Source organism: Dermochelys coriacea, chromosome 1 (genome assembly GCF_009764565.3).
Source record: "Dermochelys coriacea isolate rDerCor1 chromosome 1, rDerCor1.pri.v4, whole genome shotgun sequence".
NCBI classification, from domain to species: domain Eukaryota; kingdom Metazoa; phylum Chordata; order Testudines; family Dermochelyidae; genus Dermochelys; species Dermochelys coriacea.
Window position 1 is genome coordinate 1,528,325 of NC_050068.2, and position 72,089 is coordinate 1,600,413.

Consider the following 72,089-nt stretch of genomic DNA (forward strand, 5'->3'; position numbering starts at 1 on the left):
GAGAGAAGAGGTGCCTTCCTTGGTCGGGAAGGGAAAGGAAGAGGTGCCTTCCTGGGTCAGGAAGGGAAGGTGGAGCCCCCATGGAGTCCAGGGTGACATTTCTTTGATCACATACCTCTATGAGTGATGGCAGATCATGAATGGGTCAGAAGCCATGGTGATGAATGTTTTATATTCCTAGATTAAATTAGACAGGCACACACTGCTCAGATTCTTTTCTGCTGGAAGATACGGAGCACCCTCTCCCGGATCTGTTTAGTTTGCACCCCATACACAATAGGGTTTAACATGGGGGGCACCAGCAGGTAGAGATTGGCCACCAGGATGTGGGCATGGTGGGGGACATTGTGGCCAAAGCGGTGGGTGAGGAACGTGAAGAGGCCAGGGATGTAAAATGCAAGGATGACACACACGTGAGATGCACAGGTGCAGAAGGCCTTAAGACGGGTGTCCATGTACGGGAGTCTGAGTATAGCCTGGAGGATCATAGCATAGGACACAGAGATGATAAACAAGTCAATCCCCACCACCATAAAAGCCACAAATAGTCCATAAATGACACTGACTGTAGCGTCCCCACACACCAGCTTCACCACGGCCATGTGATCACAGTATGAGTGGGAGATGAGGCAGCGCTGGCAGAAGGGCAGCCTGCGAACAAGGAGGGAGAAGGGGCTTACCAGAAGGACCCCGCGTGCCAGCACCAGGCTCCCCATTGTCACTATGGCTGGTACGGACAGGATGCTGGAGTACCGGAGGGGGCAGCAGATGGCCACATAGCGATCCAAGGCCATGGCCATGAGTACGCCCGACTCCACTGATGAGAAGGTGTGGACGAAGAACATCTGAATGAGGCAAGCATGGAACCCAATCTCCCTGTAGCCCAGCCAGAAGATGCTCAGCATTTTGGGCAGGGTGGACGTGGACAGGACCAGGTCGGTGACGGCCAGCATGGCCAAGAAGAGATACATGGGCTCATGCAGGCTTGGCTCAGTCTTTATAATGCAGAGAACAATGACATTTCCCAGCACAGCAATGACATACATGATGCAGAAAGGTAAGGCGATCCAGAACTGGGCCTCCTGCAGTCCTGGGATGCCGACCAGGAGGAATATGATAGGGTGGGAGTGGGTGCTGGTGTTCAGACATGACATGATGTGCTGTTCTTCTCCGACTTGGGCTGGGAGAGCTTTTACCCTCTAAACAGGCAGCAAAGAACCCATGAGGGCTGTTTCAATTCTTGGGAAGCATGGGTGCAAGTGAGTTACTGAATATTGGATCAAGTTCCTCTGTTCAAAATACCAGCTTCAGTCCCAGGACAGCAACTTACACAGAATCACTGGAGTTAGAGATTGTGGCAGCGCAGTCTGTCTCTTCAGGAGACTGAGGTTTTATTGGTTTATTTGTTTCTCACCTTTGACATTTGGTTCCCTTTCCTCTTCTGGCTTTCTGTGAGAACAATGAAGTGTTCTGGGAAGTAGTACACTCTGAATCTTTTTCCTTTGTCCGTGGTTAATCAGTGCAGCATTCTGTCTCTCCCTTTTGATCCATCCCAGAAAACTAGGGAAAGGAAAGGACAAATAGGCAAATGCATAAACCTGTGTGGAAAAAACCAGCTAGGATGGGTATTGGGCTACAAATGAATGTATGAGCCGGATTAGCCAAACCCCGTTGGAGACACAGGTGCGGCCTTTTAGCAACAGGCAGCCCCAGCTGGAGAAAATAGGAATAAAACCCTGGAAGCCTCAGGAGAAGGGGACTAGTCAGAGAAGTTCAGATTCAGAGCTGGTTAGTGAGTCTCTCATCAGGGTAGGCTGTAACTTTTATGCCACTGTTTTTTTAAACAATGGTGGCTGTCTTTTCTTTACAAGCTGACTTATTTTTGTACTGCTGCCATGGCTAGAAGCCCCACCTGAGACTGGGACCCCATTGTGCTAGGGCACTGTCCAGTTTCTGACCTGAAGAGCCTGCTGTTTAAATAGCAAAGACAGACACAAGTTGGGAGGAAAAACAGAGGTACAGAGAGAGGACTTTCTCAAGTTCACAGATCAGGTCAGTGAAAGAGCCAGGAATAGAGCTTTGGTTTCCAGTTCCATACTCTAGCCCCTAGATTGTGCTGCATCTCAACGCAACTGCTTGTTCGTTTTGAAAAAAATGGAAAAGGCCTTCAGGTGCTGGCTCTTAGATATTATGACTAGATGCTGCTGTCATCAGTGCTCTCTCTCTCTCTCTTTTGCCGTGGGGGGAGGAGTTCCAATAGGAATTAGCTCAGGGAATTTCTATGGCCTGTCTTATACAGAAGGTCAGACTAGATGTTCACAGTTGTCCTTTCTGGCCTTGTGATCTATGAAGAGGTAGCATTCCCCACCTGTCCATGCACTTTGGACAGTGCACACTTGTTCCCTCTGTTATATTTTCATAAGACTTGTATGTTTAAAGAACAGGAGTACTTGTAGCACCTTAGAGACTAACCAATTTATTAGAGCATATGCTTTGGTGGACTACAGCCCACTTCATCTGAGGCGTAGAATGGAACATATAGTAAGAAGATATATATATACACACACACACAGCGAAGGTGGAAGATGCCATACAAACTGTAAGAGGCTAATTAATTAAAATGAGCTGTTATCAGCACGAGAAAAAAACTTTTGTAGTGATAATCAAGATGGCCCATTTAGACTGTTGACAAGAAGGTGTGAGGATACTTAACATGGGGAAATAGATTCAATATGTGTAATGACCCAGCCACTCCCAGTCTCTATTCAAACCCAAGTTAATGGTATCTAGTTTGCATATTAATTCAAGCTCAGCAGTTTCTCGGTGGAGTCTGTTTTTGAAGCTTTTCTGTTGCAGAATTGCCACCCTTAAGTATTTTACTGAGTGGCCAGCGACGTTGAAGTGTTCTCCTACCGGTTTTTGAATGTTATGATTCCTGATGTCAGATTTGTGTCCCTTTATTCTTTTGCGTAGAGACTGTCCAGTTTGGCCAATGTACTTGGCAGAGGGGCATTGCTGCCATATTATGGCATATATCACATTGGTAGATGTGCAGATGAACGAGCCCCTAATGGTGTGGCTAATGTGATTAGGTCCTATGATGGTGTCACTTGAATAAATATATGGACAGAGTTGGTATCGGGCTTTGTTGCAAGGTTAAGTTCCTATGTTAGTGTTTTTGTTGTGTGCTGTCTGGTTGCTGGTGAGTATTTACTTCAGGCTGGGGGGCTGTCTGTAATCGAGGACTGGTCTGTCTTCCAAGATCTGTGAGAGTGATGGGCCGTCCTTCAGGATAGGTTGTAGATCCTTGATGATGCATTGGAGAGGTTTTAGTTGGGGGCTGAAGGTGATGGCTAGTGGCGTTCCGTTATTTTCTTTGTTGGACCTGTTCTGTAGTAGGTAACTTCTGGGTACTCTTCTGGCTCTGTCAATCTGTTTCTTCACTTCAGCAGGTGGGTATTGTAGTTTTAAGAATACTTGCTAGAGATCTTGTAGGTGTTTGTCTCTGTCTGAGGGATTGGAGCAAATGCAATTGTATCTTAGAGCTTGGCTGTACACAATGGATCATGTGGTGTGTCCTGGATGGAAGCTGGAGGCATGTAGGTAAGCATAGCAGTCAGTAAGTTTCTGATATAGGGTGGTCTTTATGTGAACATTGCTTATTAGCATAATAGTGTCCAGAAAATGGACTGCTTGTGTGGATTGGTCTAGGCTGAGGTTGATGGTGGGATGGAAATTGTTGAAATCCTGGTGGAATTCCTCAAGGGCTTCTTTTTCATGGGTCCAGATGAGGAAGATGTCATCAATGTAGCGCAAGTAGAGTAGGGGTGTTAGGCGACAAGAGCTGAAGAAGCATTGTTCTAAATCAGCTATAAAAATGTTGGCATCCTGTGGGGCCATGCGGGTACATATAGCAGTGCTGCTGACTTGAAGGTATACTTTGTCCCCAAATGTGAAATAGTTGTGGGTGAGGACAAAGTCACAAAGGTCAGCCACCAGGTTTGTCGTGACAGTATCGGGGATACTGTTCCTGACGGCTTGTAGCCCATCTCTGTGTGGAATGTCGGTGTAGAGGCTTCTACATCCATAGTGGTCAGGATGGTGTTTTCAAGAAGATCACCGATGGATTGTTATTTTCTTAGGAAGTTGGTGGTGTCTCAAAGATAGCTGGGAGTGCTGGTAGCATAGGGCCTGAAGAGGGAGTCTACATAGCCAGACAATGTTGCTGTCAGGGTGCCAATGCCTAAGATGATCGGGCGTCCAGGATTTCCAGGTTTATGGATCTTGGGTAGCAAATAGAATACTACTGTTCCATCGTATGCATCCAATAAGTTTTTAATAACTCAGTTGATGGAGCTTCCACCATTTTGTTCCCCAGGAAGTCAATTTCACAGCCTACAGGTCTCACTGTCAGGAAACTCTTCCTGCCATTTAGCTTAAATTTTCCTTGTCTTAATTCCATCACAGTGTTCCTAGTCCTAGTTACTTACATACATCTCCACTCCCTGCATGGAAATGGACCAAAGCCAGAAAAATAAGAATACTTTATTTTCATTGCAAGGGGATGCTGTAAAGGCCAAAACTATAACAGGGTTCAAAAAAAAGAACTAGATAAGTTCCTGGAGGATAGGTCCATCAATGGCTATTAACAAGATGATCAGGAACTTGACTCCACACACTCGGTGTCCCCATATATCTGACTGACAGAAGCTGGGACTGGACAACAAGGAATGGGTCACTTGATGGTTACCTGTTCTGCTCATTCCCTCTGAAGCACCTGTCATTGGCCACTATCCGCAGACAGGATACTAGGCTAGACAGACCCTTGGTCTGACCCAGCCTGGCTATTCTTTCCTTCTTTTGTCCATGTTATTTTTGACTTAATGGGACAACAATAGGTCTGTGATCTATGAAGGTATTTATATAGCCCCTATCACTGTCATGTCTTTGCATCCCCTGGTTGTTAATTAATATCTCAACAAAGCACCCCTGAGAGAGAAAGAAATGTGTTTTTTCCCATTTTACAGATGGAGAACTGAGGTACAGAGAGATGAAGTGATATGCCCATGGTCCATGGCCTTCAGCAAAAGACCAAGAGCTACAAGAATGATTCCAAGGCTGAAAAGCACGCTTTACTGTGAGAGCCATCACACTCTCAGTCTGTATAGATTCAATTGACTCCTCTCGATGGAAAGCAGATCCATTATGTGACGGGGGTCTTTCATCTAGCAGACAAAGACGTACAAGATCCAATGACTGGAAGCTGAACCAAGACAATCGGGAAATAGGGTGCATATATTTAACAATGAGGGTAATTGACCATTTTAACAACTTACTAAGTGATACAGAGTATTCCCTATCACTTCAAACCCTTCCATCAAGGTTGAACTAGAGCATATCTTTTAGAAAGAGACACCCACTCACCGAGTACCGGGCAGGAGGCAGGAATCGCTGGAGGGAATTCTAGGGACTATGTTATACTGAACTAGATGATCAGACTGGTCCCTTCTGGCCTTAAAATGTGTAACCCAGAATTCTGAAAGTGATTCATTTCATGGTGATCAACTTTAGATTCCTTGGTTGGATCTAATTTTCAGAAAATGTTGAGCATCCATCTTCTGAGAGTAGAGCCCTTTGAGGCGCATTAGTAACTATAGTAACAAAGTAATAAATAATAATAATAATAATTAATAATGAACAACAACAACTACCTCGCTCCGAGATGGCACTTTTCACCAGCAGCTGTCCAAGCAGTTTAGGAATGGGTCAAGATCATCATCGACAATGAGAATGCAAAGTTTCAGAGTAGCAGACGTGTTAGTCTGTATTCGCAAAAAGAAAAGGAGGACTTGTGGCACCTTAGAGACTAACAAATTTATTAGAGCATAAGCTTTCGTGAGCTACAGCTCACTTCATCGGATGCATTTGGTGGAAAAAACAGAGGGGAGATTAATATAGACACACAGAGAACATGAAACAATGGGTTTATCATACACACTGTAAGGAGAGTGATCACTTAAGATAAGCCATCACCAGCAGCAGGGGGGGAGGGAGGAAAACCTTTCATGGTGACAAGCAAGGTAGGCTAATTCCAGCAGTTAACAAGAATATCTGAGGAACAGTGGGGGGTGGGGTGGGAGGGAGAAATACCATGGGGAAATAGTTTTACTTTGTGTAATGACTCATCCATTCCCAGTCTCTATTCAAACCTAAGTTAATTGTATCCAGTTTGCAAATTAATTCCAATTCAGCAGTCTCTCGTTGGAGTCTGTTTTTGAAGCTTTTTTTTTGAAGGATAGCCACTCTTAGGTCTGTAATCGAGTGACCAGAGAGATTGAAGTGTTCTCCGACTGGATTCTGAAAGTTATAATTCTTGACGTCTGATTTGTGTCCATTCATTCTTTTACGTAGGGACTGTCCAGTTTGACCAATGTACATGGCAGAGGGGCCTTGCTGGCACATGATGGCATATATCACATTGGTAGATGCGCAGGTGAACGAGCCTCTGATAGTGTGGCTGATGTGATTAGGCCCTATGATGGTGTCCCCTGAATAGATATGTGGACAGAGTTGACAACGGGCTTTGTTGCAAGGATAGGTTCCTGGGTTAGTGGTTCTGTTGTGTGGTGAGTGGTTGCTGGTGAGTATTTGCTTCAGATTGGGGGGCTGTCTGTAAGCAAGGACTGGCCTGTCTCCCAAGATCTGTGAGAGTGATGGGTCGTCCTTCAGGATAGGTTGTAGATCCTTGATGATGCGTTGGAGAGGTTTTAGTTGTGGGCTGAAGGTGATGGCTAGTGGCGTTCTGTTATTTTCTTTGTTGGGCCTGTCCTGTAGTAGGTGACTTCTGGGTACTCTTCTGGCTCTGTCAATCTGTTTCTTCACTTCAGCAGGTGGGTATTGTAGTTGTAAGAATGCATGATAGAGATCTTGTAGGTGTTTGTCTCTGTCTGAGAGGTTGGAGCAAATGCGGTTATATCGTAGAATTTGGCTGTAGACAATGGATCATGTGGTATGATCTGGATGAAAGCTAGAGGCATGTAGGTAGGAATAGCGGTCAGTAGGTTTCCGATATAGGGTGGTGTTTATGTGACCATCGCTTATTAGCACCACTTTCTACAAGCCATTACCCTCTGATCCCACTGAGAGTTACCAAAAGAAACTACAGCATTTGCTCAAGAAACTCCCTGAAAAAGCACAAGAACAAATCCGCACAGACACACCCCTGGAACCCCGACCTGGGGTATTCTATCTGCTACCCAAGATCCATAAACATGGAAATCCTGGACGCCCCATCATCTCAGGCATTGACACCCTGACAGCAGGATTGTCCGGCTATGTAGACTCCCTCCTCAGGCCCTACGTTACCAGCACTCCCAGCTATCTTCGAGATACCACTGACTTCCTGAGGAAACTACAGTCCATTGGTGATCTTCCTAAAAACACCATCCTAGCCACTATGGATGTAGAAGCCTCTACACCAACATTCCACACAAAGATGGGCTACAAGCCGTCAGGAACAGTATCCCCGATACTGTCACGGCTAACCTGGTGGCTGAACTTTGTGACTTTGTCCTCACCCATAACTATTTCACATTTGGGGACAATGTATACCTTCAAATCAGCGGCACTGCGATGGGTACCCGCATGGCCCCACTGTATGCCAACATTTTTATGGCTGACTTAGAACAACGCTTCCTCAGATCTTGTCTCCTAATGCCCCTACTCTACTTGCGCTACATTGATGACATCTTCATCATCTGGACCCATGGAAAAGAAGCCCTTGAGGAATTCCACCATGATTTCAACAATTTCCATCCCACCATCAACCTCAGCCTGGACCAGTCCACACAAGAGATCCACTTCCTGGACACTACGGTGCTAATAAGCGAAGGTCACATAAACACCACCTTATATCGGAAACCTACTGACTGCTATTCCTACCTACATGCCTCTAGCTTTCATCCAGATCATACCACTCGATCCATTGTCTACAGCCAAGCGCTACGATATAACCGCATTTGCTCCAACCCCTCAGACAGAGGCAAACACCTACAAGATCTCTATCATGCATTCCTACAACTACAATACCCACCTGCTGAAGTGAAGAAACAGATTGACAGAGCCAGAAGAGTACCCAGAAGTCACCTACTACAGGACAGGCCCAACAAAGAAAATAACAGAACGCCACTAGCCATCACCTTCAGCCCCCAACTAAAACCTCTCCAACGCATCATCAAGGATCTACAACCTATCCTGAAGGACGACCCATCACTCTCACAGATCTTGGGAGACAGACCAGTCCTTGCTTACAGACAGCCCCCCAATCTGAAGCAAATACTCACCAGCAACCACACACCACACAACAGAACCACTAACCCAGGAACCTATCCTTGCAACAAAGCCCGTTGCCAACTCTGTCCCCATATCTATTCAGGGGATACCATCATAGAGCCTAATCACATCAGCCACACTATCAGAGGCTCATTCACCTGCGCATCTACCAATATGATATATGCCATCATGTGCCAGCAATGCCCCTCTGCCATGTACATTGGCAAACTGGACAGTCTCTACGTAAAAGAATAAATGGACACAAATCAGACGTCAAGAATTATAACATTCAAAAACCAGTTGGAGAACACTTCAATCTCTCTGGTCACTCGATTACAGACCTGAGAGTGGCTATACTTCAACAAAAAAGCTTCAAAAATAGACTCCAACGAGAGACTGCTGAATTGGAATTAATTTGCAAACTGGATACAATTAATTTAGGCTTGAATAGAGACTGGGAATGGATCAGTCATTACACAAAGTAAAACTATTTCCCCATGTTATTTCTCCCCCCCCCCACACTGTTCCTCAGATATTCTTGTTAACTGCTGGAAATAGCCTACCTTGCTTTTCACCATGAAACGTTTTCCTCCCTCCCACCCTGCTGCTGGTGATGGCTCATCTTAAGTGATCACTCTCCTTACAGTGTGTATGATAAACCCATTGTTTCATGTTCTCTGTGTGTCTATATCAATCTCCCCTCTGTTTTTTCCACCAAATGCATCCAATGAAGTGAGCTGTAGCTCACGAAAACTTATGCTCTAATAAATTTGTTAGTCTCTAAGGTGCCACAAGTACTCCTTTTCTCCTTACAGTGTATATGATAAAACCCATTGTTTTATCTTCTCTGTGTGTGTATATAAATCTCCTCACTGTATTTTCCACCAAATGCATCCAATGAAGTGAGCTGTAGCTCACGAAAGCTTATGCTCTAATAAATTTGTTAGTCTCTAAGATGCCACAAGTACTCCTTTTCTTAATGAGAATGCAGTACATGTTTCAACTAAATGTATAGGAGAGGTATCAAATTTACAGACAGTTCAGGGTTAATGGTCCAAACCTTCAGTCCAATATGCAGACAGCCCCAGTAATATGGATAGCCAATTAATTGACTACACCTCTAGTTCATTATGAAAAATATTCAAGAGACCAAATAACCAAACATAGCCCATTTTATTGTTTAAGAAAAAGTAGTAGAATACAAAAGGGAGGCATACATACCCCTCTTTTTGGGAAATAATTCCAATCTTGCAGCATGTCCATCTTATACAGTAGGTGTGCTTCAAAATGCACCCCAAAACCATTTATATTTATAGCACAATTGCTTACATATTAGAAAGCACTTTATATGTCACCAAAGATCCAATCCACCACTTTATTGAGATGTAGATAGGCTTGGAGACACTAGATTTTTATAAGTAAAGGTTGATAAATATCAATTTTACCATACATACACTGACACAGAGACCCATTTGCAAAGGGCATCCCCTGTTCTTTGAAAATATTTCTCATCACCACCCTGACAAACTCACCATAGCAAACACAAGTCTTACAGAATATTTATCCAAACAAATAATATGTAAAGTATCTGCAGAAAGCTCATAATTTGTCAAGATTCATAATAGTCATTGTGAGATGTATGTACAGCTAATATTTAAGGAATAATGTATTTATATTGAAAATGTGCTTCGTGGGCTTGGAGTAGAAATAAGTCACAGGAAATACAATAATGTGTCTCAATGATGGTCCATTCAGTCAAGGGAGAGCTGTCACCTCGCCCTGTTTGACTGGTGATGCAATACAAGGTTCATTTCTTTAGCCTTGTACAAACACTACAACTTTCAATGTTAAATCATCAGAGGCAATCACAAATAATCAAAACCACTTAAAGGTGGAAAAAAAATAATTTAGAGCCAGACTGGGGTTCACCCTGCCTGTGACTAGAAACAAAAGGCTGTTTTCAGTCTATCACAGAGAAGGAAAAGTACTCTGTATCCATCCACGGAGGAAATGTTTTGCAGAGTGGGAGTTTTTCCATGAACATTCTTGTGAAACCAGCCAGTTCTACAACAGTCTGAACTGGGGAGGGGGGGAATCCGCTTTGTTAAATAGGAAAGGTAATCAATGATAAGTGTAGACCCAGGTTTGCACTTTATGATTTTCTTTTGCAATGTAACAGTTTGTTTCCATCATGCTATCCTGTTTCTGGTTTTAAATCTTTATTCTTTCTTAAATAAACCGATTTTTGTTTTTATTACAAAAGCTCACAAGTGCCATGTGTAACACAGGAGTGGTAGTTTAAGGTAAGACTGATAAACAGGGCAACACTGTTTTTCAGGGGCAGGGGATCTGGGATGTCTGGGAATCTGGGAAGTGAGCTGTAGCTCACGAAAGCTTATGCTCTAATAAATTTGTTAGTCTCTAAGGTGCCACAAGTACTCCTTTTCTTTTTGGGAATAGCCAGTATCAGGGGATGTTTATCGCAGAGGATTCTAAAGGAATCAAATTCAAAAGGATTTGGGGACTCAGGTGCTCCTATTATTAACTTGCGATGCAAAGTCAGGGCTGGCCCAGAGGAGAATTCTTGAGTGTCAGGGAGCTTATTATTAGCCCCCACAAGAGAGATTCCCTCTCACTGAGGCAGGAGCTAATAAAGAGATTCACCATCCTGGATGTCCTGAGAATTGTCACTCACAGGCACAAATTGATGAAAAATATTTCCATTAATGATAATCAAAACACAAATTGTTAACATCAAAGGTCAAAATATACAAAGTGAAGAGTCTTAAATCAAACGCTTCCATGGTCTCAAGTAGCCTGCCTGTAAATTTTAAAGTTATATTACCTTACGTTCTTGAATCTCAGTGTCTGCTGTCATTGCTTATTTATTATCTGACCCACCCCCCAATTTCCTGCAACGGTGAAAATTTAAATCAATAAACATTTCAAAAAATGCAAAATAGTTAAGGAAATATAAATTGATGGAAAAAATTAAAATGCTTAAAAACAGAGAGATTATCCTTCAAAACGATAAAAAAATAAAAACTGAATTCTGCCAACCCTAGACATCGAACCTTTCATAGTCTCCTGTTTGTGAATGCAAAGTGTAGTGGGGCCCTCGACATAGGTGGACACAATTGTGGGAAGAATGTTCAGGGCTGTGAGCTGCCACGTGAGCGAACCCCTGCACAGGGTGATCTTTTCACATATATGTTCCTGTCAGCCGGCTGAGCCCCCCGTCTCCCCTGGTGTAATGGCTGAAGAAACTCAGCCATGAAGAAGTCAGTTTCCCCAAGACCCCTGACTCACCACCAATTCCCCTTGCAGTAACCCAATGCTAGTTCAGCTCATCCACTCAGAGGAGGATGAACCCGGATCCAATAGCATGAGACACCCAGCCGCAGGGGCTGGAGAGTGGGAATAGCTTTATATACAGCCGGTGGGGGTCCCCATGGAGGTTCCTCACCAGCTGGAGTCTGTCTCTCTGGGCCACTGCCACAGCTGAGGGAGCGAAAATACACACATGGAGGTGAATGTTATCAGGAAAAAGGTGCCCCCCGACCATCTGTTAATGAGACACAAACACCAACTCCTTTAAAATGCGAGAGAAGAAATAAAAGGACACTGAAGTGAATTTTAGTTTTCTCCCTTTCTGTTGGATGGATCCAATACCCCATTTTCACTAGCATTTTTGGCAATGGGATCATAGCTCTGAAGAGGAGCATCTCTTGGATGGGTTCTGTGGAACCTGTCTATTTATCTTTGCTGTATTCCTCGTAGTGTTGTCAAAGACGCATGGTGTTGTACTCTGCTAACTGCAGCCAAATATAATGCAAAGGTCCTACATAAATAATAGGATTTTTTTTTTAAAATTGGTCTTATTCATTGACAGTGAAAGAGGTGGGTTTTTTTCTTATAAAGAACAGTATCACAGGAACATGTGAATCACCTACTAAGCTCTTGGACTCAGTGATCTTTTGTGGCAATAAGTTATGTGAAAATATGTTTCCTGGATTCATAGATCCCAAGGCCAGAAAAGACTATTGCAATCATCTAGTCTGAACTCCCCTAAACAGGCCAGGGACTTCCCCAAAATATTTTGGGAGCAGATCTTTTAGAAAAACATCCAATCTTGAATCCAAGATGGTCAGTGATGGAGAATCCACCACGATCCTTAGCAAAGTGTTCCAGTGGTTAATTACCCTGACTGTTAAATATGTTCGCTTTATTTCCAACCTGAATTGGTCTAGCTGAAACTTCCAGCCATTACCTTTTTCTGTTAGACTGAAGAGCCCATTATTAAATATTTGTTCCCCATGTAGGAACTTATAGTCTGTAATCAAGTTCCCCCTTAACCTTCTCTTTGTTAAGATACATAGATTGAGCTCATTGAGTCTATCATTAAAAGACAGGTTTTCTAATCCTTTAATCATTATTGTGTCTTTTCTCTGAACCCTCTCCAACTTTCCTGAATTGTGGACTCCAGAACTGGACATGGGATTCCAGCAGTGGTCACAGCAGTGCCAAATAGAGAGGTAAAATAACTTCTCTGTGCCTGCCCAAGATTCCTGTTTATTTATTCAAGGACTGCATTTGTCCTTTTGGCCACAGTGTTATGCTAGGAGCTTGTATTCAAAAGATTATTCCCCAGGACACCGAATTTACATTTGGTTATATGAAAACACATAATGTTTGCTTGCACCTAGTTTACCAAGGAATGAGATTGCTTTGTATCGGTGATCTGTCCTCTTCATTCTTTGCTGTTCCCCCAATTGTTGTGTTATCTGAAAACATCACTAATAATGATTTTATGTTTTCTTCCAGGTTACTGAAGAATTGGAATTAATTTCCATACTGAACACCATTAAATTAGGCTTGAATAAGGACTGGGAGTGGATAGGTCATTACACAAACTAAAAACTATTTCCCCCTGCTAATCTCCACCCTCCAGTGTTACTCACACCTTCTTGTCAACTGTCTGAAATTGGTCATCCTGATGATCACTACAAAAGTTTTTTTTTCTCCTGCTGATAATAGCCCACCTCAAATGATTAGTCTTGATAGAGTTGGTATGGCAACACCTATCTTTTCATGTTCTCTGTTACATATCTTCCTACTGTATTTTCCACTCCATGCATCTGATGAAGTGGGGTTTAGCCCACAAAAGCTTATGCTCTAATAAATTTGTTAGTCTCTAAGATGCCACAAGTACTTCTTGTTCTTTTTGCTGATACAGCCTAACACAGTTACCACTCTGAAACTGTCAACATTCAAGTTGTATAATTAGAAAAGTGCACTCTAATTGTGTAATTAGAAAAGTGCACCATCCACTTTTCACTACAGGCCTGGCCCTCTGTCCCTCCTCTTCCCCCTGAGGTCCCCCCACTGAAGCTGAATACCTGTGGCGAAGAGGGAAGGGAACGTGGTGCGGGGATCAGAGAGAAGCCCCCAGCCCATGTCCCTACCCCCCAGGTTCTCTGGACCAGGCAAGCAGATGATCTAAGGATCCCCACAGCTGCCAGCATGGTCTGGCTGCAGGCTGGAAGCTTTAGCCAGGTAGAGGTAAGAGCCACAGAGGCAGCTGTGGAGAGTCGCAGACGCTCCACCTGCCCTGGGTGTGGGGCCCAAGGGGTGGGAACATGGGCTGGGGGCTGCTCTTGGGTCCCACATCCTGGGCAGATGGAGAGGCCTGGGCTCCCTGGCTCACATCTGGCTTCTATCTTGATAGGGGGGCAGGGCTTCAGGGGGAAGAGGAGGGGCAGGGGTGGGTCCACAGAGGACCCACCCTCTTTTAGGAACAATCCATTGCCCTTACTACCTCTATGGACCAGGAGGGCAGCTGAACCTCCGGAGCCCGCTCCACTCTTTCCTCTCTGCTGAGATTCATTCCAAGGGAATAATTAGCCACTGTTGTGCCACAATAATCATGGCTGAGCCATCCAAACCCATTACCTGCCTGAAGGGTAATCCTCACATCACATTCCCGTCCCTCTTCACCACAGGTATTCACTCCTCCCAAGAGGAGGCAAACACAATGATTTAGAATGGTTCGAATCAGGTCTCTCTTTCAGCTGGCTGCAATGGGCCAGATCTCCAGCTGGTTTATATGGGTAAAATCTAATGGCTCTCAACCCATTTATGCCAGCTCAGGACTGGGCTTGATATTTTCAGGTAGGTATTTCATGGACAGTTCATAATGCATCTAATGAAGTTCCCCAACATGGCTATGGCATAGAACGCACAGAAGGGGACGGAGAGCCAGACATGGGCCTCCACCAGGCCAGGTATGCCCATCAGGATGAAGGTGGAGGGGTTGGTGAAGTCAGTTGTGTTGGAATCTGACATGGAGTAGAGGAGAAGGTGTCCAACTCTAAGCAGAACGGTGTCCCCTGCATGCACCGTACTTTCCCCCGACTTCCTCTATGTGCCCAGGATCTAGGGTGATGGTCGCAATACAAATGCCTAGATGGAGAGACAATGCTAATATGAGACACTACATGCACTAGTGGAGGCTGTTCTCATGGGTGAAGCAGATTGGTCACTCATCATACACTGAAAAATGACATTTCCATAATTCAGATATATGAATTAAGACCCCCTGACACTACGAATGCCAATTCCATATTTGATGGTGCTTCATATGTCAATAATTCCTATTTGTCTTGGTGTGGGATAACTTAATAAGACACCAGGAGGAAGCATGAGGGTGGATGCTGGTTATACCTCATTGTTCCTTAATGAAATGAAACGCAGGCTAGGGAGTTCATGCTGTAGGGAGTTCCCCATTCACCCGGTAGCTCAAAAAATGAAGTGGAAAAAATCAAAGCTTTGCCAAGACATGTGCTAGGGGAAAACGTCCCAACTAGAAAATACCTCAGGGAGAAGACCTGTCATCTCAACGGAAACACCTGTCTTTCGAAGCAGTGTCCAAAACAAAGAGAATGCCTTAGGAATTGGATGGAAAATAACCTACTCTGGCTATGTGCTCAGTTTTGGTTGCCCAGTCTCTATAAAGGGTAGAGCAGAGAGAAAGGGGGTTTCTGAGGGCTTGTCTCCATTACCCACTGGATCGACGGGCAGCGCTTGATCCAGCAGGGGTCGATTTATTGCATCTAGACACGATAAATCGACTGTTGAGTGCTCTCCCATCGACTCCAATACTCGACCAGGGCGAGAGGCGAAGGTGGAGTCGACGGGAGAGCGTCAGCCATCGACTTAGCACAGTAAAGACACTGCAGTAAGTAGATCTAAGTAGATCAACTTCAGCTACGTTATTCACATAGATGAAGTTGCGTGAGTTAAATCAATCCCCCGCCAGTGTAGACCAGGCCTGAGACAGGCTATGAGAATGAGGGAGGGTGCCCTATGCAGAGAGACTGAAAAGACTGTCACTCTTTAAAGAAAAGAGAAAGAAGGGGATATATGATAGAGAAGAGGAAAATAAACAGTGAAACTGATTGTGTGGAAATGGACAAACAGAGAACAGCTCCCAACCAGTAATATGTACAGATAGTGCTTCAAAAGGCTCATTCCTCAAAGCAGAGGCAAATTATCAGCAAAACTGATTGGGAGGAAAACTTCAGACAGAAAAGTGGAAATGAAACTTGGGAGTTCCTTAAGAAGACTTTTTTTCATAGCTACAAAGCAATGATAAATCAAGAATATGAACAACTTTCACTAAAAATCCGATCCAGTGGCAAAGTGAAGGCAGCAACTGCAGGGAGGAGGCAAGCAATGTACAACAAATGGTGGGGGGGGGGGGGGAGAAATACAGATAGAAAGCAATACAAACTGCACTTTATGAAAATGAAAAGGGACGTTAAAGACATCAGGGGAAAATCCATGTTTGGCTCAGCTGTGGATCACAAAAAAGAAAAATAATCTCAGCCAGGGCTTTGTCAAGCTGGGCCTTAAAAACCTCTAAGGAAGGAGATTCCACCACCTCCCTAGGGACCCATTCCCGGGCTTCACCACCCTCCTAGTGAAATAGTGTTTCCTAATATCCAACCTAGACCTCCCCCACTGCGACTTGAGACCATTACTCCTTGTTCTGTCATCTGCTACCACTGAGAACAGCCGAGCTCCATCCTCTTTGGAACCCCCCTAAAGGTAGTTGAAGGCTGCTATCAAATCCCCCCTCACACTTCTCTTCTGCAGACTAAATAACCCCAATTCCCTCAGCCTCTTCTCGTAACCCATGTGCTCCAGCCCCCTAATTATTTGCATTGCCCTCAACTGGACTCTCTCCAGTTTGTCCACATCCCTTCTGTGGTGAGTGGTGAAGCACTGGAATGGGTTCCCTAGGGAGGGGGTGGAATCTCCATCTTTAGAGGTTTTTAAGGCCCGGCTTGACAAAGCCCTGGCTGGGAAGATTTAGTTGGGATTGGTCCTGTTTTGAGCAGGGGGTTGGACTAGATGACCTCCTGAGATCTCTTCAAACCCTAATATTCTATGATTCTATTTAATGGGCGTGCAGAGCGGAAAGGGCCACAGACTTATTCTCGGTCCCAACCTGCCCATTCTCGATTCCCTCATGACTATGTTGCACTCTGTTTGGCGAGCAGCAAGAGATGGGTACCTGTGAATCCTGAGATGGAAGTGTCTTCTCTGGGAATTCCCTTCAGCTAGCTGTGTCCCACACTTCTCTTACCCCAGCATTTGCAGCAGCATCCCACGCCGAGAGCCAACACAGGGGTATGCACCGTTTATAATATAGCTTTCTGCAATCCCAGTGGGGTTAGCTCAGCCTCTACCAAATACTCTGAATGTAAACAGGCTGGGGAGAAGCTTCTCTGCACTCTTTATACAGCTTCGTGAGTAAACACTAATTAAATGACCTTTCCAAGGGGAGATGAGAACTCCTGGGCTCTCCACTGAGCCTGAGAGGAATTGGCGGATCTGTGCACTTGTGTATTTTTAAAAATTATGGATGATTACTAAAAAAGCTAGGGATAATACCTAGGTCTCCATAGGGTCTCATACACTGAAAATACTCAGGACAGATAAGTAGATAGGAGACAGATAGATCAGGAGAAAGATGACTGAGGGGAGACACGAACACTTTCTGCAGACACACGGGGCAATCACTACGGTATCAGAGATGAGTAATTCTCATCAGTAACTATCATCATACTGACAGGTTTCAGAGTAGCAGCCGTATTAGTCTGTATTTGAAAAAAGAAAAGGAGTATTTGTGGCACCTTAAAGACTAACAAATTTATTTGAGCATAAGCTTTAGTGAGCTACAGCTCCCTGAAGAATCCAATGAAGTGAGCTGTAGCTCATGAAAGCTTATGCTCAAATAAATTTGTTAGTCTCTAAGGTGTCACAAGTACTCCTGTTCTTTTATCATCATACTGTGCAGCACCTTTAATTGAAGGATCTTGAAAATGTCTAGCAAAGGAAAGTCACTATGAACATATCCCCATGATACAGAGAGATAAACTGAGGCACTGGTTGATCTGACTTGGCCAAGGTCACACACAAAATACCAGACAGAACCCAGGAGTCCTGACTTCCTTGCCATAACAACTGTCTCTCCATCAGTAACTGAGTGAATGACAAGAAGGGAATAGACTCGTGGTCTAACAGGGGCTGTTCGTTGGGTGGGTATGATTGACAGCCCAGGGATGCAACCTGTATCTGGGGTACTGCTAAACCCTCTGGCATACCAGTCTTGGCCCCCTCTCACACTGTGAGGCTGTGTACAGCTGCACTTGCACTTGCACTTACACACCCATACACAGACAGGGACACACCCAGCTGCAGTTACGTGAATACTTTCACTAGCCACTCACGAACCAACAAGAGAGGAGGTCCAGCCAGTTCCCCCAGCTCCCCAGCCTAGGACCCCAGAGTTAACTGTCTGGCCCTTGTGAGAAGCCTGACCAGTGTAAGTTAATTACCCAGTCTGCCCCTCCCTCATTGTAGAGAGGACAATCCACCAGCCCCGGTTCCTGAGCAGATTTCCCTTTGCCTTTCTCCGCATACCAAATTTCTTCCGTATCCCTAAGCATATTTACAGGTTTCAGAGTAGCAGCTGTATTAGTCTGTATTCGCAAAATGAAAAGGAGTACTTGTGGCACCTTAGAGACTAACAAATTTATTAGAGCATAAGCTTTCGTGAGCTCCGATGAAGTGAGCTGTAGCTCATGAAAGCTTATGCTCTAATAAATTTGTTAGTATCTAAGGTGCCACAAGTACTCCTTTTCTCTAAGCATATTTGTTCCCCTTTTATGAAACTTTTCCAAATTTAATATACTTTTTTTGAAATGGGGCAACCCATATCTTCGTATAGTATTCAAAATGTGGTCGTACCATGGATATTAATGGAGACAATGTAATATTTTCAGTCTTTTTAACTATTCCTTTCAGAATGATTCCTACCATTCTGTTCGCTTTGACTGCTGCTGTACATTGAGTGGATGTTTTCAGAGAACTATCCACAATGACTCCAAAATCTCTTTCTTGAGTATTAACAGCTCATTCAAATCCCATCATTGTATATAAGCTTTCGAGAGCTACAGCTCACTTCATCGGATGCACGAAAGCTTATGTTCAAATAAATTTGTTAATCTCTAAGGTGCCACAAGTACTCCTTTTCTTTTTGCGAATACAGACTAACACGGCTGCTACTCTGAAACCCATCATTGTATATTTATATTTGGGATTATGTTCTCTATGTGCGTTACTTTGCGGAGAAGGTCACACCACCCCTCTTAGTTTCCTGCAGGAGTGTTTGTCACTGAGTAATGCAGTGGCAGTGTGCCCAAGGCCCTCTTTAGGTTTTCACCACACAATTCTCAATTATTGCAAACATTGTAGTGTCACCCACAGGTGTTCTTGCAGAGTTCTGTGTACCTTTTAACCCTTTGTAAATCAGCCGCATCACCTCAAAATTCACCAACTGTGCCCTTTCTGGGTCTCTAGAAAACCTCTCTTTGTATGTGTGCAGCATTGTTAACCATTGTGCTTTTCCAACTGGTGATAACAACACGGTTATTCATCAACGCCATGAGGAGTTGCGCCTCAGTTTCCCTTACACTGTGATCTCTAGGGTAGAACATGTCATCTGTTCAGCTCTAAAGGGCTCCTAGCTAACAGCCTGGACAGTTGTCTCACTGGCTGGCACTACACCCCCGACCTTTTCCTGTCGAGGTGCTTGTTAGGATATAGATATTCAGGCCTGTCTGCAAAGGCCTAGACTCTAAGAATGTAGGTGCATCCTTATCACTTGGCTAGTTCTAGAGGGATAAAAGAGAGAATCGAAATCACTGTCTACTGGTGCAAGGGCCTCGTCTCCCTGCGACAGTCTGAGGCCCGGTGCTCAGGCTAAGATCTCTGGCTAAGCAGCAGGAGCAGCCATAAGCTGGGAAGCGACCGGTCACCTCCTCACATCCCAACCTAGTCACACTGAAAGAAGGTGCTATGGGGCTGTTAGGATACAATCCTGTCCTGATAATGCCTGTCGCCTCCAGAGAAAGGGAAGAGCCTAGAAAAAGTAAAAGGAAACTTAGTTTGACAGCATCCTGTCTGGCAAGAACTCACTTATCAATAGCTGGGATGTGAAATCCTCACTTCTGTATTGTTTTGTCATTATAGTTCCCACATTGCTCTCGTTTATTTGCATGGTCTCTGTCTGGTTCTGGGATTGTTTCTGTCTGCTGCATGATTAATTTAATAGCTGGGATGTGAAATCTTCGTTTCTGTGTTGTTCTATCACTGTAGTCCCCATTTCCCCATTGTTTGTCTGTATAATCTCTGTCTGGTTCTGGGATTGTTCCTGTCTGCTGTACAATTAATTTTGCTGGGTGTAAACTAATTAAGGTGGTGAGATATAATTGGTTACATAATCACGTTACAATATGTTAGGAATAGTTAGCTAAATTTCAGTAAAATGACTGGTTAAGGTATAGCTAAGCAGAACTCAAGATTTACTATATAGTCTGCAGTCAATCAGGAAGTGAGTGGGTGGGGGAAATGGGGGTGGGGAAATTGGAATCATGTTTTGCAAAGGGCAGGAATGGGAACAGGGACACAGGTGTAAGGCTCTGTGGTGTCAGAGCTGGGAAGGGGGACACTAAGGAAGGAAACTGGAATCATGCTTGCTGGAAGTTCACCCCAATAATCATTGAATTGTTTGCACCTTCGGACTTTGGGTATTGTTGCTCTCTGTTCATATGAGAAGGACCAGGGAAGTAAGTGGGTGAAGGAACAAGCCCCCAACCAGTGCTGCCTCCTGATGCAGAGTTAAAGGAAATCTCACCCACCTCCTCAGTGCTTTCTACGATTCCATCACCCTTCTCTGGGCTCCCCTCCTGGACACATCTTCCTAAGCTCCCTAGCACTGGGCTTGGCCCTTTTTAGCGGCAACCTGGACATTTGTCCCCCTGACAGGCAATAGAATCTCCTCCCTCCCTGAGCAGACGCTGCCTTCAGCTGCCGGGCAGGAGCTGGTCTCAGCCACCCCCACCCCTGAAATCATGTAGCTTCCCCCTGCTGCAGAGGAATCAAGGAGACTTGTTCTCCTTCCCTCAGCAGTTCCTGGGACATTCCCCTTTCCCCCTGGGGTTCCAGAAAAATGCTCCTTCTTGTTGCAGGTGGACACTTTAACAGCCTGAGCTTCATGGAAGAAATCATTCCCAATTAGCATTTCAACAGGGTTATTGTCTAGACCCTGATAATGCAGCTTCCAAAACCTCCATTTTTATGTGCACTTTAGCCAAAGGCACAAGGATGTTCTAACCTACGACTAATGAAAGCTCTGACATCTGGCCTTGTAGTATGTCACCTTCGTGCATTGTACTCCGCCTAACCACAGGAATTTCTGCCCGTGCCTTCCCATCCAAGGAGTTCCCTGCATTGATGCTGACAGCCTGGACAGGCTTCAGACTGGTTGTGCAAAGGCTAATTTTAGTGTATGATAAGCATCAGGTGCCCGAGGGGCTTCTGTGCTCAGGGTCTCAGCATTTCCATGGGCCTCCTGCTCTCTACTTTCTCCCAGCACAGGGCATTAGTCCTCAGGTGATCAGTGGGATTGCAATGACAGCACCATCTGGACTCTTCTGTTTCCAAAATAGATTCTGGTCAGGGATTGGCGGAATGAGGTAAAACGGAACCCTGCCAAGTGTAAACCCCTTCATTAGATGCCTGTGTCTGCTCAAAATCACCAACCTCATCCACAGTTTTCATCTTTTTCTTCTGTGGATCCTGTTTTACATCATCTTTACAGAGGTTAAGAAATGCTCCTGAGCAACAAGGTCAAACATTCCTTCAAAGCTTGTAACACTTTTGCGCCCTACCCACTTTCCCATCAAATCTTTCATTTTGTTTACATATTCCACATTACTCATACCAGCACCCCTCTTAAGACTCCTAAATTTCACTCTATACATTTCAGAGGTCATCTGAAATTGCTTCAAACCAGTTTTTGAATTTACAATAATCTAAAGCATCCTCAATTGGCATTTTATTGAATATATCCAGAACTTTACCAGTTAACTTTGCAGTTAAAGTGGCCACCTTCCGGTCATCAAGAATCTTATGAATCACACACAGAATATCAAAGTTACTGAAGAATTCAGCAATATCCCCTGCCTCATTGAATGCAGGACACAGCTGTTACCATTTGTGGATTTTTAGATCGGTGGGAATCAGTGGAGGGGGAAGGTTCTGGTTCTGCTTTTCCAGCAAGTCTAACTGGTGTTTCCGTTCTCCCTCTTTCTCCTCAATTTCTTGTTGTTTTAGTTCCATCGCCCTTCTGTGTCCAGCCTCCTCTCTGGCAGCCTCTGCCGACTTTAGCTCCAAAATTCTCCTAGGCTCTTTTTCTTTCTCTACTGCCTCCAATCTGAATAGCTCCAATTTCACAATTGTTTCACTGTTTTTACTCATCGTGCTGCTTTTCTGTCCCAACTTCCCTTTCCCGAAATAAACCCACAGAAAAGATTAAATTGGTAACCTCTTCGGCTGATCTCCAATCACCACACTTAAAGTCTCACTTAAAATCTTTACACCAGTGTATGTGGAAATCTCACTGAGAACAACAACCTGTGCATTTCACCCTGCTTGCAGCGTCACAGGGCTGGACGTCCATGAGGTGTAACCTGGAAATGGGGTACCACTGAGACCACTGGCATACCAGTCTGGGCCCCATCTCACTCTGTGGGGCTGTGACAAGCTGCAAACCCCTCCGGGTCCTGCGCTCCCTCAAATGTTCACAGGCAGGGACACACCCAGCTGAGTTACATGAATGCTTTCACCAGCCACTCATGAAACAACAACAGAGAGGCTCCAGACAATTCCCCCCAGCTCCCCTGCCTAGGACTTCAGAGCTGTACCATCTTGCTCCGGTCTGAAGTAAACCCAATATAAGTTTATTACCTAATCTGCCCCTCCCTGTATGTGAAGAGAATAGTGCACCAGCCCCTGATCGGACATTTGAAACAAGTCATTGTTTTAGGTAAAAAAATATGAAACCGATTTATTAAGTATGTAAACATATATTTTAAGTGGTTATAAGTAATAAATGTACAGATCAAAATTGGCCACCTAAGAAATAAAACAAGATCACAGTCTGAGCACTATAAAATAGAGAGGATTTAAGTTAAGCAGTATCTCACCCTAATCGTACAGACAGTTCACCTATGTTCCGTACACAGGTTGGGATTTCTCCTTCCCAAGTTGGGACCGCCTCCCCTGTCAAAGTCTTTTCCTCTAGCCATGTTTCCAGGTATTCAGTTGTGGGGCAGTGAGATGAAGTGGTTATGTCACTTCTCACTTTTATAACTTCTGAGATGGGGAGGGAGCTTCATTTTCCAAATAAAGCCCCCAGCACAGTTAGTGGAAAAGCACAGGCACAAGGTGAAGTCTGGTGTCATGAGAGCTGGTCGCAAGCCCTTGTGTGTTTTGATTAGTAATAGCAGGGGCTATTGCCAATATTGTGGCTACAACATCCCCAGAAAAGTCCATCAGGTGGCGATTAGCTTCTTGCATGTCCCATTGTGTTCATTAATGGCCCATGAATGTGAATAGTGCATTGACAATGTGCGGGCTAAACTGGATGTAAACATACTTGGGAGAGATACCACAGGAGCAAATACACTTGAAATACAGGCTCATAGTCAATATTCATAACTTCAGATACAAAAATGAGACATGCACAGAAACAGGATAATCATATTCAGCAAACCAAATTTTTTCCCCTGACACTTCACGTGACATTTTGAAGAGATTCGTTGCAATTATATAACCGTGGTGAGTGCTGGGGTGCCAGGGTGTTGCTTTGGGATACAGAGTGTCACAGCAATATACCTATAGAGCTAGAGCTCTCTGAGATCGAAGTTTGTACTTTTATATAAGACAGATATCCATGGTCTTAAAAAACCTACATCCTAGTCTGTAACAAAGGAGACAAAGAAGCTGAGATACAGCCCAAAGGACAACGAAAGGGTGTTTTCAATACATGACCCTCTGAAAATGTCCTTGTTCAGAGAGTGGCACCGACACTTTTCATTTGTCAGACCTCAGCCCCAGAAAGGGCCGGCCTTCGAGCTGGGCAAGTAGGGCTCACACTCAGGGGGCTGTAGCCAGGGGAGCGCTGCAAGGGGCTCAAGCTTCCCCTTGCTGTCTGCAGCAGGACTTCACATGGCCACAGCATGGACGCCTCCTCTCCAGTCCCTCCCAAGCGCTCAGCCGATGGGCTTCTCCCTGACGCCGACCCTGCTCGCCCCGGCCCACTCGCTCCTCAGCCAGCTAAGAGCTCCGGCTCCACCCTGGTCTCCGGCAGGAGTCCAGAGCGGCGTGAACCATCACTGGCAGTGTGGCGGCTCAGCCCACCACGCCCTGGAGCGGAGTGGAGTCCCTCCGCCCCTCATGGCCGGCCGGAGGCAGGACAGAAATTTTCTCTCCATGTGACTAATGGGTGAGTGAGCAGGGGGAGCCCACTGGGCCATGCAGGGAGCAAGAGGGGAGCCCGGCAAGGCTGGGCACAGAGTGGGGGAGGCACCCAGAGGCCTTTCAGTAGCAGAACACTAGAAATAATAAATAATCATCTCCATTTAATGCATGAAGAAGCTGTGCCCAAGGTCACCCAGTGAATCTGTGGCAGAGCTGAGATTCTTCAAAACCAGCTCACTTGTCTCTGCTGAGGCTTTATCTCTAGTTAAATAACTTGGGCCAAATCCTCTACTGGTGGAAGTGGCTGCAGCCCCACTGAATTCAGGGGTGATCCCCTCACTCGAGAATCCAGTGGAGAGAGAGCACCAGGCCTCTGTGCCACTGCGTGGACTGAGACAGACTAAGTCTGGGAGAGACTAAGCCATGGACTGGTAGCTAGGGTCTTGTGGACTATGTTCCTGGCTCAAGACACTTCTCTGCCTGCTGCCTCGGTTTCCCCATCTGTAAAAGGGGGATAGCTCCTGGGAGTAGTCCGCAATAGCCTGTGAAGTACCTATCAGTGGTGTGCCTGTGACACTGTGCCTCTGTGGGACACAGCTGAGGATTCAGGACAACCTGCTGAGGAATACGGCAGACATACCCCAGACTGGTGATTATTTTGTCCGTACCCTCCCACCACAGACACACATTCACTATCCCAGTATGAGGTTGCTCAAGATAGGGGACACTTTCTTTGTGACTTTTTTACACAATTTGGGAATCTGAGCCTGAGGCTCCTTTGTGTGCTCTGCGTTGTGTGTCAGTGTGCGTTCACCTCAAACCAGACCAACTCACACAAACCACCCCAGGAAGAAGGCCTTATTCGGTAAAGAACATAGAACAGGATTACAGACCAGTTTTCTCTGCTTGTCTGCCATATGCTCCCAGCCCAATCAGTGCTGAGACCTTCTGCTGGGGTGGGGGGAGGACCACAACTTGTAGTTCCCAGGGCTGCCATATCATTAGATTATACCAAGCCAGTAACAAAAGTAAATTTCGGTCTCACCACACCGGTTAACCGGAAGTAAAAAAGGCAGTCTCCTTATGCATCTCAGCCCTCGGCTCACCATCCAGACACTGGACTCCATGATGAGTGGTCAGTGAAAACCAATTTCACCACATAGAGCATCCTTCTATGCTCAAGAAATCTGGCACTTAGCCAGGGCAATATATAATTCAATTCTTACCCAATGAGCACACTGCAGGCAATCTGTTAGTAACTAAAAACTTAAGGTTTAATAATAAAAGAAAAGAAGAAGAAGTATGAATGGTTAAAAGATCAGATACGTACAAGTGATTTTTCAGTGTTCACAGATGAGTTTCATCCTCCCTGTTGAAGGGAAAGGCCCAGGTAGGGACCGTCGAATTGTGGAGGTGAATGCGTGGTTACGCAGGTGGTGTTGGAGAGAGGGCTTTGGATTCTTCGACTATGGGACGTTGTTGTGGGAAGAAGGATTGCTAGGAAGAGATGGGATCCAGCTAACAAAGAGAGGGAAGAGCATCTTCATAGAAAGACTTGCTGATTTAGTAAGGAGGGCTTTAAACTAGGTTCGCCGGGGATGGTGACCTGAGCCCAGAGGTAAGTGGGGGAGTGCGATACCAGGAGGAAACACAAGGAGGAGGGTACAAGACGAGAAGCCTCCTGAGCAATACTGAGAAAGTGGGGTAATTGGCTAGAATTGGAAGTCCTGGCACAATCAAAGAACTATGATGTGACTGGAATAACAGAGACTCTATGGGGCAGTTCACATGACTGCAGCACTGTCATGGATGGGTATGAACTGTTCAGGAAGGACAAGTACAGGCAGAAAGGTGGAGGAGTTGCACTGTATGTAAGGGAGCCGTATGATTCCTCACAGCCCCAGTTTGAAACTGGAGAAAAGCCTGTTGAGAGTCTTTGGGTTAAATTTAGAGGCAAGAGCAACAAGGGTGATGTTGTGGTGGGCGTCTGCTATAGACCACCGGATCAGAAGGATGAAGTCGATGAGGGTTTCTTCGGACAACTAACTGAAGTTTCCAGATCACAGGCCCTGGTACTAATGGGGGACTTCAATCACCCTGATATCTGCTGGGAGAGCAATACAGCAATGTCCAGACAATCCAGGAAGTGTCTGGAGAGTGTTGGGGACAACTTCCGGGTGCAAGTGCTGGAGGAACCAACTACTGGCCGTGTTCCTCTTGACCTGCTATTCACAAACAGGGAAGAATTGGTAGGGGAAGTAGAAGTAGGTGGCCACTTAGGCAGCAGTGACCATGAGATGTTTGAGTTCAGGATCCTGACAAAAGGAAGACAGGAGAGTAGCAAAATATGGACCCTGGACTTCACAAAAGGAGACTTGGACTCCCTTAAGGAACTCATGGCCAGGATCCCCTGGGCAGCTAATATGAGGGGGAAAGGAGTCCAGGAGAGCTGGCTGTATTTTAAAGGAGCCTTTATTGAGAGCGCAGGAACAAACCATTCTGAAGTGCAGAAAGAATAGCAAATATGGCAGGTGACCAGCTTGGTTTAACAGTGAAATCTTTGGTTTCAGAGTAGCAGCCGTGTTAGTCTGTATTCTCAAAAAGAAAAGGAGTACTTGTGGCACCTTAGAGACTAACAAATTTATTAGAGCATAAGCTTTCGTGAGCTACAGCTCACTTCATCGGATGCATTTGGTGGAAAAAACAGAGTAGAGATTTATATACACACACAGAGAGAACATGAAACAATGGGTTTATCATACACACTGTAAGGAGAGTGATCACTTAAGATAAGCCATCACCAACAGCAGGGGGGGGAAGGAGGAAAACCTTTCATGGTGACAAGCAAGGTAGGCTAATTCCAGCAGTTAACAAGAATATCAGAGGAACAGTGGGGGAAGGGGTGGGAGGGAGAAATACCATGGGGAAATAGTTTTACTTTGTGTAATGACTCATCCATTCCCAGTCTCTATTCAAGCCTAAGTTAATTGTATCCAGTTTGCAAATTAATTCCAATTCAGCAGTCTCTCGTTGGGTCTGTTTTTGAAGCTTTTTTGTTGAAGTATAGCCACTCTTAGGTCTGTGATCGAGTGACCAGAGAGATTGAAGTGTTCTCCAACTGGTTTTTTAATGTTATAATTCTTGACGTCTGATTTGTGTCCATCCATTCTGTCCTGTCTCGGGGCCTCTCCTTTTGCCCCTCCACCCCCACGAACATGATACAGTTCTGTGGTGACCTAGAATCCTATTTTCGACGTCTCAGACTCAAGGAATATTTCCAACACACCTCTGACCAACATATTAACCCACAGAGACCTTCCTGCCAACACTACAAAAAGAAGGATTCTAGGTGGACTCCTCCTGAAGGTCGAAACAGCAGCCTGGATTTCTACATAGACTGCTTCCGCCGACGTGCACGAGCTGAAATTGTGGAAAAGCAGCATCGCTTACCCCATAACCTCAGCCATGCCGAACACAGTGCCATCCACAGCCTCGAAAACAACTCTGACATCATAATCAAAAAGGCTGACAAAGGAGGTGCTGTCGTCATCATGAATAGGTCAGAGTATGAACAAGAGGCTACTAGGCAGCTCTCCAACACCACTTTCTACAAGCCATTACCCTCTGATCCCACTGAGATTTACCAAAAGAAACTACAGCATTTGCTCAAGAAACTCCCTGAAAAAGCACAAGAACAAATCCGCACAGACACACCCCTGGAGCCAGGACCTGGGGTATTCTATCTGCTACCCAAGATCCATAAACCTGGAAATCCTGGACGCCCCATCATCTCAGGCATTGGCACCCTGACAGCAGGATTGTCTGGCTATGTAGACTCCCTCCTCAGGCCCTTCGTTACCAGCACTCCCAGCTATCTTCGAGACACCACCGATTTCCTGAGGAAACTACAGTCCATTGGTGATCTTCCTAAAAACACCATCCTAGCCACTATGGATGTAGAAGCCCTCTACACCAATATTCCACACAAAGATGGACTACAAGCCGTCAGGAACAGTATCCCCGATACTGTCACGGCTAACCTGGTGGCAGAACTTTGTGACTTTGTCCTGACCCATAACTATTTCACATTTGGTGACAATGTATACCTTCAAATCAGCGGCACTGCGATGGGTACCCGCATGGCCCCACAGTATGCCAACATTTTTATGGCTGACTTAGAACAACGCTTCCTCAGCTCTCGTTCCCTAATGCCCCTACTCTACTTGCGCTACATTGATGACATCTTCATCATCTGGACCCATGGAAAAGAAGCTCTTGAGGAATTCCACCATGATTTCAACAATTCCATCCCACCATCAACCTCAGCCTGGACCAGTCCACACAAGAGATCCACTTCCTGGACACTACGGTGCTAATAAGCGATGGTCACATAAACACCACCCTATATCGGAAACCTACTGACCGCTATTCCTACCTACATGCCTCTAGCTTTCATCCAGATCATACCACTCGATCCATTGTCTACAGCCAAGCGCTACGATATAACCGCATTTGCTCCAACCCCTCCGACAGAGACAAACACCTACAAGATCTCTATCATGCATTCCTACAACTACAGTACCCACCTGCTGAAGTGAAGAAACAGATTGACAGAGCCAGAAGAGTACCCAGAAGTCACCTACTACAGGACAGGCCCAACAAAGAAAACAACAGAACGCCACTAGCCATCACCTTCAGCCCCCAACTAAAACCCCTCCAACGCATCATCAAGGATCTACAACCTATCCTGAAGGACGAGCCATCGCTCTCTCAGATCTTGGGAGATAGACCAGTCCTTGCTTACAGACAGCCCCCCAATCTGAAGCAAATACTCACCAGCAACCACACACCACACAACAGAACCACTAACCCAGGAACCTATCCTTGCAACAAAGCCCGTTGCCAACTCTGTCCACATATCTATTCAGGGGATACCATCATAGGGCCTAATCACATCAGCCACACTATCAGAGGCTCGTTCACCTGCGCATCTACCAATGTGATATATGCCATCATGTGCCAGCAATGCCCCTCTGCCATGTACATTGGCCAAACTGGACAGTCTCTACGTAAAAGAATGAATGGACACAAATCAGACGTCAAGAATTATAACATTCAAAAACCAGTTGGAGAACACTTGAATCTCTCTGGTCACTCGATCACAGACCTAAGAGTGGCTATACTTCAACAAAAAAGCTTCAAAAACAGACTCCAACGAGAGACTGCTGAATTGGAATTAATTTGCAAACTGGATACAATTAACTTAGGCTTGAATAGAGACTGGGAATGGATGAGTCATTACACAAAGTAAAACTATTTCCCCATGGTATTTCTCCCTCCCACCCCACCCCCCACTGTTCCTCTGATATTCTTGTTAACTGCTGGAATTAGCCTACCTTGCTTGTCACCATGAAAGGTTTTCCTCCTTCCCCCCCCTGCTGTTGGTGATGGCTTATCTTAAGTGATCACTCTCCTTACAGTGTGTATGATAAACCCATTGTTTCATGTTCTCTGTGTGTGTGTATATAAATCTCTACTCTGTTTTTTCCACCAAATGCATCCGATGAAGTGAGCTGTAGCTCACGAAAGCTTATGCTCTAATAAATTTGTTAGTCTCTAAGGTGCCACAAGTACTCCTTTTCTTTTAGTGAAATCTTTGGTGATCTTAAACTTAGTGTTGCAGCTAGCAAGGGTGTTAAGAGTAATAAGAAGGGTTTCTACAGGTATGTTAGCAACAAAAAGAAGGTCAGGGAAAGTGTGGGCTCCTTACTGAATGGGGGAGGCAACATAGTGACAGAGGATGTGGAAAAAGCTGAAGTACTCAATGCTTTTTTTGCCTCGGTCTTCACAGAAAAGGTCACCCCCCAGACTGCTGCACTGGGCAACACAGCATGGGGAGGAGGTGAGCAGCTCTCAGTGGTGAAAGAACAAGTTAAGGACTATTTAGAGGAGCTGGACATGCAGAAGTCCATGGGTCTAGATCTAATGCATTCAAGCATTTTGAGGCACTTGTCTGATGTGATTGCAGAACTATTGGCCATTATTTCTGAAAATTTGTAGTGATCGGGGGACGTTGCAGATGATTGAAAAAAGGCAAATATAGTGCCCGTATTTTAAAAAGGGAAGAAAGAGAACCAGGAGAACTAAAGATTTGTCAGCCTCACTTTATTCCCTGGCAAAATCATGTAGCAGGTCCTCAAGGAATCCATTTTGAAGCACTTGGAGGAGAGGAGAGTGATCAGGAACAGTCAACATGGATTCACCAAGGGCAAATCATGCCTGACTAATCTTACTGCCTTCTATGACAAGATAACTGGCTCTGTGGATGAGGGGAAAGCAGTGGATGTGTTATTCCTTGGCTTTAGCAAAGGTTTTGATATGGTCTCCAGCAGTATTCTTGAAAGCAAGTTAAAGAAGTATGGGCTGAATGAATGGACTATAAGGTGGATAGAAAGCTGGCTAGATCATCCGGCTCAACGGGTAGTGATTAATGGCTCCATGTCTAGTTGCCAGCCAGTATCAAGCGGAGTGCCCCAAGGATCAGTCCTGGGGCCGGTTTTGTTCAATATCTTCATTAATGATCTGGAGGGATGGCGTGGATTGCACCCTCACAAGTTTGCAGATGAAACTAAACTGGGAGGAGTGGTAAATACGCTGGAGGGTAGGGATAGGATACAGAGGGACCTAGACAAATTAGAGGATTGGACCAAGGAAATCTGATGAGGTTCAACAAGGAGAAGTGCAGAGTCCTGCACTTAGGATGGAAGAATCCCATGCACCGCTACAGTCTGGGGACCGACTGGCTAAGCAGAAGTTCTGCAGAAAAGGACCTGGGGATTACAGTGGACGACAAGCTAGATATGAGTCAGCAGTGTGCCCTCATTGCCAAGAAGACCAGCGGCATATTGGGCTGTATTAGGAGAAGCTTTGCCAGCAGATCTAGGGAAATGATTATTCCCCTCTATTCAGCACTGGTGAGGCCACATCTGGAGTATTCTGTCCAGCTTTGGACCCCCCCCCATGACAGAAGGGATGTGGACAAATTGGAGAGGGTCCATCAGAGGGAAATAAAAATGATTAGGGGGTTGGGGCACATGACTTATGAGGAGAGGCTGAGGGAACTGGGCTTATTTAGTCTACAGAAGAGAAGAGTGAGGGGGGATTTGATAGCAGCCTTCAACTACCTGAAGATGGAGCTAAGCTGTGCTCAGAGATGGCAGATGAAAGAACAAGAAGCAATGGTCTCAAGTTGCAGTGCGGGAGGTCTAGGTTCAATAGTAGGAAATGCTATTTCACTAGGAGGGTGGTGAAGCACTGGAATGGGTTGTCTAGGGAGTTGGTAGAATCTCCATCCTTCGAGGCTTTTAAGGCTCGGTTTGATAAAGCCCTCTCTGGGATGATTGAGTTGGTCTTGATTCTGCTTTGAGCGGGGTGGGGACTAGATGACCTCCTGTTGTGTCTTCCAACCCTAATATTCTATGATTCTATGGAGCATTGGTATTACCTACTATGGCCATTCTTATCTTGACCCCAGATCTATCTCCCCCCCACCCCGCCCTCCGCTACACACACACTTAAACTCACTAGACCACACTCATCTCCCAGAACTGAGCTAGAACTCAGGAAGCCAGGGTCTCTCTCTCCACAGAGTTAGAGACAGAATGAGAATACACATTAAAATTATAAACCTCACCAGTGTCTCTTAAATGACTTGCCACAAAATGCCAGAAAATGTTTGTATTAGAGCTGACTGGCTTTAATATTTGTTTAATTTTCTTTCTTTTGTATATGAATTAGATACAGTGCTCCTGTCTGCTAATTGCTAAGTTATCTGCCAAAACATCTAAAGTTTTCAAGAGCTTAGGTAGCCCCTGGAATCATGGTTAAAGTTGCCTCCCCCACCAAAATCTGAAACGACTCCCTTACAGATCCGGGGGGGGGAGCAAGGGACAGGTCTTTGGAATCCAGTGATCAGCAGTTAGAAATGTGACAACCTATGAGTTAATGAGTTGTACACAGACCGATTCCCCAGTTTGTTTTGCACACACAGCACAGTTCGGTAGGGGAAGGATTTAATATCTATGTGAGTGTCCAGTAGGTGATTCAGGAAAGAGGGCTCAGCACCATGTCCCCAGACAGCTCTGCATGGAGGTTGGTTTTAGAGCCAGACCACCAGGAGAAAACTTTAGGTTCTTTATGGGCAAAGAGCCAGAGCAGCCTGTTCCTGATCTGTTTGGTGTTCAAACCATAGATGATGGGGTTTAGCATGGGGGGCACCAGGAGGTACATGTTGGCCATGAGAACATGGAAATGCAGGGGCACATTCTGGGCAAACCGATGTGCGAGGATGAAGAAAAGACCTGGGATGTGAAAAGCTAAGGTGGCAAAAACGTGGGAGCTGCAGGTCCAAAAAGTCTTCACCCAGGCATCCTTCGTGGGGAGGTTGAAGATGGCCCTGAGAATCTGTGTGTAGGACAGGGCAATCAAAAACACATCCACACCAGTGATGAGGAATATCAGAGAGAAGCCATAGTAATTATTGACATGGATGTCAGCACAGGCCAACTTCACCATGGATATATGATCACAGTAGGTATGGGGGATGATGTTGGTTCTGTGATACGGGCACCGCCTCGCCAGGAAGGGATTGGGTAGTACGAGTATGCTGCTGCGTAGTACCACAGCTAGGCCCACCTTGGCCACCGCAGTGTTTGTCAGGATGGTGGAATGTCTCAGGGGATCACAGATGGCCACATAGCGATCCAAAGCCATGGCCACTAAGATCCCAGACTCCATCGCTGAGAAGCAGTGAATGAAGTACATCTGGGTGAGGCAGGCACTGAAATCGATCTCCCTGGAATTGAACCAGAAGATGCTCAGCATTTTGGGCACGGTGGACGTAGACAGGGCCAGGTCGGTGACGGCCAGCATGCAGAGGAAATAGTACATGGGCCCATGGAGGCTCGGCTCTATCTTCACGATCAACAGGATGGTGAAGTTCCCCAAGATGGCTAAGGCATAGATCACACAGAAGGGGATGGAGATCCAGACGTGGGCTGCCTCCAGGCCAGGAATGCCCATCAGGATGAAGGTGGAGGGGTTGGTGAAGTCAGTTGTGTTGGAATCTGACATTGCGTAGGGGAGAAGATGTCCAACTCTGAGGCAGAACGGTGTCTCCTGCATGCACCATGACATCCTGTATGTGCCCAGGGTCTAGGGTAATGGTATCAGTACAAATGCCTGGAAGGAGAGACAATGTTAATATGAGACGCTACATGCACTAGTGGAAGTCATTCTCCTGGGCTTCCACCAAGGGCAATTGGTTGCTCTTCACAAACAGAAAAATGACATTTCCATAATTCAGATAAATGAATTATGAACTCCTGATCCTCCTGATGCCAATTCCATATTTGGTGGTGCTCCATATGTCAATAATTCCTATTTGTCTTGGTGTGGGAACCCTTAATAGACATCAGCAGGAAGCATGAGGGTGGATATTGCTTATTGCTCATTGTTCCTTAATGCAATGTAACCCAGACTAGAGAGTTCATGCTGTAGGGAGTTCCCCATTCAACCAGTAGCTCAAAATCTGAAATTGGAAAAAAATCAGTGCTTTTCCAAGACATGTGCTGGGGGAAACATCCCCACTAGAACATACCTTGGGGAAAAGACCTGGGAGCTCAACAGAAACACCTGCTCTTTCAAAGCAGTGACCAAAACAATTACAATGCCTATGGAATGGGATGGACAATAACTTGCTCTGGATATGTGCTCTGTGTTGGTTGAGCAGCCTCTATAAAGGATATAGCAGAGTGAAAGGGGGTTTCTGAGGGCTTGTCTACATTACCCACTGGATCGACGGGCAGTGATCAATCCAGCAGGGGGGTCGATTGATCTCAATTAGATGCAATACATTGACTGTCAAGTCCTCTCTCATCAACTCTGGTACTCAACCAGGGTGAGAGGCACAGGAGGAGTTGACGGGAGAGCATGAGCCGTCAACTTACCCCAGTGATGACACCGCGGTGATTAGATCTAAGTATGTCAACTTCAGCTACATTATTCACATTGTCCACCCCCTCAGTGTAGACCAGGCCTGAGACAGGCTATGAGAATGGGGGAGGATGTCATATGCAGAGAGACTGAAAAGACTGTCACTCTTTAGAGTAAAGAGAAAGAAGGGGGCATATGATCAAGGAGAGGAAAATAAACAGTAAAACTGATTGTGTGGAAATGAACAAACAGAGAGCAGCTCCCAACCAGTAATATGTATAGATAGTGCTTCAAAAGGCTCATTCCTCAAAGCTGAGGCAAATTATTAGCAAAACTGATGGGGAGGAAAATTTCAGACAGAAAAATGGGAATGAAACTTTGGAGTTCCTTAAGAAAATTTTCTTTCATAGCTACAAAGCAATGATAAATCAAGAATGTGGATAACGTTTGCTAAAAATCCCATCCAGTTGCAAAGTGAAGGCATCAACTGCAGGGGGGATGCAAAAAATGTACAATAAATGGATGTGGGGAGAAAGAATACAGATAGCAAGCAATACAAATTGCACTTTATTAAAATGATAAGGGACATTAAAGACATCAGGGAAAAATCCATGTTTGGCCAGGCTATGGATCACAATAAAAGGAGGTTATTAAGTATTTTAAGAACAAAGTAATATTGGAAAAAAATTAGGCCAAATTGTAGAGAGACAAAGGAAATTTGATAATGTTGCAGAAAAAAGATTTGTATTTTTTGTTTGGCATTTCCAGTCCATTAGCAATCAATGAGGATGTTAAACAGCATCTACACTAGAATTTTAGAGTTATGACCACCACAGTTAAAAAGGGACCGATTAACCACACATCTCATTTGGTACCAGAATTATGCAGTCAGGCAGCAACAGAGCCAAAAAAAAAAGGTAAATCATAGAGTCAAAGAGGGTTAGGGTTGGAAGAGACCTCAGCAGGTCATCTAGCCCAACCCCCTGCTCAAAGCATGACAAATCCCAGCCAGGGCTTTGTGAAGCCTGACCTTAAAAACCTCTAAGGATGGAGATTCCACCACCTCCCTAGATAACCCATTCCAGTGCTTCACCACCCTCCTAGTGAAATAGTGTTTCCTAATATCCAACCTAGACCTCCCCCACTGCGACTTGAGACCATTGCTCCTTGTTCTGTCATCTGCCACCACTGAGAACAGTCAAGCTCCATCCTCTTTGGAACCCCCCTTCAGGTAGTTGAAGGCTGCGATCAAATCCCCCCTCACACTTCTCTTCTGCAGAGTAAATAAGCCCAGGTCCCTCAGCCTCTCTTTGTAAGTAATGTGCTCCAGCCCCCTAATAATTTTCATTGCCCTCCGCTGGATACTTACCAGTTTGTCCACATCCTTTCTGCATTGGGGTGCCCAAAATTGGATGCAATACTCCAGATGTGGCCTCACCAGTGCGGAATAGAGGGGAATAATCACTTCCCTCAATCTGCTGGCAACGCTCCTACTAATGCAGCCAAATATGCCGTTGGCCTTCTTAGCAACAAGGGCACGCTGCTGACTCTTATCCAGCTTCTCGTCCACTGCAATCCCCAGGTCCTTTTCAAAAAGTACAGTACTGTGTTAAATAAAGGACAATAAATAAATGTAAACTATGAAGAAGATACAGGGAAACTTTACAAAAATGGAAAAGTTTATCAAACAATGAAAAAACGGGTATGGGATTAGTTCCAAAAAAAGTTTAGGAATATAATTAATGCTACTCAACAACATGGTTTATGGAAAACTCATGTTGTCAAATGACCCTGATTTCATCCGGTAATGAGAGTATGTTTGGATGACCAAGGGACCCGCGCAGATATAGAAAACTTTGATTTCTCTGAGGCATTTGATTAAGTAGGGGAAACATTCTGAGAAAAGAACTTTCTACAATATCAGTAGAGTACATGTTATATGGACTAAAATCTGGCCAACTCACAGATCTCAGAAAGCAGTTGTCAATGGGCCATTGTCAGGGAAAGTGGTTGTTTCTAGTGGAGCTCTGCAGGGATCAGTTCTTGGACCAATGTTATTCAAGATATTCATCAATGATCTGATAAGAAATATAAAATAACTGCAGATAAAATTTGTGCACGACCCAACGAATGACAGATTGGTTACAATGAGGAGGCCAGGGCAGGCATACAGACAGATCTGGAGTATTTGGTGAGCTGGGCCCATGCAAATAGAGTGTTTTAATACAGTCAAATGCAAAGTGAGCCTCTTAGAACAGGGAATACAGGCACAATCCCCCGACTAGGGCACTGTATTATGGAATGCAGGGACCCTGAAAAGTATTTAGGGATCAATGTGGAGAACCAACTCATCGTGAGCTCCCTGAGCGATGCTGTGGCCAAAAGGGCTGATATGATCCTTGGATGCATAAACAGGGGAGTGGTGAGCTGGAGCAGGGGAAGGATTTTTTCCTCTGCCCATGGCATTGGGATGAAACCGATTGCGTGCAGTGCCGGGCTCCACATTTCAAAAAGGATGTTAAATAATTGTAGTGGGTTCAGAAAAGAGCCACAAAATGAGTCGAGGCTGGAGAAAATCCCAGACCTAAAGAGCTTCATCTATTTATTTAAAATAGTAATAACAGGCTCTTTAATCTAGAGAAGAAAGGAAAAGCAAGGCCTAATGGCTGGAAGTGGAAACTAGACAAATTCCAGTTGGAAATAAGTACCAAATAGCACTGATGGAGATTAACCTAACTGTGAAGGGAAGTCGTGGATTCTCCAAAGACATTATTGGAGCAAAGAGCTTAGCAAAATGGGTTTCACAAATGGATTGGCCATTGTAGGTGGCACTGGTGGCACCATCATTAGTTAAGGCTGTCTGACACCTTCCATTAGGAGGACTTATTTTCAGTTGCTTATAAATTTTCCAAACTTGAACTGTTTGGATTGAAATTTCCCATGCTGGTGTCTGCATCCAGCTGAATTGTTTTTTGAAACTTTCAGGCAGAACAGTTCAGTCAATTTCTTGAACAAAGCTGGGAGAGAAGATGACTTGGTCACGTAGAAAAATTCTTAACATTCTTGCAAGGAAGAGCCCTAACATCTCTGTGCTTTCCAGCATATAAAAACCAGGTATTAGTTCCCCCCTAATAGCCAGAGCCCTGAAATGCAAGATTGCACATCATAGAGCCACAGGGTGAGAAGGCACTGCAAGTGTCAGGTAGCCTAAGCCCTGCAAAGATGCAGGATTTGTTGCCTCTGAACCATCCAAGAGGGAAAGAGAGAAAACTCTTCACCCTCCTTTTGACACCTTTCTTTGAAGGAGTTTCCACACTGCAAGAGGAGGGGTGACAGTATCTCTGCATTAACTGAGATCTTTATTCAGTTCTTAATCCAAAAGGAGTTTTGCCTCAGTGGGGCCTGGGCAAAGTACAGGAAATTGCCTCAGAGTTTGGCCTTTTCTTGTCCATCTACTAACCCCTAATCCCGAATGATCCACTGAGCCACTGAAATGCAGCCATCTCAGGGCTGGAGTACATTTTCCGAGGGGGGGCATAGCAAAGAGGGACATTTTGGAACATGATACTGAAGCATAATCATCATTTGTGGCAAGGGTAATATATGGCAAGGCCACACCTGGAGTATTGGTTCCAGTTTTCATCTCCCCACTACAGAAAGGATATGGACAAATTGAAGAGAGTCCAGCTGAGAGGAACGAAAATGATTAGGGGTCTGGGGCACATAACTTATGAGGAGAGGCTGAGGGAACTGGGGTTATTGAGTCTAAAGAAGAGAAGAGTGAGGCAGGATTTGATAGCAGCCTTCAACTACCTGAGGGGGTCTTCCAAAGAGGATGGAGCTAGACTGTTCTCACTGGTGGCAGATGACCGAACAAGGAGCAATGGTCTCAAGTTGCAGTGGGGGAGGTCTACGTTGGATATTAGGAAACACTATTTCACTAGGAGGGTGGTGAAGCACTGGAATGGGTTCCCTAGGGAGAGGGTGGAATCTCCATCTTTAGAGGTTTTTAAGGCCCGGCTTGACAAAGCCCTGGCTGGGAAGTTTTAGTTGGGATTGGTCCTGTTTTGAGCAGGGGGTTGGACTAGATGACCTCCTGAGGTCTCTTCCAACCCTAATATTCTATGATTCTATTTAATGGGCGTGCAGAGCGGAAAGGGCCACAGACTTATTCTCGGTCCCATCCTGCCCATTCTCGATTCCCTCATGACCATGTTGCACTCCGTTCGGCGAGCAGCAAGAGATGGGTACCTGTGAATCCTGAGATGGAAGTGTCTTCTCTGGGAATTCCCTTCAGCTAGCTGTGTCCCACACTTCTCTTACCCCAGCATTTGCAGCAGCATCCCACGCCGAGAGCCAACACAGGGGTATGCACCGTTTATAATATAGCTTTCTGCAATCCCAGTGGGGTTAGCTCAGCCTCTACCGAATACTCTGAATGTAAACAGGCTGGGGAGAAGCTTCTCTGCACTCTTTATACAGCTTCGTGAGTAAACACTAATTAAATGACCTTTCCAAGGGGAGATGAGAACTCCTGGGCTCTCCACTGAGCCTGAGAGGAATTGGCTGCTCTGTGCATTTGTGTATTTTTAAAAATTATGGATGATTAGTAAAAATGCTAGGGATAATACCTGGGTCTCCATAGGGTCTCATACACTGAAAATACTCAGGACAGATGGGTAAGTAGGAGACAGATAGATCAGGAGAAAGATGATTGAGGGAAGACACAAACACTTTCTGCAGACACACGGGGCAATCAGTACGGTATCAGAAATGAAAAGGAGTTCTTGTGGCACCTTAGAGACGAAAGCTTATGTTCAAATGAATTTGTTAGTCTCTAAAGTGCCACAAGTCCTCCTTTTCTTTTTGAGAATACAGACTAACACGGCTGCTACTCTGAAACCTATCAGAAATGAGTAATTCTCATCAGTAACTATCATCATACTGTGCAGAACCTTTAATTGAAGGATCTTGAAAAAACCTAGCAAAGGAAAGTCACTATGAACATATCCCCATCATACAGAGAGATAAACTGAGGCACTGGTAGATCTGATTTGGCCAAGGTCACACAAAGAATACCAGACAGAACCCAGGAGTCCTGACGTCCTTGCCATAACAACTGTCTCTCGTTGGGTGGGTATGATTGACGGCCCAGGGATGCAACCTGTATCTGGGATACTGCTAAACCCTCTGGCATACCAGTCTTGGCCCACTCTCACACAGTGAGGCTGTGAACAGCTGCACTTGCACTTACATACCCATACACAGGCAGGGACACACTCAGCTGTAGTTACGTGAATACTTTCACTAGCCACTCACGAACCAACAATAGAGAGGGTCCAGCCAGTTCCCCCAGTTCCCCAGCCTAGCACCTCATGTAGATAGGTCGCAGGACCCAGACATGTACTGTCTGGCCCTTGTCAGAAGCCTGACCATTGTACATTTATTATCCAGTCTGCCCCTCCCTCATTGTGAAGAGGACAATGCATCAACCCTGGTTCCTGAGCAGATTTCCCTTTGCCTTTCACCGCATACCAAATTTCTTCCATATCCCTAAGCATATTTGTTCCCCTTTTATGAAACTTTTCCAAATCTAATATACCTTTTTTTGAAATGGGGCAATTCATATCTGCATGTAATTTTCAGTATCTGGTCGTACCATGGATATTAATGGAGACAATATGATATTTTCAGTCTTTTTAACTATTCCTTTCAGAATGATTCCCACCATTCTGTTTGCTTTTTTGACTGCTGCTGCACATTGCATGGATGTTTTCAGAGAACTATCCACAATGACTCCAAGATCTCTTTCTTGAGTGGTAACAGCTCATTCAGACCCCATCATTGTATATGTATATTTGGGATTATGTTCTCTATGTGCGTTACTTTGCAGAGAAGGTCACACCACCCCTCTTAGTTTCCTGCAGGAGTGTTTGTCACTGAGTAATGCAGTGGCAGTGTGCCCAAGGCCCTCTTTAGGTTTTCACCACACAATTCTCAATTATTGCAAACATTGTAGTGTCACCCACAGGTGTTCTTGCAGAGTTCTGTGTACCTTTTAACCCTTTGTAAATCAGCCGAATCATCTCAAAATTCACCAACTGTGCCCTTTCTGGGTCTCTAGAAAACCTCCCTTTGTATGTGTGCAGCATTGTTAACCATTGTGCTTTTTCAACTGATGATAACTCAGTACGGTCATTCATTAACACAGCAGAGTCCAACGATGAGGAGTTGCACCTCAGTTTCCCCTTCCACACAGCAGCCTTAAATATGAGTCAACAGTGTAACACTGTTGCAAAAAAAGCAAACATCATTCTGGGATGTATTAGTAGGAGTGTTGTAAGCAAGACATGAGAAGTGATTTTTCCGCTCTACTCCGTGCTGATTAGGCCACAACTGGGGGAATGTTTCCAGTGCTGGGTGCCACATTTCTGGAAAGATGTGGACAAATTGGAGAAAGTCCAGAGAAGAGCAACACAAATGATTAAAGGTCTAGAAAACATGATCTATAAGGGAAGATTGAAAGAACTGGGATTGTTTAGTCTGGAAAAGAGAAGACTGGATGGGGACATTATAACAGCTTTCAGGTACCTAAAAGGTTGTTACAGGGAAGAGGAAGAAAAATTGTTCTTCTTAACCTCTGATGATAGGACAAGAAGCAATGGGCTTAAATTGCAGCAAGGGAGGTTTAGTTTGGACATTAGGAAAAACTTCCTAGTTGTCAGGGTGGTTAAGCACTGGAATAAATTTCCTAGGGAGGTTGTGAAATCTCCATCATTGGAGATTTTTAAAAGCAGGTTAGACAAACACCTGCCAGGGATGTTCCAGATGGTGCTTGGTGCTGCCATGATTTCAGAGGACTGGACTTGAAATCCTCTTGAGGTCCCTTCCAGTCCTATGATTCTATGATATTCCACGGCCAGAAAGTACTGCTATAATCATCCAGTCTGACCTCCCTAACAGGCCAGACAACTTCCCCAAAATATTTTTGGGGCAGATCTTTTTAGAAAAACATCTAGTCTTGAATTAAAAAATATCAGTGATGGAGAATCCACCACAACTGTTAGCTAATTGTTCCAGTGGTTAATTACCCTCATAGTTAACTATGTACACTTTATTTCCAACCTGAATTTGTCTAGCTTAATCTTCCAGCCATTACCTTTTTCTGCTAGACTGAAGAGCCCATTATTAAATATTTGTTCCCCATGTAGATACTTATAAACTGTAAGCAATTCCCCCCTTAACCTTTTCTTTGCTAAGATAAAATTTTTGTGCTCCTTGAGTCTATCATTAAAAGGCATGTTTTCTAATACTTTAATCATTCTCGTGGCTTTTCTCTGAACCCTCTCCAAATTATCAACCTCCTTCCTGAATTGTGGACCCCAGAACTGGACACAGGATTCCAGCAGTGGTCACTGCAGTGCCAAATACAGAGGTAAAGTAACTTATCTATGCCTGCTCGGGATTCCACTGTTTATGCATTCAAGGACTGCATTTGTCCTTTTGGCCACAGTGTTGTGCTGGGAGTCTGTGTTCAGCTGATTATTCACCATGACACCCAATGTACCTTTGGTTATATTAAAACACATAATGTTTGCTTGCGCCTACATTACCAAGCAATGAAATTGATCTGTATCGGTGATCTGTCCTCTTCATTATTTGTTGCTCCCCCAATTGTTGGGTTATCTGGAAACATCACTAATAATGATGTTATGTTTCCTTCCAGGTTACTGAGAAAAACGTTAAATCGCATAGGGCCAAGGGCTGATTCCTCTGGGACTCCACTGGAACCACACACCTTGATGACCATTCCACCCTTTACAGTTACATTTTGAGGCCTATTTGTTAATCAGTTTTTAATCCATTTAATGTGATAATTATAATGTGATAATTTAATGTGATCATTATACATCATTCCATTTTTTAAGCAAGGAAAATATGGCCAAACAGTACCAAGTCAAGCACCTTACAGAAGTTTAAGAATATTACACCAACGCTATTATTGTGTATCCATCACCCTTGATATCTCAGTCTAAAAAAGATGAGATTATTTTAACAGGATCTATTTTCCATAAACCCATGTTGATCAGCATTAATTACATCACCCTCCTTTAATTATTTATGGATCGAGTCCCATATGAGCTGCTCCGTTATCTTGCCCACATCTGACGGCAGACTGGCAGGCCTGTAATTACCCAGCTCATCCCACTGACCGTTTTTAAATATTGGCCTCAGAGCAGCTTTTTTCCAGGCTTCCGTAACTTCCCCAGTGTTCCCAGAGAATCAACATTAACGTTCCAGCAAACTCCTCAGCTCTTTTTAAACTATACAGCAACACCGACAGCATCTCCTGGGTACGGTCCTGCACAACTCTTGTTGGGGAAGATAACTCAGAACTACTGTTCTGACTTTGGAAAAGAATCTATCTCCAAAGTGGTCAGATGTGAAGAGAGTCGCCAAATCAGATAAAAAGGCAAAAAAAGAGTTTAGAAACACCATTACAACAGATGTCACTCAAAGAACTGCTGAGTCTAGAACCTGGTGACTGTGTTTGTCACCAGGAGAAAAAAGATGGATAACTCCAGCTGTTGTAAAAAAAATACTTCATAGCCTAGATCATCTCTGATCTAGTGTGACGGTGAAGAGTTCAACATAAACCATTGACATCTACAGTTTCTTCCTCAGAAAGAGAAATCAATGGAGCAACTCTGCAGACGGAGACCTAGAAGAGAAAGACTCAAAGATTCCAAACTACCAGAGATAGTCACTGCAACCAATGGACAACCAAATTACCAAGTTGTTACACATTCAAGTCGTGTAACTAGAAAAACAATAAGGTCCAGAGACACTTAACAGACTGATATGTGTAATTCCCACATGTGTAATTGGGAAAACTTATCCACACTCGATGTAACCTAGCTCACTCACAATAAATATAAGCGTAGCTGCTGTGCCATGATCAGGGGGCAGGCCAGCCTCCCACGCACCTAGCTAGAGGTGCCGATGGGCTTGAACTTGGCCCCTTACACCACCCCGGCTACCCTGCTGTGGTTAGCATGCTGGCTGTAACTGAGCTGGGAGTGACTGTGACGTTATTGAGCAGCCTATCCCGGATCTATTTGGTCCTCACCCTGTAGATGATGGGGTTTAGCCTGGGGGGCAGCAGGAGGTACACACTGGCAATAAGAATGTGGAAATGCAGGGACACATTCTAGCCAAACCCATGTGTGAGGAGGAAGAAGAGACCGGGAACGTAAAAGGCTAAGATGGTACACAGGTGGGAGCTGCAGGTCCCCAAAGTCTTGACCCGGGCATCCTTTGTTGGGAGACTGAAGATGGCCCTCAGAATCTGAGTATAGGATTTGGCAATAAAAAATGAATCCAGACCGATCAAACAGAATGCCGGAGAGACGCTGTAATAACTACTGACGCGGATATCGGCACAGGCCAGCTTCACCACAGCTACGTGCTCGCAGTATGAGTGGGGGATGATGTTGGTTCTGCAACATGTCCACTGTCTCTCCAGGAGGAGAGAGGGCAGTACAAGCATGCCTCTACGAAGCACCATGGCCAGTCCAATCTTGGCCATCGTGGAGTTTGTCAGTGTGGTAGAATGTCTCAGGGGATCGCACATGGCTACATAGCGATCAAAAGCCATGGCCACGAAGATCCCCGACTCCATCGTTGAGAAGGAGTGAATGAAGTACATCTGAGTGAGGCAGGCACTGAAATTGATCTACCTGGAATTGAACAAGAAGATGCTCAGCGTTTTGGGTCACATGGATGTAGACAGGACCAGGTCGGTGACAGCCAGTGTTAGGGGGCTTATTTCTTCACCCACTTACTTCCCTGGTCCTTCTCACATGAACAGAGAGCAACAATACCCAAAGTCCAAAGGTGCAAACAATTCGATGTTTATTGGGGTGAACTTCCAGCAAGCATGATTCCAGTTTCCTTCCTTAGTGTTCCCTTTCCCAGCTTTGACACCATAGAGCCTTACACCTGTGTCCCTGTTCCCATTCCCCCCCTTAGCAAAACATGATTCCAATTCCCCACCCCCATTCCCTGTTCCCATTCCCCCCTCCCCCACTTCCTGATTGACTGCAGACTGTATAGTAAATCTTGAGTTCTGCTTAGCTATACCTTAACCAGTCATTTTACTGAAATTTAACTAACCAATCCTAACATATTGCAATGTGATTATGTAACCAATTATATCCCACCACCTTAATTAGTTTACACCCAGCAAAATTAATCATACAGCAGACAGAAACAATCACAGAACCAGACAGAGACCATGCAAATAAACGAGAGCAATGTGGGAACTATAATGACAAAACAATACAGAAGTGAGGATTTCACATCCCAGCTATTGATAAGTGAGTTCTTGCCAGACAGGATGCTGTCAAACGAAGTTTTCTTTTACATTTTCTAGGCACTTCCCTTTCTCTGGAGGCGACGGGCATTATCAGGACAGGATTGTATCCTAACAGCCCCATAGCACCTGATTTCAGTGTGACTAGGTTGGCATGTGAGGAGGTGACCAGTCGCTTCCCAGCTTATGGCTGCCCCTGCTGCTTAGCCAAAGACCTTAGCCTAAGAACAGGGCCTCCGACTGTCGCAGGGAGACGAGGCCCTTGCACCGGCAGACAGTGATTTTGATTCTTTCTTTTATCCCTCTAGAACTAGCCAAGTGATAAGGATGCACCTACATTCTTAGTGTCTAGGCCTTTACAGACGGGCCGGAATATCTATATCCTAACAGCCAGCATGCAGAGGAAATAACACAGGGCCCATGGATGCTCGGCTCTATCTCACAATGAAGAGGATAGTGAAGTTTCCGTAGACAGCTATGGCGTACATGGCACAGAAGGGAATGGAGATCCAGACGTGGGCCTTCTCCAGGACAGGGATGCCCAGCAGGATGAAGGTGGAGGGGTTGGTGAAGTCAGTTGTGTTGGAATCTGACACAGAGTAGTGGAGAAGGTGTCCAACTCTGAAGCAGAACGGTGTTTCCTGCGTGTACCGTACATTCCCTTCACTTCCGATATGTGCCCAGGGTCTAGAGTGATAGTCACAGTAGAAATGCCTGGATGGAGAGACACTGTTAATATGCATCCGATGAGGTGAGCTGTAGCTCACGAAAGCTTATGCTCAAATAAATTTGTTAGTCTCTAAGGTGCCACTAGTCCTCCTTTTCTTTTTCCTGTTAATATGAGACACTACATGCACTAATGGAGGCTGTTCTCCTGGGTGAAGCAGATTGTTCACGCTTCACTCATTGAAGAATGACATTTTCATTATTCACAGAAATTAATTATGACCCCCTGTCCCTACTAATTCCAATTCCATGTTTGGTGGTGCTCCATGCAACAATAATTCCTATTTGTCTTGGTGTGGGAAACCTTAATAGACACAAGCAGGAAACACAAGGGTGGATACTGCTCATTATTCCTTAATGCAATGAAACCCTGTCTAGAGAGTTCATGCTGTAGGGAGTTCCCCATTCACCTGGTAGCTGAAAATCTGTGAATGGAAAAATATCAAAGCTTTGCCAAAACATGTGCCAGGGGAAAAATCTCAAGTAAAACATAAGTCGGGGAAAAGAACTGGGCATAATTTATGGCAGCTCAATGGAAACACTGCTCTTTTGAAGCAGTGACCAAACCAAAGACAATGTTCGGCTTCCTAAGGAATGGGATGGAGAATTACCCGCTCTGGATACGCACACACTTTTGGTCGCCCTGTCTCTGTAAAGGATCTAGCAGATAAAAAATGCATAAGAAGGAGGCACAGTCTGCAATCTAAGAAGGGAAGCATGATAAGAACTGAAGTGGAGATAAAAAAGCTAATGGAGAGATAGTGCTCCTAGCTGTGTGTTTGCTGCAGCTGCCACTCAATGGTCCATTCTCGCAAGCCCCGATCTAGTTCTCCCAAACATGAGCTCTGCTCTTAAAGGTGCAGGACTTACTTCTAACAGCCACAGCAGGGCTGGGCATTCTACCTCTCTTACACCCACCCAACAGCCTATGTAACCACCCATTCTCAGTGCTGTTACTCCTCCATCTCCCTGCCTACCTCCTTTGTGGTGTGTTACACACAAATGGACATGAGACACCTGCTCAGGTCGGACAGCAGAATTTGTTCAGTCTCATTCCAGAGCTTTAAAACTAAGGTGCTCCACACTGGAGAAATACCCCTGATTAGCCAGATGGAGCAGGCAGAGAATTCAGCTATATGGGAATTGAAGCACCCTCCAGCTAGGGCGGTCCTGGAAAGTGTGACTCAGCATGGAACATTAGATTTCAATTCCACCTGTGAGAGACTGGGAGGAAATGAACGGAGAGTGAGAGAAGAACTCCAGTGCAGTCACTAATCCAGTCTCTATCCCATCCATAGGGCTTCCCTTGTTCTGTGGCAGCTTTAGGGGGAGGGGGAGGCCTCTGTCCCCAGGACAGGACCTGGCTTAACTCTATGCACAGGAGCACTCTGCTGCTGTCACTTTCACTAAGTCTCTTCCCCCAAAGCGACCCCAGGGACTGTGATGCGTTGGCAGGTGTCTGAGTGGGAGCGGAAGTGGAGTCCTGGAGTTCCCACCTCACAGGAGTGGGGAGCTCACAAACTCCAGCTGGTTCTGAAAACCTGAGATGCACCTTCAGAGGATGGAAAAGCTCAGGATCCTTCTTCCAGCCTTTCCCCTGCATCCCAGCCAATGAATAGCCCCTGCCAGAGCGGAAGTCCATTTCCCTCTTGGTGTGATAGAGAGACCATGGTTATGGCAGGGAAATCAGGACTCCTGGGTTCTTTCTGTCATACTGCTACTCAATCTCTGTGAGACCTTGCCTATTCATGTCTCCTTGTATGATGGGGATGTGTTCATAGGGACTTGCCTTTGATAGGGTATTTGAAGATCCTTCAGTGAAAGTTGTGGCACAGTACGATGACAGTTCCTGATGAAAATAACTTGTCTGTGACCCTTTAGTGATAGCCACATGTGCCTGCAGAGAGTGTTCCTATTTCCCCCCAGTCATCTGTCCCCAGATTTGTCTGTCTACTATCTACCCAGCCATCCGGGCACTTGCAGGGTATCAGATCCTATGGAGATTTAGGCATTATTGCTAGTTGTCATAATTAGAAAGGGAAGGGTAACCACCTTTCTGTATACAGAACTATAAAATCCCTCCTGGCCAGAGGCAAAACCCTTTCACCTGTAAAGGGTTAAGAAGCTAGGACAACCTCGCTGGCACCTGACCAAAATGACCAATGAGGAGACAAGTTACTTTCAAAGCTGGAGGCGAGGGGGGGCAGGAACAAAGGGTCTGTCTGTCTGTCTGTGTGATGCTTTTGTCAGGACCAGGTCAGGAATGCTCTTCAGAACTTCTGTTAAATTAGTAAGTAAACTAGCTAGAAATGCGTGAGATTTCCTTTTGTTTCAATGGCTGGTAAATAAGCTGTGCTGAATGGAGTGTATATTCCTGTTTTTGTGTCTTTTTGTAACTTTTGCCTGGAGGGATTCTTTATGTTTTGAATCTGATTACTCTGTAAGGTATTTACCATGCTGATTTTACAGAGGTGATTCTTTTATTTTTTCTTCTATTAAAATTCTTCTTTTAAGATCCTGATTGCTTTTTCATTGTTCTTAAGATCCAAGGGCTTGGGTCTGTATTCACCTTTGCAAATTGGTGAGGATTTTTATCAAGCCTTCCCCAGAAAAGGGGGTGTAGGGCTTGGGGGGATATTTTAGGGGGAAGATGTCTCTAAGTGGACTCTTTCCATCTTCTTTGTTTACAATGCTTGGTGGTGGCAGCATAGGGTTCAAGGACAAGGTAAAGTTTGTATTTTGAAGAAGTTTTTAAACCTAGCTGGTAGGAATAAGCTTAGGGGGGTCTTTCATGCAGGTCCGCACATGTGTACGCTAGAGTTCAGCGTGGGGAAGGAACCTTGACACTAGTTTTCTTCCTAATCAAGTATAATTTTCAAATATACACAAATACACAGAGCAGCCAATTCCACTCTGACTCAGCGGAGAGCTCAAGAGTTCTCATCTCCCTTTGGGAAGGTCCTTTAATTACTGTTTACTACTAAAGCTGGATAAATAGCACAGAAGCGTAGACTGGTATGTCTCAAACCTGTTTGCATTCAGATGCCGCTTCTCCACTAGAGACTTAGTGAACCCCCCTGGGATTGCGCAGAGCTATATTATAAATGCTGCTCAGCCCTGTGTTGGCTGTTGGCATGGGGTGTTGTTGCAGATGCTAGAATGAGAGAGGTTTGGGACACGACTGCCTGAGGGGGATTCCCAGGGAAATCACTTCGCTCTCAGAATTCACAGGTACCCATCTCTTGCTGAGGAGTCCCCTGCTTGACAAACCCAGTGTAACCTGGGTGTGATGGGATAGACAATAGATCTGGGATCCTTTCTGCTCTGCACAGCCATTAAACATCCCAGGGCTCTTGCCACAGGTGATGATTTTGCTCCAGTATCAAGGGCCAAAATGTCACTATTTCCTTCCAGATCATTCATGAAAATACTAAATATCATCTGGCCTTGAACTGATCCCTGTGGAACCCCACTAGAAAGAGCCACATTTGCTGACAGTGACCCATTGACAACTGCTTCCTGAGATTTGTCAGCTAGCCAGATTTTAGTCCATTTTACATGTGCTCGACTGATATTGTACAGTGTTCCTTTTTGTATTTGAATATTTTCCCCTGCTAAATAAAATGCCTCAGAGAAATCAAAGTCTAGTGCCTCTGCAAGGTTCCCTTGATCACCCAAATGTGTATTCTCTTTAAAGGATGAAATCAGGTTTATGTGACAAGAAATGTTTTCCATAAACCATGTTGCTGCTTGGAACTAATTATATCCCTAGCCTGTTTTTGAACTAACCCCACACCAGGTGTTCCATTGTTCCTAACCTTCTCAAATCGTGTTTTAAACTTTACCTTTCTAAAAAATGCTTTACGTTTAACACAGAACTGTCCTGTAATTGACTTGCAGGGAGTGGGAGCTCTGCAGCGCCTGATTGTGTACTTCTGGTTCCGAATGAGATGTGTGGTTGATCGGTCAGTTCGTAACTCTGGTGCTTGTATCTCTAAGGTTCGACTGTAGATTCTGTATAACATCATCCTTGGCAGCTAATGGCCTGGAAAGTATTTCATCACTTCATGTGATATGAGTATCTCATATTGCTTCTTTTCGAATGCACAACACATCTGTGTCATGAACACATCTACCTTTTTTTGCAACATGTCTCCCTCTAGGTACTGGCTGAAACCTTTTCTAGGATTTCTTTTGTTCTTAACATGCCTAAATAATCTCCTTTTTGTGATCCTTAGCCCTGCCAAGCATGGATTTTCCCTGATTTCTTTAACATTCCTTATCAATTTTTATAACTTCCAATTTGTATTGCTTGACATCTATATTCCCTTCCCCACCATTTGTTACATATTGCTTTCCCCCGTTACCTTCCCTTTGCCACTGAAGTGGGATTTTAGATAAAGTTGTTCACTTTCTTGACTGTGGAAATGTGGCTTTTTCGCTATCTAATAAACTCTTCTTAAAGACTCTTGCAATTTTCATTTCTATTATTCTCTCTAAATTTTTCTTTCCAACCAGTCTTGATGATAATTTGCCTCAGCTTTGGGGAATTAGCCCTTTCGAAGCACTAATCGTCTAGAGATATTACTGGTTGGGAACTGTTCTCAGTTTATCCATTATCCGAAGAATGAAATTGTCATTTTTCAGTGTGTGAAGAGTGACCAATCTGCTTCCCCCATGAGAACAGCCTCGAGTAGGGCATATTAACATTGTCTCTCCACCCAGGCACTTGTACTGCAACCATCATCCTGGACGCTGGACACATCGAGGAAGTCGGGAGAACGTATGGTGCATGCAGGAGACACCGTTCTGCCTCAGACTTGGACACCTTCTCCCCTACTCCATGTCAGATTCCAACACAACCGACTTCACCAACCCCTCCACCTTCATCCTGCTGGGCATTCCTGGCCTGGAGACTGCCCATGTCTGGATCTCCATCCCCTTCTGCACCATGTACACCATAGCTGTCTTGGGGAACTTTATCATCCTGGTCATCGTGAAGATAGAGCTGGGCCTCCATGGGCCCATGTCCTATTTCATCTGACTGATGGCTGTCACCGACCTGGTCACATCCATGTCTGCCGTGCACAAAATGCTGAGGATTTTCTAGTTCAATTCCAGGGAGATTGATTTCAGTGCCTGCCTCACCCAGATGTACTTCATTTACTTTCAATCGCTACGTGGCCATCTGCCATCCCCTGAGACATTCCACCACCCTGCAAACCCCATCGTGGCCAAGATCGGCCTGGCAGTGGCGCTGCACGGCGGTATGCTCATATTGCCCTATCCCTTCCTGGCAGGAGGTGGACATATTGCAGAACCAACATCATCCACAAACATACTGTGAGCACATCGCCGAGGTGAAGCTGGCCTGCGGTGATGTTCGTGTCAGTAGCTACTACGGCCTCTCTGTGACATTCTTGGTGACCGGTCTGGATGTATTTTTTATTGCCCTGTCCTACATTGAGATCCTCAGGGCCATCTTCATCCTCCCCACAATGGATGCCCGGCTCAAGACTTTTGAGACCTGCAGTTCACATCTTTGTGTCATTCTAGTCTCTTACATCCCATCTCTCTTCTCCTTAATCATGCACCGATTTTGCCACAATCTGCCCCTACATCTCCACGTTCCTATTGCCAACATGTACATTCTGCTGCCCCCCATGCTAAACCCCATCTTCTACGGTGTGAGGACCAAACAGATACAGGAGAGGCTGATCTGGCTCTTCACTCATAAAGGGACCTAAAGTTTTCTCCTGTTGCTTTGGCTCTCAGACCAAGCTCTTTGCAGAACTGGATGGTGACGTGGTGCTGGGCCCTCTTCACTGAATCACTGAATAAACTGGCAATAAGACATTAAACCCTTTCCAGACCTTATTGTGCATGACAAACTGGGGAATCAAATAACTTTACAATTAGCTGACAGGAGCACTGTGTCTAATTCCTGTATAAAAGAAATACAATTAAATAAATATTAAACTCACTCAGCTCTAATACTAACACTACAAGAAGGGTGTGGAAAAAATGAAAAATGTCCAGTGGAGGGCAACAAAAATGATGAGGGGACTGGAACACATGACTTATGAGGAGAGGCTGAGGGAACTGGGATTGTTTAGTCTGCGGAAGAGAAGAATGAGGGGGGATTTGATAGTTGCTTTCAACTACCTGAAGGGGGGTTCCAAAGAGGATGGATCTAGATGGTTCTCAGTGGTAGCAGATGACAGAACAAAGAGTAATGGTCTCAAGTTGCAGTGGGGGAAGTTTAGGTTGGATATTAGGAAAAACTTTTTCACTAGGAGGGTGGTGAAAGACTGGAATGCATTACCGGGGGAGGTGGTGGAATCTCCTTCCTTAGAAGTTTTTAAGGTCAGGCTTGACAAAGCCCTGGCTGGGATGATTTAGTTGGGGATTGGTCCTGCTTTGAGCTGGGGGTGGGACTAGATGACCTCTTGAGGTCCCTTCCAACCCTGATATTCTATGATTCTATGTTCTGACATCTTGTGGCAGGTGACTTAAGGGACATTGGGTAGGTTTAAAATTTTAATGTATATTTTTACTTTGTTACTAACTTTTCAGAGATAGAGAGACCCTCAGCTCTTGGAGAAGAGTGGGGTCTAGTGGGTTATAGACAGGAGTAGGGTGCAGATACATCTTGTTGCCCAATCTTTAGATTATGTATTAATAATATTGATTATTTAAGAATCCCCAGATATCACTTTGAGGGTTGACAGGTTCTTGCTCCAAGATCAGGGACAAATTTATTTGAACTATTATTTAGTTGGGAGCCCCGACGTGCACAGTTTCAATGCTCACACCGCTGGAACTCTTTATATTTACAAATAGAGTTTATTCATATATTTAGGGCAGTCACAAACACCCCAACTCAGTAAGGTAGATGGAGATACTACAGAATGTACATCTGCCCATCCATATAGTCTCACTCTTTCCTGTAGAACAACTTGAAATGTTGCCCATCATCGTCCATATCGCCATCACCTTCCCCATTATCACCAGTGGCCATTTTTCTGGCACCTCCCAAGGACTACATCTCTCTCCTACCAGCCCTAGGCTGGAATGTCACTTTTATAATATGTTACACTGACGCCATTATATTTGTTGCATATTCAATACGAGATTTTTTTCTCCTTTTCCTTATTTGTATTTCCTCATCTTACTAATGTTGGATCGTCTTTTTCCTATCGGTTAGTATATTCATTATTTAAACTTATTAACATATACATCCATTTTTTGCCATGGCCCTTTTGTGGTTAGGAATTACATTTGTTATTTTTGTCCTAACTGGTTATTTGGGTTCTTTCCAAGTTCCAAATTGTGGTGTACCTCTTAACTTTAGAAGGGTCTGAACTAAGGAAAGCCCCTGTGCCAACCTACTTCAATGTATCCTCTATGTTAAAGGTTGCAGCCACATTTGGACGGTATGCTTTAGCTCATCACCATCTATCTAGATGAAGGGTCCGCTTCTCCACCAGTTGGAGTCTGGCTTCTGCATCTGAGTGCCATTTAGGCTTGCCAGGTACTCATTTTTCAACTGGAAAGTCCAATCAAAAAGGGATCTGGGAGTCTCTCTGCAGGGTTGGGGAAGGTGACGGGTCATTAAACCACCGCAGCCCCTGCCGCGTTTTACCTCCAGGCAGGCTCCTTGTCAGACAGAAATAGCTTCCATCCTACCCTGGAGCAGAAGGAGCCCAGCTGGGAAAAGCACCATTTAGGGAGTTTGGGGTCTCTAACCCACCTTCAGTTTTGCACCGGATGTCTGCTCAGAGTGCACGCCAGACCGGAGATGGAGCTGTCACCTGCAACACAGCTTGAGTGTGATATGTGATGAGTTCTCTCCTGCTTCCACCCGTGGGGCAGGGAATTTGTTTATAAACTGAGGATAGGTGATTAAGATAACAAAAGGCTTGCCATGTTAGAGGAACCTGAAAGCATTGCCAGGTACTCCTGTTAAAAGAAGGGTAGGAATAAATGGTGAGAATGACTCTGAAGAGCTACAAAGGGAACTCACAAAACAGGGGACTGGGCAACACAATGGCAGATGAAATTCAATGTTGATAAATAAATAACTTTCACCTCTTCCACACCACCAGCACTTTTCCCTTCATAGTAGATACCTTCAGGCCACTCAGCGTCATCTCCTCCCTGGGCTGTAAACTGACAAACTTTTAATTCTCTGGAATAAAAGGGCTTTAGAGAATTAATATGGTATACCTTAGGCTTTCGAGTGGGGAATGCTGTAACGTAATTAACATCTCCCAGGCGCTCCTGGACCGTGAATGGCCCTTCCCACAAAGCTTCCATTTTATGGGCCTTGGAGTGCCTTTAAGACCATAACCTGGTCTCCTACTTTGAAGGAACGCTCTCTGGCATGTTTATCATACCAGGTTTTTTGATCTTTTTAAGCATTCTGTAGGTTTTCTTCACCAAAGGCTAGAGAAGTTCGGAGGATGGTTTGTAGGTTGGTTACAAAGTCCAGAATGTTAGTTCCTGGAGACAGTGTAAATCCTTCCCAGTGCTGCTTCACCAACTGTAATGGCCCCTTAACCTCACAGCCATATACAAGTTCAAATGGTAAAAACCCTAAACTGGGATGTGGTACAGCTCTGTAGGCAAAGAGCAACTGCTGCAACACTAGGTCCCAATCATTGGAGTGCTCATTTACGTATCATGGCCCCCAAAGTTCCGTTAAACTTCTCCACCAGGCCATTTGTTTCATGGTGGTAAGGATTGGCAACCAAGTGATTTACCCCATGAGCTTCCCAAAGGCTTTCCATAGTTCCTGCCAGGAAATTAGTTCCTGCATCTGTGAGGATGTCGGAGGGCCAACCTACCCTGGCAAAAATGTCTGCTAGTGCCTGGCACACACTTTTAGCCCTGGTATTGCTTAGAGCTACTGCTTCCAGGCATCGGGTGGCAAAATTCATGAATGTCAGTATGTACTGCTTTCCTCTGGGTGTCTTTTTTGGAAAAGGACCCAGAATATCCACAGTTACTCGCTGAAATGGAGCTTCAATATTGGGGAGTGGCTGGAGAGGGGCTTTGACCTGGTCTTGGGGTTTTCCCACTTTTTGGCATACCTCACAAGACCGGACATAGGTAAAAATATCCTTGCCCATTCCCTCCCATTGGAATGACCTCCCCAACCGCTCTTTGGTCCTGTTCACCCCAGCATGGCCACTAGGATGATCATGGGCTAAGCTCAAGAGCTTGACCCGGTACTTAGTTGGAACTACCAACTGTCTCTGAGGATGCCAGTCTTCCTGGTGTCCACCAGAAAGAGTTTCCTTGTATAAAAGTCCTCTTTCTACAACAAGCCTGGATTGATTAGAAGAGCTGAGAGGCAGTGGGTTGCTCTGTGCCACCGTCCAAGCTCTCTGGAGTCTTTCATCTACTTCCTGTTCAGCCTGGAACTGTTCCCTTGATGCTGGAGACATCAGTTCCTCATTGGATTGTGGACCTATGCTTGGTCCCTCTGGAAGTGATGTAGGGGATGGGGCTGTTTCCGTTGACTGTGAACCGTTCTTCGCTGGTGCACTATGTTGGGGTTCAGGCTCCGGCTGAGCCTCTTGTGTAGGGTTATCGGCTGCTGCCGGTTCAGGTTCGGTGGGGCCCTCTGGGGTTGGGGTTGCAAGTACTGGATTCAGGGCTGGCAATGGGTCTGATGCGGGTTGTTTCACCGGTTCCGGTTCTGGGAATGAGTCTGTCTGGGTCTCTGGCACTGGATCCACTACTGCTGTTGCAGACATTGGCCTGGGGTCCAGGTCCATCACCCCTGACCGGGTCCTGGTAGAAGTTTCCAGAACAGTGCTAGGCATGACGGCTGGTTTAGTCTGGCTGCGGGTTACCATTCCCAACCTCTTGGCTGACTTCACATGATTGACCAAGTCTTCCCCCAACAGCATGGGGATGGGATAATCATCATAGACTGCAAAAGTCCACGTTCCTTACCAGCTCTTGTACTGGACAGGCAACTTGGCTGTAGGCAAATTGAAAGAGTTGGACTTGAAAGGTTGAATCTTCACTTGGATCTCTGGGTTGATTAAATTGGGGTCCACTAAGGAAGCATGGATAGCTGACACCTATGCTCCGGTGTCCCTCCACACCCACACTCACAGTTTCCCTTCACTCCAAGGGTATCTGGGAGGTATCTGGGCCTGAGGACCGGTGCAATGAACTATAATCTGTTGGGCTTCTTGGGGCAGTTGGCCTTCACATGTCCCGGCTCGTTACATTTAAAACACTGTCCAGCTGACGGGTCACTGGGGCGAGGTGAGTTGCTGGAGAACAGTGTGGCAGGACGATAAGGTGGCTGGAGGATTCCTTGGGGGGTAGATGGGGCCTTTGGCGGCCCCCGGTAGTAGGGTGTGGTCTGAGGTTGTCCCTTCTGGTATCCGTTCTATCTGCGACCAGTTCTTTTCCTCTCTGCCACCTCCACCCATTTGGCTGCAGTCTCCCCTGCCTTGATTATAGTTTTGGGCTTCCCATCTAGGATGTATCTTTCTATTTCCTCAGGAACACCCTCTAAGAACTGCTCCATTTGCATTAGGAAGGGCAAATCTGCTGGAGATTTAACACTTGCTCCTGATATCGAGGCAGCCCAATGTTTCACAATGTGTAGGCATGTCGGGTAAATGACACGTCTGGTTTCCACCTTAGGGCTCTGAACCGCTGACGGGAATGCTCGGTGGTTAGCCCCATTCTGACTCTCGCCTTGGTTTTAAACAGTTCATACTGGTTCACGTGTTCCTTAGACATTTCATCCGCCACCTCAGCTAAGGGTCCACTGAGCTGCGGCCTCAGATCTACCATGTATTGGTCTGTAGAGATGCTGTACCCAAGGCCGGCCCTTTCAAAGTTTTCTAAGAAGGCCTCGGTATCATTGCCTGCCTTGTAGGTGGGGAACTTTCTGGGGTGGGAAGTGGTACCTGGAGAAGGATTGCTAGGGTTTGTTGGTATATTCTGCTGAGCCTTTGCCTTCTCCATCTCCAGTGCATGCTTCCTCTCTTTTTCCTTCTCCATTTTCATATGCAGGAGTTCTAGCTGTCTTTCATGTTCCTTTTGATTTTCCTCAGCCTCAAAACTGGCTAATTCCAGCTTTTGTTGAACCGTGGAGTCTGTCATCCTAACCTCTCTGTTTTTAACTAACTTTACACCCGAGAGTTGTGGGGACCTGCATGAAACCCTCCTAAGCTTACTTTTACCAGCTTAGGTTAAAACTTCCCCAAGGTACAAACTATTTTACCCTTTGCCCTTGCACTTCCACTGCCACCACCAAACGTTTGACTGGCTTTACTGGGAAAATATTGTTTGGAAACGTCTTTCCCCCCAAAATCCTCACCAAAACCTTAACCCCGCTGCCTGGGGAAGGCTTGATAAAAGTCTTCACCAATTTGCATAGGTGACCACAGACCCAAACCCTTGGATCTTAAGAACGATGAAAAAGCAATCAGGTTCTTAAAAGAAGAATTTTAATCTAAGAAATGGTAAAAAGAGTCATCTCTGTAAAATCAGGATGGTAAATACCTTACAGGGTAATTAGATTCAAAACATAGAGATCCCTCTAGGCAAAACCTTAAGTTACAAGAAAGACACAAAGACAAGAATATTAATTTTATTCAGCACAGTCTAATTTCTCAGCCATTTAAAGAAATCATAATCTAACGCATCTCTAGCTAGATTACTTACTAAATTCTAAGACTCCATTCCTGTTCTGTCCCCAGCAAAAGCATCACACAGAGAGACAGACCCTTTGTTTCTCCCTCCCCCCCCCACCCGCCCGCCAGCTCTCAAAGTATCTTGTCTCGTTATTGGTCATTGTGGTCAGGTGCCAGCGAGGTTATCCTAGCTTCTTAACCCTTTACAGGTGAAAGGATTTTTCCTCTGGCCAGGAGGGATTTTAATGGTGTTTACCCTTCCCTTTCTATTTATGACACACACACTGCCCTGTTGTGGCTCCTTTCAGCACATCGTTGGTCTTTATACGCTCTGTAGAGTTCCAACAGCGTGTGGTCCCTCGTAAAAGAGGAAGACAAGGCTGAACCCTAAACTGTGTGGAAACCTGGTTTTGCATCTGTAGTTTTTAGCTCCTTCTTTAATAAATTCCTCCTGTTTAGAATTATGGCAACTCCACTGATCATGGCACACAAGTAGCCTGACTGTGGGTAACACAACGCAGAGGAGCAATGCCAGTTCATGGCCAGAGCAGTGATGTTGGGGGGTGGGGGGAGTCAGGACTCCTGATTTCTATTCTCAGCTCTACCACTGACTCATTGTGTGGCCTTGAGTAAATCACTTGATCTCTGTGTGGCTTGGTCCATCCATGACATGGGAATAACGCTGCCTAGCAGCCTAGATAAAGAGCTTCTAGATATAGTGATCAAAAGCATCATGCAGAGCATACGTTAGGCTCAGCTTCACCGTTCAGCTTCAGCCCCTGCGCAGTGGGTGCTCTGTCGTTCCAGTTAAGGTGCCGTGTAAATTGCCAGCTAATGGTAGCTGTGCCATTCATCTCCCTCTGTGTGAGCTACCTCAACCACCCCGGCCTCTGCCAAGCATCCCACCTTTCCAGCTAATGCAGGGACTGATCCCTCCACGTCTCTCGGCTGTTGTCCTCCTAGCTTCAAAGCTGATCCCTTGCCCTGCCCCCGAGGCCTGGCTCAGGGCAAAGGGCTCCCAGCCCATCCCTATTGCTGGGACCCTGCCAGCTACAGGCCCCCGGCCAGAAGGAACAAATCATAGAATCCTAGAAGATCAGGGTTAGAAGGGACCTCAGGGGGTATCTAGTCCAACCCCCTGCTCAAAGCAGGACCAACCCCAACTAAATCATCCCAGCCAGGGCTTTGCCAAGCCAGGCCTCAAATACTTCTAAGGATGGAGATTCCACGACCTCCCTAGGGACCCCATTCCAGTGCTTCCCCACCCTCCCAGTGAAATAGTGTTTCCTAATATCCAACCTAGACCTCCCCCACTGCAACTTGAGACTATGGCCGAAAGCTGAGGAAATGAGCAACACGATGGTCTCTGCCCTCAGGCCTCTGCAGTTGAGCTTTCGGGCCCACACGCTTCCAATCCACAGCTGATTTTAGACAGTTTCCTGGCTTCCCCCTCTGCTCTGGACTGGCCGGCCTGCTGCATCCTCCCTGCAGGGTCCTTGCCAGGCTGCAGCAGGTCCCGTCCCAGCCCCGGGGCAGAGGGAGCCCAGGCTGGGGAGGAGGAAGGTGGAGATGATCCAGCAAGTGGATGGGGTTGGAGAGGAGGGGAGCGAGCAACAAGGGTGGGCATTTGGGGGAAGATGTTGAGAATGGAGCGGAGCCTTGGAGAATAGGGGGGACAGGGGAAGGGGCCTTGTGGAAAGAGGTGGGGCAGGGGACAGGGCCTTGGGGAATAGGCAGGGCTGGGAGTGGGGCCTCAGAGGTCCAGTTAAAAGCAATTAGAAAGGTGGCAATCCTATGGGAGAATGAGTTGTACAGAAAAAGATTACTCAGTTTGTCATGCTGACACAGCAGGTGAAGGCCAGGAAAGGATTTAATGTCACTTTGACTGTGCAGTAAGTGATTCAGGGAAGGGGGCACAGCACCATGTCACCAGCCAAATCTTCACAGAGCTCGGTCTGAGAGCTAGAGCACCAAGAGAAAACTTTAGGCCCCTTTATGAGTAAAGAGCCGGAGTAGCCTGTCCCGGATCTGTTTCGTCCTCACCCCATAGATGATGGGGTTTAACATGGGAGGCATCAAGTGGTACATATTGCCAATGAGAACGTGGAAATGCAGGGGCATATTTTGGGAAAATCTGTGCATGAGGGACATGATGAGACCTGGAATGTAAAAGGCTAAAATGACAAAAAGGTGGGAGCCGCAGGTCCCCAAAGTCTTGAGCCGTGCATCTTTTGTGGGGAGGATGAAGATGGCCCTGAGGATCTGGGTATAGGACACGGCAATAAAAATCCCATCCAGACCCATCACAAAGAATAACACAAAGAGGCCGTAGTAACTACTAACACGGGTGTCAGCGCAGGCCAGGTTCACCAAAGCTATGTGTGTGCAGTACGGCTCGGGGATGACGTTGGTTCTGCAATATGGCCACTGCCTCACTAGGATGGGAAAGGGCAGTGTGACCATGATGCCACGCAGCACCACGGCCAGGCCGATCTTGGCCACCAGGGGGTTGGTCAGGATGGTGGAATGTCTCAGGGGATGGCAGATGGCCACGTAGCGATCCAGAGCCATGGCTACCAGGATCCCAGACTCCAAAACAGATGAGATGAGAATGAAGTACATCTGGGTGAGGCAGGCAATGAAATCTATCTCCCTGGAATTGAACCAGAAGATTGCCAGCATTTTGGGCATGGTGGACGTATACAGGACCAGATCGGTGACATCCAGCATGCAGAGGAAATAGTACATGGGCCCATGGAGGCTCGGTTCAGTCTTCACAATAAAGAGGATGGAAAAGTTCCCCAAGATGGCTGAGATGCACATGGTGCAGAAGGGGATGGAGATCCAGACATGGGCCGCTTCCAGGCCAGGAATACCCAGCAGGATAAAGGTGGAGGGGTTGGTGAAGCTGGTTGTGTTGAAATCTGACATGGAGTAGGGGAGAAGGTGTCTCTTGCTTGGAGCATATGTTCCCCTGACTTCGTGTATGTGCCAAGGGTCTAAGGTGATGTTTGCAATACAAATACCTGGATGAATAGACAATGTGAATATGAGACACTACATGAATTCCTGGAGGCAATTCCATGATATAAAAGACCACATGATCTGACGGTCCCTTCTGAGTTCAAAGCCTATGAATCTATTGATATAGAGAGTAGGTCAGGCATTTATATTTATTCTGTCGGATAACACACGAACAAGGGAACATTCAATTACATTGAAAGTCTGAACATAGACAATTGATAAAAGAAAACTGTATATACAATCCATATTTGGCCTTTGGAACTCGCAAAGGAAGTCCACCCAGAATCTTTCTTTTTGTAGTGTTGGTAGGAAGGTCTCTGTGGGTTAATATGTTGGTCAGAGGTGTGTTGGAAATATTCCTTGAGTCGGAGACGTCGAAAATAGGATTCTAGGTCACCACAGAACTGTATCATGTTCGTGGGGGTGGAGGTGCAAAAGGAGAGGCCCCGAGATAGGACAGATTCTTCTGCTGGGTTAAGAGTATAGTTGGATAGATTAACAATATTGCTGGGTGTGTTATGCGAACCACTTTTGTGGCCCCTTGTGGCATGTAGTAGTTTAGATAGCTTAGTGTCCTTTTTACAAAAAGAAGGATTCTGGGTGGACTCCTCCTGAAGGTCGAAACAGCAGACTGGACTTCTACATAGACTGCTTCCGCCGACGTGCACGGGCTGAAATTGTGGAAAAGCCACATCACTTGTCCCATAACCTCAGCCGTGCAGAACACAATGCCATCCACAGCCTCAGAAACAACTCTGACATCATAATCAAAAAGGCTGACAAAGGAGGTGCTGTCGTCATCATGAATAGGTCAGAGTATGAAGAAGAGGCTACTAGGCAGCTCTCCAACACCACTTTCTACAAGCCATTACCCTCTGATCCCACTGAGAGTTACCAAAAGAAACTACAGCATTTGCTCAAGAAACTCCCTGAAAAAGCACAAGAACAAATCCGCACAGACACACCCCTGGAGCCCCGACCTGGGGTATTCTATCTGCTACCCAAGAGCCATAAACCTGGAAATCCTGGACGCCCCATCATCTCAGGCATTGGCACCCTGACAGCAGGATTGTCTGGCTATGTAGACTCCCTCCTCAGGCCCTACGTTACCAGCACTCCCAGCTATCTTCGAGACACCACTGACTTCCTGAGGAAACTACAATCCATTGGTGATCTTCCTAAAAACACCATCCTAGCCACTATGGATGTAGAAGCCTCTACACCAACACTCCACACAAAGATGGGCTACAAGCCGTCAGGAACAGTATCCCCGATACTGTCACGGCTAACCTGGTGGCTGAACTTTGTGACTTTGTCCTCACCCATAACTATTTCACATTTGGGGACAATGTATACCTTCAAATCAGCGGCACTGCGATGGGTACCCGCATGGCCCCACAGTATGCCAACATTTTTTTATGGCTGACTTAGAACAACGCTTCCTCAGCTCTCGTCTCCTAATAACCCTACTCTACTTGCACTACATTGATGACATCTTCATCATCTGGACCCATGGAAAAGAAGCCCTTGAGGAATTCCACCATGATTTCAACAATTTTCATCCCACCATCAACCTCAGCCTGGACCAGTCCACACAAGAGATCCACTTCCTGGACACTATGGTGCTAATAAGCGATGGTCACATAAACACCACCCTATATCGGAAACCTACTGACCGCTATTCCTACCTACATGCCTCTAGCTTTCATCCAGATCATACCACTCGATCCATTGTCTACAGCCAAGCGCTACGATATAACCGCATTTGCTCCAACCCCTCAGACAGAGACAAACACCTACAAGATCTCTATCATGTATTCTTACAACTTCAATACCCACCTGCTGAAGTGAAGAAACAGATTGACAGAGCCAGAAGAGTACCCAGAAGTCACCTACTACAGGACAGGCCCAACAAAGAAAACAACAGAACATCATTAGCCATCACCTTCAGCCCCCAACTAAAACCCCTCCAACGCATCATCAAGGATCTACAACCTATCCTGAAGGACGACTCATCACTCTCACAGGTCTTGGGAGACAGGCCAGTCCTTGCTTACAGACAGCCTCCCAACCTGAAGCAAATACTCACCAGCAACAACACACCACATCACAGAACCACTAACCCAGGAACCTATTCTTGCAACAAAGCCCGTTGCCAACTCTGTCCACATATCTATTCAGGGGACACCATCATAGGGCCTAATCACATCAGCCACACTATCAGAGGCTCGTTCACCTGCGCATCTACCAATTTGATCTATGCCATCATGTGCCAGCAATGCCCCTCTGCCATGTACATTGGCCAAACTGGACAGTCTCTACGTAAAAGAATGAATGGACACAAATCAGACGTCAAGAATTATAACGTTCAAAAACCAGTTGGAGAACACTTCAATCCTTCCGGTCACTCGATTCCAGATTTGAGGGTGGCTATCCTTCAACAAAAAAACTTCAAAAACAGACTCCAACAATCGACTGCTGAATTGGAATTAATTTGCAAACTGGATGCAATTAACTGAGGCTTGAATAGAGACTGGGAGTGGATGAGTCATTACACAAAGTAAAACTATTTCCCCATGTTATTTCTCCCCCCCCAACCCCACCCCCCACTGTTCCTCAGATGTTCTTGTTAACTGCTGGAAATAGCCTACCTTGCTTGTCACCATGAAAGGTTTTCCTCCTTCCCCCCACCCCCCGCTGCTGGTGATGGCTCATCTTAAATGATCACTCTCCTTACAGTGTGTATGATAAACCCATTGTTTCATGTTCTCTGTGTGTGTATATCAATCTCCCCTCTGTATTTTCCACCGAATGCATCCAATGAAGTGAGCTGTAGCTCACGAAAGCTTATGCTCAAATAAATTTGTTAGTCTCTAAGGTGCCACAAGTACTCCTTTTCTTTTTACTTCATTTTCAGTTGCATATAAGTTTGCCAAATATTAACCTGAAATTTCCCAAGCTGGGTGTCTACTTCCAGCTGAATTTAATTTTGAAAGTACTGGACCTCTACTAACAACTTTCGTCCTGAAGTATCCACTGGGTGATGGAAATGAAGCCACCTTAGAGCTGGAGCCCATCACCGAGGGACACAGCAAAGAGGGGTATTTTGGCCCATGATACTAGAGCAAATTCAGCACCTGTGGCAAGGGCCCTGGGATGTTTAGTGGCTGTGTGGAGCAGAAATGAATTCAGACCTATTCTCTCTCTCTCTCATCATGCGTAGATTGCACTTGGTTTGTCGAACAGAAAGAGATGGGTACCTGTGATTTCTGAGACGGAATCGTCTTTGCTGGGAATCCCCCTCAGGTATCCGTGTCCCATTCCTCTCTCACCCCAGCATCTGCAGCAACACCCCACACTGAGAGCTCACAGTGGTGTGCATAGTTTATAATGTAGCTCTGTGCAATCCCAGTGGGGTTCACTCAGACTCTAGGGGAGAAGCAGAATCTGGATGTAAACAGGCTGGACCAGACACTCTCTAGCTCATGTCTCTGTTTCCATGTCTGTACTTCTGTGTTTGTTATTCAGCTTTAACAACAACCAACAATTATGGATCCTTCCCAAAAGGAGATGAGAACTTTTGGGATCTCCACTGAGTCGGAGAGAAATTGGCTGCCATGTGTATTTGTGTATATTTAAAAATTATAGTTGATTATGAAGAAACCAAGGGAAAGTGACTTGGTCTCATAGGCTCTGATGTTATCTAAATGCCCAGGATGGATAGGTAGATAGTAGACAGACAGATCTGGAGAAAGATGACTGAGGGGAGACATGCACACTTTCTGTAGGCACAAGGGATTTTCGCTAAGGAATCAGAGATCAGTAATTCTCATCAGTAACTATTATCATACGACGTAGAATTTTTCATTGAAGAGGAGTACTTGGGGCATCTTAGAGAGTAACAAATTTATTTGAGCATAAGCTTTAGTGCGCTACAGCTACTCCTTTTCTTTTTGTGGATACAGATTAACACAGCTGCTACTCTGAAACCTTTCATTGATGGATCTTCAAAAGACCTAGCAAAGGAAAGTCACTATGTACATATCCCCATTATTTCCATAGGTAAACTGAGGTACAAGGAGACATGACTTGGCCAAAATCAAACAGAGAATGACCCAGGTGTTCTGAGTTCTCTGCCATAAAAATGGTTTCTCCATCAGTAACTGAGCGAATGAGAAGCGGGAAATGGACTCACACTGTCGTAGGCCCTTTTCATTAGGTAGGCGCGAGCTGTAGGGTGTAACCTGAAACAGCCTGTGAGGTTGTGAACAGCTGGAAGCCCCTCCAGGTCTTGCACTTACACAGTCATACACAGACAGAGAGACACACACCTGAAGTTACGTGAAAACTTTTACTAGCCACTCATGAAGCAACTATAGAGAGGCTCCAGCCAGTTCCCCCAGCTCCCCAGCCTAGGACCTCAGAGCTGTACTGTCTTGCCCTTGTCGGAAGACTGACCAGTGTAAGTTTATTGCCCTGCCCCCTTCCCTCAATGTGGAGAGGACAATGCACCAGCCCCTTTTCCTGAGCAGATTTCCCTTTATACTTCAACTAACACACTGTTTTAGGTAAATAAATAGAAAGCAGATGTACTAAGTACAGAAAGATGGATTTTAAGTCGTTATAAGTGTAACCCTTGGGGTTTAGAGAGCATGGTCCCTTTAAATCTTTTTCATATTGGGGAGGGGGAGCAGTGAGAGAAAGGAGGAAAACTTGGGGGCTGGGGTGGCTCTGGAGCCCGGGGAGAGAAGGGCTGCAGCCGGGAGGCCCCGGACAAAGGGAAGGAGAGAGGGAAGGACAGGGCGGCCGAGCGGGGACACCCCAGGACGGGAGCCAGGAGGAGCACTGTGCCAGGGAGTAATCATCCAAGAAGGACAGGCCGGAGCTGGATCCAGTATCACGGCTGCCCAGAGCTGCATGGGGCTGCAAGTCCTGGGGCTTGTGACTCTGCACTGGGACTAAGGAGGGAGGCTGTAGCTAGTTAAATGGGGAGGTGGTCGCGCTGGGTGGCTTTGCAGAGAGCGGCAGAAGAGGGCACCGGAGAGGTTTGTTGGGGAAAGTTCACTGGCGCTGAAGATGACCAGGAGCCCCCAAGACTCACCACTGGACTGGAACTTTGCTCAGGCCTCCTGAACTCTGTGCGCAGACACATTGCTCGGTGTCAGCCCTGTCAGCCTGTGCTTCCACTGGGCCTGGGGGCCTTGGTCTGGATGCAGCCCTGTTCTACTGCTCCCCCTCCACTTCCCCTTGTTGTTTTTCTCCTCTCATCCCTCTGTAAATAAGTATCTCCCTTTGTTATATCCATTGTACTTTTCTGGTGTGTGGGTGTGTTCATTCTGGGGGGGTTGAAACAGGTGCCCCTGGGGTGGAAGGAATTTTTCCTCCTGCATTCCTGGGCACGTCGTCTCTTGGCCAGAGCTGCCTGCAGAGCAGACTCTATCTTGGCCACGAGGGCGCTAAAGTTACAGAAGTTAGAGAAAAGGAGGACTTGTGGCACCTTAGAGACTAACAAATTTATTTGAGCATAAGCTTTCGTGAGCTACAGCTCACTTCTTCCGACGAAGTGAGCTGTAGCTCACGAAAGCTTATGCTCAAATAAATTTGTTAGTCTCTAAGGTGCCATAAGTCCTCCTTTTCTTTTTGTGAATATAGACTAACACGGCTGCTACTCTGAAACCTGTCATAAGTTAGAGAGAAGACATCAAGGTTGGTTACTTAAGAAATAAACAAAATCAATATTAGTTCTATACGCTAGACAGGATTTGAATCAAGGAGTGCCTCACCCTGATGGGACCAACAGTCCACCCATCTTATACAGGCTAGAAATCACTTCAGTTTGGGGTAACATCCCCAGTTCAGCCCTTATTCCTAAGGTGGTTCAGGGTGTTGAGTTGTGGGGGGAGTAAGGCCTAGTGACGATGTCACTTTCCCCCATTACAGCTTCTGCCCCGTGGAGGGAACTTCATTTTTCCAAGCAAAAGCCCCCAGCGCAGTTAGTGGAAAAGTTCAGGCACAAGACAGAGTCCAATGTCACATGAGCTGATCACATGCTCTTGCGTGCTTCGATAATGCATAGCAGGGGCTATTATCCATCTCCTGGCTCAAACATTTACAGGAAAATCCATGAGGTGAGGATAATCTTCTTCTAGGGCCTATTGTGTTTCTTAATGCACCATTACCATGAATGGTTCATTCATAAAATGCTGTCTAGATGAGATGTGAACTACATTGTGGCTATTACCAAAGAGCAAACACATTTGAAATACTGGTGCATAGTCAATATTCATAACTTTAGATCCAAAAAGAATACATGCATACAAATAGGGTAATCATGTTCTGCAAATTATAATGTTTCCGTTGATACATTACATGACAAACTTTATATAAAACACATTGTAATCAAATGACCATGGTAAATATGGGGACACAAGGGTGTTGTTTTGGGGCACATAATATCAGAACTCACCCCTTAGTTTACTGGAAGAGTGTTTGTCAATGATTAATGCAGTGGCAGTGTGCCAAAGGCCTTAATTAGGTTTTGACCATACAACTCCCCAGTGTTGCAAACATTGTGGTGTTACCCCCAGGTGTTCTTGCAGAGTTCTGTGTCCCTCCAACACTTTGTAGATCAGTCGAGTGATCTCAAAAGTCAGCAAATGTGCCTTCTCTGGGTCACTAGAAAAACTCTTAATGTCTGTGCAGCATTGTTTACCATTGTGTTTTTCCAACTGGTGATATCTTAACACAGGTATTCAACAATGCCATGAGGTGGTGTGACTCAGTTTCCCCTTTTACACAGCAGACCAGGTTTATTATGGTTTCCCTGCTGAGAGAAGCTTTGGACCTCTTTACAGATGTTAGCTGAGAAGCACTATCCCCATAGGGCTTCTTGTTTACTACTCATAGCACGGCAAATAGCTTTTCCCAAAAATCATGCATATTACACTTTTTCATCGGATTTATCATCAATTCCAAATTCTTTGTTGTTTGGTTACTATTAGTATCAAACTTTGCATCATCAGATTTAATATCATCACCAAATCTTTTATCACAGGTAGGTGTTTCCATGTACTTTTATTCTACCATGTCATTTGGTTTGTTCAACATCCATTGGGTCATTCAATTCCTCTATGAATCTTGGCATGTATTTATTTACTGTTTTTCCTTTTCCCTTAATGTCCCATTCAGTAGGGATCTCAGTCTAAGTTTATCTTTGGTGTCTTGGTATGCCAGGGTGAGGTAAGGATGTACGGGGACTTTGCATGTTTGCTTGCCCTCTGTGGAGCATAGAGGAATGAGTTAAAATGGAACATGCTTCCTTCCAAGTTTAAAACACTCTGTGGTTTATTCATAATAGATTCTTGTGTCTGCTCAAAATTATCTCCTAGAGAAGCCATCTCATCCACAGTTTTCACCCTTTTCTCCCACAGACACTGTGTTACATCATCTTAACATATATTTCAGAAATGTTCCTGAGCAACAACATCAAACATTCCTTCAAAGCTTGTAACACCTTTGCCCCTTGCCCACTTCCCCATCAAATCTTTCATTTTATTTACATATTTTGCATTACTCGTACCAGCACTCCTCTTAGGATTTGTATATTTCACTCTATATGTTTCAGGGGTAATCTGAAATTGTATCAAAACCATTTCTTTGAATTTAGAATAATCTAAAAGATTCTCAATTAGCATTTTATTGACTATATCCAGATCTTTACCAATTAACTTTGCAACGAAAGTGGTTATCAGGAATCATATGAATCACATACAGTGTCTCAAAGATAGTGAATATTCAGCACTATCACCTGCCTCGTTGTAAGCAGGACACATCTGTTCTGATTTATGGACTTTTGAAGATGTTCCTGCATTTCTCCTTTCCAACCACTCACCACCTCTCCAGTCAAAGTTTTTTTTTTCTTCTAGCTGTGTTTTAAAGTGTTGAGTTGTGGGGGGAGTGAGACCAAGTGGTGCTAACACTTCCCCCTTTTCTAGCTTCTGCCATGTGGAGGGAACTTCATTGTCCCAAACAGAGATACCAGCACAGTTAGTCAAAAAGTACGGGCAAAAGATGGAGTCCAGTATCACATGAGCTGGTCAAATGCCCTTGCATGCTTTAATAAGTCACAGCTAGGGCAATTACTCAAGTTGAATATCCATTCACAATGTGCTGGCTAGATTGGATGTAAACTACTTTGTGGGAGTTACCACAGGAGCAAACACATTTGAAATACAGGTAGATAGTCAATATTTGTTACTTCAGTGGCAAAAATGATACAGACACACACATAGGATAATCACATTCAGCAAACTACAGTGTTTCCATAGATACCTCACATGACATATTTTGTACAAGATTTTGACAACTATATAACTGTGGTGAATGTGGAGTGCCAGGGTTTTGCTTTGGGGATACAGAGTGTCACAGCAATATACCTATAGAACTGGAGCTCTCTGAATTCTAAATTTGTATTTTTATATAAGACAGACATCCATGTCCTGAGAAAGACTGCATTCTCCTCTGTGCCATAGGAGAAAAGCATGCCGAGGTACAGAGCAAAGGAAACTAGCTTTAGGGCCTTGGCGCTTGGTGTGCAGCTCCCTGCTCCCAGAGGGAGGCATGAGAATGGAAGCTGCACCCCGAGACTGGGCCTAGAGACCCAGAGCTAGAAACCCAGAGCTAGAGGCAGGACCTGAATGCTACTCTGACTCAAAATCACATGGGTCCAGTATGTGGGACCCAAACTCACCCTTCCGGTGGGCGTCCAGCCACGGGCCCTTGAGCAGGTGAGTGACGTCAAACCTGGAGCTGCTCCATGGATGCTAGGGAACTGTGAGTGGAAAGGGAATGGGGCTGGGTGATCCCAAACCTGTGTGAAGAGGTCCACAAGCTGTTCTCTTCACCCTAATGTGGTTCAGCTCTCCCAGACTTTCCCATTGCTTCAGCACACCCTTGCCAGAGCTCCCCCTTGGGCACACTCTGTTTCCAGTTTCTCTCTTTCGGGGAACAGGATTGTTAAAGAAACAGACTCAGGCCTTGCAAAGAGAGTTAATTAAACATTTCCTTTTCTTTAGACAGCACAAGAGATACGGAATACACACAATACAATACCTGCACACCATTCCCTGCCTCAGTGAACATAAGATCATAAGAACGGCCATACTAGGCCAGACCATAGCTCCATCTAGACCAGTATCCTGTCTTCCGACAGTGACCAATGCCAAGTGCTCCAGAGGGAATCCATACCCTGTCGACCATTCCTAGCTTTTGGCAAACAAAGGCTAGGGACACCATCCCTGCCCATCCTGGTTAATAGCCTATCCGCTATGATTTCTATCTAATTGTTTTTTTAAACCTATTTCAGAGTAGCAGCCATGTTAGTCTGTATTTGCAAAAGGAAGGGAGTACTTGTGGCACCTTAGAGACTAACAAATTTATCTGAGCATAAGCTTATGTGAGCTACAGCTGACTTCATCCAATGAAGTGAGCTGTAGCTCAAGAAAGCTTATGCTCAAATAAATTTGTTAGTCTCTAAGGTGCCACAAAGTACTCCTTTTCTTTTTTTAAACCTGTTATAGTTGTGACCTTCCCAACATCCTCTGGCAAGGAGTTCCACAGGTTGATTGTTCATTATGTGTAGGAATGCTCTCTTTTTTTTTGTTTTAAACCTGCTCCCTATTCATTTCATTTGGTGACCCCTAGTTCTTGTGTTATGAGAAGGCATAAATAACACTTCTGTATATGCTATGTATTTGTATGCATACATCATTTTATACCTAAAATTATGATTATTGATTATACCCGTATTTCAGACTTGTTTGCTCCTGGTTAACACTAAGAGGTAAACTACATCCAGTCTACCCATCACATTGTGGATGAACGAGTCAAGGCTATGGCCCATTAAAAAACACAACAGGACTTGGAAGAAGCTTATCCTGACCTGATGGACTTTCCTGTGAATATTCTAAGTAGGATACAGGTAATGGCCCCTGCTATGAATCACTGAAGCATACAAGGACATGTGACACTGGGCTCCATCCTGTGCCTGTATTTTTCCACTAACTGTGCTGGGGACATTTGCTCGGGGAAATGAAATTTCCTCCACATGGCAGAAACTATAAACGGTGGAAGAGACATCATCACTTGGCCTCACTCCCCGACAACTCAACACCTACAAAAAACCTTAGCAACAAGGACTGAACTGGGGATGTGGTCGCAGGCTGAAGGGGATTACTAGCCTGTGAATGGAAGATTGGTTGACTGTTTCTATCATCAGGGTGAGACACTGCTTGATTTGGATCCTGTCTAGTGTAGAGAACTTAGATAGTGATTTTGTTTATATCCTATATAACCAACTTTGATCTGTACAATATTACTTATAATCACTTAAAATCTGTCCTTCTGTAGTTAATAAATTTGTTTATATTTTTCTACCTCAATCTTTATGTTCTTTGAAATGTAAAAGAAAAGCTGCTCAGGAACACGGGCTGGTTCATTGTCATCTACACACTGAGGAAGTGGAGAGCAGTAGCTAGTGAAAGCATTCATGTAACTGCATCTGGGTGTATCCCTGCATGTGTATGGCTTTGTAAGTGCAAGACTTGGAGAAGATTGCATCTTATCACAGTCTCAGTGTGTGAGAGTGAGCCAATATTGGTATGCCAGAGGGCTCAGTGGTACTCCAGTTCCAGACTGCATCCAGGGGAAGTCTGTCTTAGCCACCCAGTGAACAGGCCCTGCTAGAGCTGAGTCCATTTCCTTCTTGTCATGTGTTCAGCTACTCACAGAGAGACCGTGATAACATCAGGGAAGACAGGGCCCATCAGTTCTGTCTGTCATTCTCTGTGAGTCCTTCACCAAGGTCATCTCTCCCCGTGCCTCGGTTTACCTATCAGTATCATGGGAATATATTCATAGAGACTTTCCTTTGCTAGGTGTTTTGAAGATCCTTAAATGAAAAGAGGGCAGACAATTTATGAATTTACCCTGTATAAACTTTGTACAGCAAAAAACAGATTCATTTGGGGTTTGGAACTCATTGGAAACTGGGTGTCTGGGTACTGGAGACAGGTAACCTGCTGAGGTGTTTTCAGTTTGTTTAAAGCCTGCAGCTTTGCGGGTGTGGCCCAGACCCTGGGTCTGTGTTGCAGCAGGCTAGCATGTCTGGCTCAACAAGGCAGGGTTTTGAAAATCCAAGCTGGCAGGGAAAACTGGCTCAGAGGTAATTTCAGCACACCAGGTAACAGTCCCAACGTGATCTCTGTGACTGAACCGATCACACTGATCTCTGATCTCCTAGCAACAGCCCCATGTGTCTGCAGATAGTGTTCATTTCTCCCCTCGGGTATCTTTCTACAGATCAGTCTGTGTGCTAGCTACCCAGACGCCCTGGACATTTACAGTCTATCAGACCCTATAGAGGCCAAGGCACTATCTGTATTTTTCTTAATAATCAACTCTAATATTACATATACACAAATACACAGAGCACAGAGCCTGAGTGTTTTCATCTCCTTTTAGGAAGTTCCCTTAATTACTGTTTACTCCTAAAGTGGACAGAAAACAAAGAAGTTCAGACAGGTTAGTCTCCAGCCTATTCACATTCAGAAGATCGATTCACCACTAGAGGCTGAACAAACCCCACTGGGATTGCACAGAGCTATATGACAAATGGTGCACCCCCTGTGTCGGCTTTTGGGGTCGGATGTTGCTGCAGAAGCTGATGTGAGGGAGGTGTGGGCCACGGCAACCTCATGGTGATTCCCAAGGAAGATGCTTCCATCTGAGAATTCACAGGTACCCATCTCTCGTTGAGAAACTCACCTGCTCGACAAACTCATTGCAACCTGGGCGTGATGTGACAGAGAATAGGTCTCTGTGGTCCTTTCCATTCTGCATGGCCATTAAACATCCCAGGGCCCTTGCCACTGGTGATGAGTTTGCTTCAGTATCCCTGGTCAAAAAATCTCTCTCTTTTCTCTTTTCTCACCCTGTTGACCCTGGCTTATGGCCTCTCACCCCAAGATGACTGCATTTCAGTGGCACGGTAGCTGTTTCAGGATGAAATGTGTTCA

At 45.4% G+C, this 72,089-nt stretch overlaps 4 protein-coding genes across 4 annotated transcripts; all 4 read right to left on the minus strand.

Moving 5' to 3' along the window:
• Window positions 1-43: 43 nt before the first annotated feature.
• On the minus strand, window positions 44-1,163 carry LOC119857862 (olfactory receptor 52R1-like). The gene has a single exon (XM_038407371.2). The coding sequence runs from the start codon at window positions 1,152-1,154 to the stop codon at window positions 207-209; it is 948 nt and encodes a 315-aa protein (XP_038263299.1). The 5' UTR covers window positions 1,155-1,163; the 3' UTR covers window positions 44-206.
• A 31,165-nt stretch (window positions 1,164-32,328) lies between these two features.
• On the minus strand, window positions 32,329-33,408 carry LOC119863787 (olfactory receptor 52E4-like). Its single transcript, XM_038422698.1, has one exon. It carries the CDS (start codon window positions 33,406-33,408, stop codon window positions 32,329-32,331), a length of 1,080 nt encoding a protein of 359 aa, XP_038278626.1.
• A 10,021-nt stretch (window positions 33,409-43,429) lies between these two features.
• On the minus strand, window positions 43,430-43,876 carry LOC119863828 (olfactory receptor 52B2-like). The gene has a single exon (XM_043502763.1). The coding sequence runs from the start codon at window positions 43,874-43,876 to the stop codon at window positions 43,430-43,432; it is 447 nt and encodes a 148-aa protein (XP_043358698.1).
• A 15,098-nt stretch (window positions 43,877-58,974) lies between these two features.
• On the minus strand, window positions 58,975-59,928 carry LOC119861066 (olfactory receptor 52K2-like). Its single transcript, XM_038415536.2, has one exon. The coding sequence runs from the start codon at window positions 59,920-59,922 to the stop codon at window positions 58,975-58,977; it is 948 nt and encodes a 315-aa protein (XP_038271464.1). The 5' UTR covers window positions 59,923-59,928.
• Window positions 59,929-72,089: the final 12,161 nt, after the last annotated feature.

Excerpts from the sequence above, each read along its gene's own strand:
- LOC119863787 (XM_038422698.1), bottom strand. The coding sequence starts at position 33,408 with ATGCAGGAGACACCGTTCTGCCTCAGAGTTGGACATCTTCTCCCCTAC.
- LOC119861066 (XM_038415536.2), bottom strand. The coding sequence starts at position 59,922 with ATGTCAGATTTCAACACAACCAGCTTCACCAACCCCTCCACCTTTATC.
- LOC119863828 (XM_043502763.1), bottom strand. The coding sequence starts at position 43,876 with ATGGCTTTTGATCGCTATGTAGCCATGTGCGATCCCCTGAGACATTCT.
- LOC119857862 (XM_038407371.2), bottom strand. The coding sequence starts at position 1,154 with ATGTCATGTCTGAACACCAGCACCCACTCCCACCCTATCATATTCCTC.